The sequence below is a fragment of the Cryptomeria japonica genome, chromosome 10 (assembly GCF_030272615.1).
Source record: "Cryptomeria japonica chromosome 10, Sugi_1.0, whole genome shotgun sequence".
Taxonomy (NCBI): domain Eukaryota; kingdom Viridiplantae; phylum Streptophyta; class Pinopsida; order Cupressales; family Cupressaceae; genus Cryptomeria; species Cryptomeria japonica.
Window position 1 is genome coordinate 748,599,178 of NC_081414.1, and position 72,089 is coordinate 748,671,266.

At 35.8% G+C, this 72,089-nt stretch overlaps 1 protein-coding gene across 2 annotated transcripts; it reads right to left on the minus strand.

Annotated features, from left to right (window-relative positions):
* Positions 1–10,802: 10,802 nt before the first annotated feature.
* LOC131076032 (uncharacterized) lies at positions 10,803–46,597 on the minus strand. Of its 2 annotated transcripts, none has more exons than XM_059213676.1 (8): positions 45,924–46,597; positions 43,728–43,896; positions 40,876–41,074; positions 40,627–40,713; positions 12,072–12,179; positions 11,676–11,942; positions 11,507–11,591; positions 10,803–11,314 (listed from the first exon to the last, which is right to left on the minus strand). In XM_059213676.1, exons 1-7 carry the CDS (start codon positions 46,201–46,203, stop codon positions 11,508–11,510), a joined length of 1,194 nt encoding a protein of 397 aa, XP_059069659.1. In that variant the 5' UTR covers positions 46,204–46,597; the 3' UTR covers positions 10,803–11,314; position 11,507. The 2 variants fall into 2 exon arrangements, with proteins under 2 accessions (XP_059069659.1, XP_059069658.1); XM_059213675.1 differs by having other exon boundaries at positions 10,803–11,323.
* Between the last annotated feature and the right edge of the window lie 25,492 nt (positions 46,598–72,089).

Below are 72,089 nucleotides of genomic sequence, written 5' to 3' on the forward strand. Positions count from 1 at the left end.
TTGGCACTCCTGTGATTAAAGATATCCTTATTTTCTTCGCTGGTAGAGCACGTTTCCGAATTGGTTGTACATAGATAATGGATAATGGATTCATCATCTAGGAAAATGGGTATATCATGGTGTTCAGGTTCTTCCTAGTCTATCAAATCAGGAAATACGAGCGGTAGAGAGTCATTTGGTGGGTCGAGATCGGCTGCGGTAAGTGTCATGATAGAGGTATCGGTATAGTTGTTTAGGATGCTGGTTAGGTCAATGATATTGTCAAGTTCTTCGATGGTATCATCTTCGATGTAGACTTGTTCGCATTGTTGATGCTTGTTCTCTTTAGCCTCGTAGATATGCCGTGGTCCGAATTCAAGTGATCGAGACTTTGTACCTTATCCCCCCTGAGAAAGGAGTGTGGGTGAATGGATAATACCTACCTTGATATCCTCAGTAATATTTGAACAATTACCCCATTCATAGTCATTAGAATCAGTTTCAGAAGTATTGTCCTAAAGTCGGTCACTGTTGCTAACAGGTACGTTGTAGGGTGATAAAAGATCTCTGATAATTGATACCAGTCTTATAGTTTTTTTTATTCAAAATCAGAGCCTGCTTGTACCCTTTGCATTTGTTCGTACATTGTTTCTCCTTGGGGAGTAGTGATTACTTCGGGTGGTGACTCTGTCTTGTTTTGAATAGGTTCTTGCACATGATGCACTTTCTTATAAGATGCTTCTTCCCTTTGAATGGCCAATTCCTCTTGTCGTTTCTCTTTTTTCTGGTGTTCTCACTCTTTCCTTGTTGTTTCAGTTGCTTGGTGTAGTGTTTCCTTCCATGAGTTGTTGTTGTATTTCTTCTTTGCTTTCCACTAAGGTTTCTAATACTTATTTTGTTTTCGCCTAGGTGGTATGTTGTGTCCATATCCTAGTCCTGTTTTGTCTCGTGAAAATTGTGAAGGAGGTTCTAGCAGTTTTGTAATGCCTTCTTGATGCTTGCCTATAGGTCTTTGTCGTTGTATCCCATCAGTTTCATGATTTGGAATCATTTTCCATATTATTGTGTTGGTATGGCCACCTCCAGAGTAGCAGCTTTGACCACTTCCTCATCCTTATATAGCTAGTTAAGGATGTCTTTCTCTTCTGATTCATTTGCTAGTGTGCCCAATTGGATAATTTTTCCATCGAACTTGGTGATGGGTTCGGTTACTTGATGTGTCGATGTAGAAGGTTGTCCATGAGATTTTGGCGATGTTGGCAATTTTGATAGACACATGGGTTTGAAATAGTATTCTCCCATGCCTTGATCTTTGATTTTCATCTTTTGTTTGAAGTCCACGGATAAAGACTTGAGTTTTTCTTGATGATGATCGAATGCTGAGGAAGTTGGAACCTCCCTGTTGTGTGGAACCAGGTTGTCTTGAGTTGCCCCCATAGCATTGCAATGCTGAAAAGGGTTATTATCGGTAGATTTAGAAATTTCATGTCCATTATACGGGAGCTTGACACATTGATGGTATGTTGAAGGCATTGCTTGCATTTCATGTATCCAAGGACAACCCAATAGAATATTGTATGTTAAGTCTATGTCCAAGACTTGGCACATAGTGTCCTTTTGTATTGGTCCTACCTGAATAGGTAGTATTATTGTTCCTTTGGATGACTTTTCTTCTTTATCATAGGCCTTGATGGTGATCTTTTTGTTTGGATCAATAGACTACTTGAAGAAGCCTAATGGACGGATAAACTTTAAAGTATAGATATTGAGACCAGCTCCTCCATCTATTAACACTATTTTAACTCGATGTTTATAGACTAAGACTTCGATATGGAGTGGAGTGTTATGCGGATGATTCAAGGAGACATCATCGTGTTTGGAAAAGGTGAGGTTATGAGGCCCTGTCATATGAGCCACCATGGCTTGGAATCTATCAATGTCAAGATCTTTAGGAACATTTGTTTCGACCAGTGTCTGCTCTAAGATGTCCTTGTGTTTGGGTGAGAGTTTGAGTAACTCGAGTATGGATATTTGAGAAGGAGTTCTCCGCAGTTGATCAACCAAATTATATTGACTCTTGGGGATAGTGGTGGATGTTGATGTATTCCCTTTCAAGACGTATTTTTGAGATCTAATTGTCACATTGATTGACGCATGATCTTGTTTGTCCTTGATTTTTATGACATTTATTTGGTTGTCATCTGTCGATATGTGATTGATGGTGTTATTGTACAGGTGATTTATAAGAGCTCCTCTGGTATCGTTTGATGATGAAGCTCCTCCCTTGCTGTAATTTGGAAGAGGATTTTTAAAGGTGTCATGGTCACTATTTGTTTTAAGACCATCAATTGTTAAATCACCTCTATCGATCATGTCCTGAATGATATTCTTAAGCCTCATGCAATCATTTGTGTGATGTCCTTTGTTTTGATGAAAATCACAGAAATGAGAGTCATTCCACCAAGGTGATTTGACCTGGGGTTCAAAGTTGTTTATGGCTGACAATGTGATCATTTTGTTTGCCAGGAGTTCTCAAAACACTGATTCTAAGGTTTGCCCTAATGGTGTGTAGATACGTCTATTCGGGAAAGTGTTGGTGTTACCTCTCTGGTTTGTATTATTCCCTCGGTTAGCGTTGTTGCCTTGGGTATTGTTGTTGCCTTCGGTATTGTTGTTGGTGTTTGAAATTGAAGATCCTTGGTATTTTGTGAATAAGTGTTAGTGCCTTGATTAACACATTTTTTATTTTTGTTAGATGGTGGGTTACCTAATAAAGCCAAAACTGGTTGTTTGGACTTCACATCATTAGCATCAACTACCCCATCATTAACAACATTTTTATTTCTTGTCTAAAATCTGGATTTGTCTAAAGTGTTGTTGTTGTTTTGATTGTTAAAGGGGTGAGTGTTTGATGAGTTAGTTCCTTCCTTAAAGAACTTCAATGTTCCTTTCTTGATGCAGGCTTCCTCTACTTGGATTATGTTTTCTATCAACTTGGAAAAAGATGGTATACATTGGAGCTTGAGTTGATAACTCATCTCACTACTTAGATTATGGATAAAGATCTCCATCTTTTCCTTTTCAAGCGTGTCTCGAGGATATCTTGAAACCATGTGTCTCCAACGTTGAAGAAACACCATGAATGTTTCATTGTTCTTTTGTTTGGTGTTACACACATCCAACATGGTGATTGCGTGTTGAATATTATAGGAGTATTGTGTGATAAATTTGTTTACCAACTCATCAAATGATCTGATGGGAGGCATGAGTTTAGATAACCACTCTATTGTTTACCCCCACAAACTGTGTGGAAATAACCTCATTAAGTAAGTGTCATCATGAGCAAAATCTAGGCTTATGGTACAAAATTCTTGTGCATGATCATGAGGATCACTTTTACCATCGTACTTGTCATACTTTGGTATATTTGAATTTGGGGGAAAAGGTACCATGTTCAATCTCTTGTCAAAAGGATAAGGACAAATCTCGTCCAAAGAGTATCACATTGTGGTCCCTTGTTGCATGTCTTGAATTTGCCTTTGCAGCATTTGGATTTGTGGTGTAAGAGCGACCATAGGTGCATTTGTACGTCGAGGAAGAGCTTCCTCCCTTTCATTAAGATTATCCCAATTGCGGGCATGGTTGTGTTCGAGGGTGTTATTTTGTTCATGTATGATTTTCGGGTCATGTATTTTTTCTTCTCTTTGTTGGTCTTGATAGGCGTAATTTCTAGACCTTGTTCTAAAAATTCTTTGTTTTACATTCCTTAAGTTTTCAGTATTGAAATCCTCAGGAAGTCTAACTCCTTTTCTAGTTAGCATGAGTATATATTTTTCCTTGTCTACTTCAATAAGTCTTTCCATGAGCCTTTGGAATGATGGGTTTTTTTAATACTCTTGGAGAAGTTCCTCGGTGATCTCTGTATCTCCCATATTAGCATACTCATAAAAAGGGTTGGATAATCTACGACCCATACTTGATTTTGGTTGTGATTCTCTTTGTTTGTTAATCTGAGATCGAATGACAGTGGGCATTTAGTAAATTTCCACCGTGATGAATTCTTTGTTTTCTATGGGAGTTCTGGGTGGTGTTGGTGGTTCGGATTGATCTTCGTTATATGTGATACAAAACTGTGGGAATAAATCGGGGTTGATCCTTCCTCCACGATTTAGGTGTTGGTTGAATGCCGCTTTCTGAATATAAGCTCTATTTCTCAAGGGTTCTTTGTCAAACTCATTTGTTTTGCCTTGGATATACAATCACATGTGACACAAGAATGCGTGATGTGATGCAAAGAGTTGGCGATTGATGTAGAGAAACTTATTCATTTTCGCAAGTGCCTTAGAACTAGGTTGTCTCTTCTTCCACTTAGTTTTGTGATGAAGAATTGTTCTTCTCAAAATATAAGGAATGGTCATACACGAATGATCAATGGTTGTCGTTTGATGTTGGATTTGAATACTTTGTTTGAATACTCAAGCTTACTTTATCAAGTAGAGGTTTATATTCGCCTCTACAACAAAGTGTGTCAAATGATATGGATAAAAAGTCTCATGATATGGAAACTTGATTTGACGACTTAAAGAGTAAACTAGGTATGTTGTTTGTGATAGAATCCGTTAGATGTGGAACTTTGATCAATATGATGATACTGCCTGATTTTTTTGAATGAAGTCTTATCTCAAGCTAGTTTAAGATTTGAAAACTTTTGTTCTAAGGATGCTTGTTTGATATTGTAATTGTTTTCTTTGATAATTTGATTCCGATTTTAACTGTTAAGTTTGACAAAAGACCAAAAAGGGTACTCAAGACTGTGGATGAAAATTTTCTAAAGGATCTGATTAGCTCTTTGTTTTTCTAAGTTTTTGAATATGCACTAATGAATGTTCTATATGCACCACAGAAAGTTCTATATGCGCTAAGCTGCCTCTTCTACGCACTGACTCGGATTGTTTGAACTTGACTTGGTTGGACAAGTCACACGTTAATGTCCTGATTAAGTGATACTGTTTGAGTTGAAAGCGCTAATATATGACTTCGACGTGCTAAGTTGATGTGCGAATGCGCTAAACTGGTGTCGAAAGACGCTACTAAATGTTTTACTAGTAGGATAGTGTTTATGCGCTAATGTGACTACTTAAAGCACTATGTTTTGGTTGAAATGCACTACAGAATGGTTGATGCGCGCTAGGAAGTTGCTCCTATGCATTAAGTTGCCCTAATTTCTTTGCTTCTGTTGTTTTTTGGTTATTTTTAACTTGTGTTTTGGATGGATGATTTTTTGAAAAATAAATTGCAAATACAACATGAAAGAGATAACAAATTTTGCCTATGCTAGACAATTAGTGTATGTTCTGTGAGAATGTGTTCAAATCCCCGATGTTTTCATGGAATTAGATAACAAGTAATACAAATCGGGCAGACTCTTTATTCAAGGATCATTAAAAATATCAGAGCCCACTAGTCTCGATACTCCGTCAGCTCAAACAACCATGTCACCCCCTAGAGGGCACTCATTTTTTTGTCTTTTGCCAGAAATTAACTCAAAGTGAATTGCTTCACAATTGAGTGGTTATCTTGGGAGATATATGGTGAGTGATCTTGGGGGCGGATTCTTCTCCACCCTTGCACTATGATGTTGAAAATATTTGGATACTAACTCGGCTCAAAGCTTCTAGTGCTAAGGCTTTTAGTCAGGCTTTCGTTCAGTCTTCAATGATAAACTCCCTCGGGAGGCTTCCCAACCTTTAGAACAAAGGCTTTACGTATCTTAAAGATATTGGGGGAAGGCTAATCGTTGAGCAAAACCGTTGAAGGGGACTTTCGTTAGCCTCCACATTTGATTATAGTGGGTTGGAATACTTGGTGATAAAGTTGTTTCCCACTTAGGTCGTTCCCCTCTCACCGGCCATTAATGGCACTCTAAGAGCAACTCGGGAGGGCAGGCCTGTTAAAAGTTTTAAATGCTTGAAATAAGGAAAGCATAATAGTGGTTTGGCTTTTTGGTCACCCAATTAAGGGGAGAGCATATGCCTTCCACTTTAGAGACAAAGAAAATAAGTTCTTTTTAGCTCTCAAAGCAATGATTTGCTAACTTATACTTGGAGATTTTGCTCCAAAAAGCATGGTGTTCTTTTTAACTTTGCATAGAAATGATTTGCTAACTAAAAATGGAAATCTTGGTCAACAAATAAATTGCAATATTGGTCAACAAAAGTAAAGTCGATAAGTGAAAATTTTCTTTTTACTAACTTTGAAAAAAAGAAAAAAAAAACTAAACTAACTCTTTATGTTCCTGCATAAAAACACTAGCACCTGCACACAGTCAGTTAGCGAGAAAAATTAAAATCATGATGTTGGGCTTTACAAGCCTAAATTCTGATCTTGGTTACAATTTTGTCTTTTTCTCTGTTAGAGCTATGTGCTAGCTTGCTGCACAAATGCACTACAGAAAAGTGCAGATGTGCTACACTGTTGTTCCAATGCACAGAATACAACCATAATGTTATGTGCTATCATAGAGTCTATATGCGCCAGGGAACGGGTCTAATGCGCTAAATAGTGCACTGAAAGTGCTAGAAAAAGGTTCGAACGTGCTAATGAAAGGTTTCAATGCGCTAAAACAGTTTTTCCACGTGCCTGCAATCTTGCTCCTGCATCAAAAATGATGTGATTAATGGGGTTAGGCCCCACGGTGGGCGCCAGAAATGTGTTTCGTAAATGTGGGTAACAAAAATGTAAAAGTTTGATTTCAATGTTTCCACGCACCAATGGGACTCTTGGTGCAAGTTACAAGAGCTATATTGAATCCCAAAAGGTGTTCCATTGTTCTCTATCTCACAGGATCCCTAAAGTCAATGTCTTTGCTCTCAAATCACTGAGCAAAGTGACTTAGGAATGACAACTCCAGGAACGAGTGATGTTTGCTTATAAGTATGAGTGCATTCCTATAACATGTATAATATTGAAACTAGAATGATTTAAACTAGATGAGTATGATGCTATGATAAAGATTAGTAATCATATCCTAACAATCTATACTAATCTAATATGGATATGCTAAAAATGCTTATAAATGTTTAATGTGTTTTAACAAAGAGAGGCTTGATGCTTAGTAAAATGACTATAAGTTAGATGCATGAAACTTGGATGATATGAAAATGAGAGAATGAAAGCTCTATTTATAGGAAAAATAGGGCAATGGATGGTCAAGATTGGATAATCTTAACAAGGGTTAGGATTGAAAGTTAATCAATCCATGTTCACAATTCTCACCAATGAAATAGTGACAATTGTCAACAAGAGGTTGCTTGAGAGGAGATGAAAGAAACATTAAATGCTTGAGAAGACATGAAGGTTACCTTAGGAGGTAAGGGTTAAGGTTAGGTTAGGGTCATCCATTGGATAAAGTTTTTATCCAAGAGATAAACTCTTGTGCAAGGGTTAAAGAAATAACCAAGGTTAAAGCCATGAATGCTTGATGAGACCCTTGGGTTAGATGAAAGTTGAGTTAGAGAGAAAGTCTCTAATCATGCAAGAAAGTTGAGTTTACCCATTAACGGTTATGTAAGAGTCTTTAATGGTTTGGAAGACTTTGAGGGTTTGAGAAGTGACTTCCCTTTGCTTAGGGATGTGGCAATATTTAGGAGATGAATTAAGTTAATTTAGAAGTGATTAGAAGAATCTAGAAGGGGTTTAGGAGATAAGTGGGAGATGTAGGATTTTGCAAGTGGGTGGGGAAAATGAATTTAATTAAAATTAAATTACTTTATTTCAATCAAATAGATGCAACTAGCATAAATACAAGCGAGGGATTTAAATAAATAAATTAAATTTATTTACTTGCAAGGATCAATTTAATTAAATGTAAATTTAATTAAAAGGGGAGAAAAGGGAATTAATTAAATAAAGTGATTTATTTAATTAAAAAGACTAGAAAAAGCTTAGGTGAACTTAATTAAATAAATTGAGTAATTCATTTAATTAAATAGATGAATGAGGAGAAATTAATTAAATAGAGGAAGGGGGTTAAAATGAATATTAAATATTCATTTAGGAAAGTGGTCATTTTATACGTCTACAAATATATAGGTCACCCAATATGTTGCATCATCTTCACATGGTTTTACACTTGAAACCATACCCCTTGCAATTACAACCATATGCCTTCATACACAAACAATGTTTTTGAGGGGTTCACATGTACTAAGAGATTGTCTAATTGTGTCCATTTGATACCATTAATGGTATTCTTGGTTGTGTAGAGAGATAGGTAGATTTTCTTATCGATTGATAGAGTTTCTAGAAAAAGCATGCTAAAGGTACGAAAAAGTGTGAAAAAGATGTCAATATGGGAAAGTCCAAAATAGCATGCCAAAATAAGAAAATTTGAAATCTTGAAATGGAGGGAAATGAAAAAAGGGGACTTATAAGGGAATTGTGTGTCAAGAAGAGAAACTTTGAAGTGGCATGCTAGAATGGGAAACTCTAAAATCCCAAAATGTAGGGAAATGAAAAATTTGGGAAAATGTGAGCTGGAAGGAATGGTAAGCCAATTCTAAAATACCATGCCAGAATGAAAAACTCTAAATTTCCAAAGCTATGGGAAATGGGAAAAGAGAACTTTGAAGGAATTGCATGTTAGATAGGGCAACTTTATATGGTATGCTAAGATAGAAAACTTCAAACTCTCAAAATGGGGGGAAAATGGGAAAAGGGACTTGGAAGGAAATAGGAAAAGGAGACTTCGAAGAAATGTCATGCTAAGAATGGAAACTTTGAAATCTTGAAATAGAGGGAAATGGGAAAAGGGGACTCTAAAAGAATGGCATACCAAGAAGGCAAAACTCCAAAGTGGAGTGCCAAGATGAGAAACTTTGAAACCTCCAAGTTTGGAAAATGACCAAAAAGCCATTACACTTCAAATTTTCAAAACCTAGAGGCTCATGACAAGATAACAATTTGGGGCAAAGCAAAACAAACCCAAAAAGATCTAAGAAAACCAAAAGAAACTAGAAAAAAAAACTACAAAAAAGGAAACAATTCAAGATGTTACAAGGATTGTAGTTTAGCAAGGTCCATTAGGAAGGCCAAGGCAATGAAGATGACACAAGAACTAGATAAAATTTACCATCGGGTAAGTGGCAATAGATATAACCTACATAAGTCATTTTAGAATAGGGGCTCTTGCAACAGCCATCCTAAACTCACCAACCCTAGTTGCCACCAACGTTTGGTAAATTAAAAATAGAACTAAAGATTTGTTTGAAGCCTGGCCATACAAGTAAATATCACATAGGTTGAGTGTCTCCTTTTGCCCTGTCATCATGAGGCACAACATAAGACCTAACAAACCAACACCATACACCAAAGGGAAAACAAACCAACACAACATACTCTACAAACCAAGAGCTAACATGTATCACCAAGATAGTTTAACTTGCAACACACAAATTACACAAATGAACCATTAAAATCCTCCTCTATCATCCTTTGAAACTAATCCACCATAAAAACACATACCACTTACAAAATAACTAGTTGAAAATGAGAATTAATATGGTCACTAATAAAGTTGGCACAAATTCTTGATCCACCCAAAAGTTCGTTGAAAAATCTACAAAAGAATTGAAAGCCCAAAAATAATAAGTGAAAACAACTTTAAAATAAACACACTAAACTTGAGCTTCCTCCAAAAATCTTCCAACTATCCAATCATTATCCAATCATTAGACATGAGCCATTATGAGTGCATTAATGAGTGCTTAATCGTTGAAAGGGAATAGCCCTAACACTAACCATTCGATTCCTAAAGACACTGTCAACCCAATCCCAACATCAATTCCTAAAGAGAGTGCCAACACAATCCCAACACCAATCCCTTCCAATTGGCTTTATTATCAGTTCAATGACAAAAAAACCACTCTAAACAAAACCACCATCCTTGGCAATTATTCCTCGAAGCCTCACAAAAGTTGGGTTTGGTGAAACTAAGAGAGCGATCTACCATCTGATTCTCAAGTCCTTCATTGCTAGGACAAGTTCGTAGTGTTATTTCGTAACCCCTAAGACGGAGGGATATTGGATTCAACTATTTCTCAATTGTCAAATTTTGACTTTGCCTCCTGAATCTCCTATAAAATATATCATGACTCGCACAATGATTACGTTTGTCATCTTCAAAAGAAGAATAAAACTAAAAGAAAACAACGGGGGAGAAGTAGAAAAAACCCAAATATATGACCCACAACTAATTTCATACGCCTTCCTCTGCAACATGTTTATATGGGTAACAACCTTGATAATAAATAATATGCCTAGAGTCATCTCAAAATTGAGAATTTAGAGTTACTACCTCGATTTGTAAAACTAGGAGGTATCAGGACTTAAAACTTCTTTAGTCACCTATCCATTTCAAATCTTTTATATGTATGTACAAATTTCTTTGCTTAGTGGTCTAATTTTCAACCAAAAAAAAGTTCCATTAATATCTGCATATGGCTTTTCATGGAGTCATGCTTTTTCACTTGTAAGATTATATTTCATCATAAGATCATGCCTAGTTTATACAATATAAGATTTTTACCTTTTAATATGAAGATTACCATTCAATCTCCACAGCCATATCTATGCATCTCGACTTTCGTCAGGTATGCAGGGCTGAGGTTCCACTAGACTCCTCAGTCATTTTAAAAACGATTTGTATTAAGTCAGTGCAATGTGTAAAAATATGAGTTTGCCGAGAACTTGAATGATTTTTTCCATGTAATGCATACACATGCTTAGAACTCGAAACATTTTTTCCATGTAATGCATACACATGCTTAGAACTTGAAACATTTTTTCCATGTATTGCATAGAACTTGAATTATTTTAATAGAACATTAATCTTCAAATGCGAGATGCCCAAATCAATTGTGGATACACAATGATTGTAGCTCCTCTCATTTTTTAGCTCCCATGTTCGAATTTTGTTGACCAATTCAAGAAATGTCCATTTACAGCCTCATATCAGTAATGTATAAGTGTTTCTGTAAATGTCTATATCCTCAATTTCTAGAGTAACAACAAAAATGAATGTGTGAAAGCCAGAATATTATTTCCAAATAAACAAAACCATTTTATTTTCACACCTGCAAATGCTGACAAAAGCATTAAAAATTGCTCGTCTTTGGAAAACAGAGACCTTTGCTATCTCAGTCTAATCAGCATATTTCAAATCCACCATCGTGTCTTTTCACTATCACTTAATTAGTATCAACTGGCTGTGAATCATACTGATCCAGAATTTAGCGTCTAACCCAGATGCTCACCCACTTCATTAATAATACAGAATCTGCCAACACTGTTAATGGAGTAAACTGTTAAAAATATTCCTTTCCATCCAATACTTACTCAAGAACAATACTGGCATGCAAAAAAAGATACAGGTTCAATTTAATTAAGCAGTTCTTCATGTTAGGTCTTGATTGTCTCAAACTCCCACGAAATGTATACTATTCCTCAATGCTACTCTTTGTGCACTTACATTACTGCAAACCTTCCATCCAAGTCCATTTGAAGACTTCTTCCATCATATTCATTATATTATCTTCCTCCCATTGCCTCTGATCCTGCATTTCACCTTGAGAGTAAGTTATAAAATTTCCTATTAAGTAAACGTGCACAAGCTACATAAATTCCTTTGCAGAACTCACCCTCAAATACTTGGTTATACTTTTGATCTTTAAATTTACTTCGTTTGTCACTCTACCAGAAGAAGCTATAAATTCTCCTCTATTTGCGTGCTGAAATTTCATGTTCCATGTTTTCCCAACAATGGTAGTAACATTGAGAATCATTGCTCCTTTGACCTTGTATCTGTTTCTCACCGAGCCTCCAAGGGGGCAGTGCAATCCTCCTTTTGCACTCTCTTCAATACAGGCAGATTCTACTATTCCTTCAATAGATTCTTTATCTTTTTCCTGTAATTTAGATGTACAGAGACTCAGTTACAGACCATCTTCATCATGAGAAACCAATTGCAAATGTCTGTTCACAATCAATTAAAAAATGCTTGAAAATCTCTTATCATTATGAAATTTGATACTCACACTAAGATCTGTCAAATACTGTTCTGTCGTGACCATTAAGCACACATCCATCAGTTTGTCCAAGCAAGATATGTCTGCAACAAAGTGTCTCACAGGAATCTGCTCAATCTGCATATGGAACAAGGATATATAATCTCCATCAATATGTACCTTATAAAGAAAAGCATGGAAATGCAAATGAAAATGTGCCTGCAAAAGGACTTTTTAGTTCTCCTGTCTTCAAGAAGCTGCCCAAGTTTCTTAGAAATGTAAACAAAAGCAAAATGATGAAATTATAATCTAACATATTTACTTTCTAATCATGCTTAATAATGTTATAGAGGCATTGCTTCAAGTTAGCAACATATAGAAACTATAGCTAAGATGTATAATATCTCTCAACTATATTATTCACTTTATTTAAACAAAAACAGAGGCCCTATTTCTTTAAATATACGTAAGTACACCAAAATACAATAACAGCATTCTAAAGAGAATGAATACTTTCAATTTGAAAAACAAAGTGATACAGAAAAATTTGGAAAGAATGAGAATAGTCCTTCCTCACTCAAAATAACTAAGCCACTAGCTACAACCCAGAAGATTCTGGGGCCAAGTGATAAGGGTATGATCAATTTTGTTAAATAGACAACTCAAGATTCTGGGTACCAAGGTGACGATTTTATGATAGATGTAATCTCCAGAAAATTGTGAGTTAAGTTCAAGTTTAAAATATTCCGTATAAAAGCCAAAAATTCAGTGCTGTTGAGCTCAATACTCTCAGAATAATTGCAGCATCAAACTTAAAAAAGCAAATTTGCCAAGCTCAATACTTTCAGAATAATTGCACTATCAAACTTACAAAAGCAAATTCCCACTTACATTGGGAAACTCGTGCATCTTACAGAGGCAAAAGAATGAGCAGAACACTAGATGACCATAGAAACTGTGGTTCATGACATACCTCATTGGAATATGCTATCCTCAGATGAAGCAGCCTTTAACCCAAAATGCAGTAACATGATTTTTTTAATATTGCAAGCACTAATACTTCTTTGCCTGAATGTCCATTTTAAACAAAATCCAAATATGTAAATAGCCCAAACAAGAAAGAAGTTTTATTTTATATAAATTAGTAAATACTAATTTGCGCTTCCTCTTGTAGTCAATTAGAGAAGAAACATCTGTTCTCCTTTCAACTTCAGAGAAAAATAACTAAACATATCCTTCTTTTCTATTACACTACTCTTTACCAATTTAGGCCATAGTGGCATTCCATTTACACAGCAGTGACATAGCAAACTGAAAGCATAAATGGGATTTTTCCATTACTTCGATTTAAAATTAAAAAATTGACAACCCATAAAACAATAAAATGTTTGTAAAAGAAATTGGGAAAATTGGAAGAATTACCATTTCATGTCAAATGTAGTATGTAGACATTGAAACAAACATAAGACATAAAAATTACAATGGCAGCAAGGATACCAATTCAAATGATTCTTCTCGCATCCTCCTTAACAAACCGTAACTCTGTAATTCTTGCTAGCAATGATCCTAGAGATTCTCCAACTCTTGGGATTTCCAGTTGTGCAAATGTTGTATGTACTAATGGTTCCACCCTACGTGAGTCTACTGTGTTGGATCTTGGTCTACTAGGTCCCCTATTGTCCTGTATTTGTGTGCCAGTTGCCCCTTTCATGTCCTGCAAACAGGGGCCTGATTGTACTTCTTTAATCACTTAAGGCCTATGGTGCCTGGGGAAGCTTGCCCTTCTAGAACACAAGTTCTTCTAGACTCTGCGGTCACTCAGATTTCTCCATCTGAGCTGAATGCTGCTCTACTGGAGCTAAAGACAAGACAACTGGACCACATTCCATGTTTTTCGGATTCATCATGTTGTCACACTTGGGTAGGATGTCCTAAATGAAGAAGTAAAATACTCCAATATGGAGTTAATTTACAAAATTTGTACTTTCTGACCTAGTCTAAGTTACATAACTAGATTTCTAAAACATGGTTTCCTAGCCTCAAGAATCTAGTAGAGATCTTTCCCAGTGCTTAAGGATTTTTTGTTCTGCAAAAAGTGTTGTGGTTCTGGGATAAACATGATTTGCTAGTCAAGTCATGATTCCCAACCTTAAACCCTATGACAAAAATTTTCCATTTATGCTAATTTGGGTGTGGCTGCCATATCTCCTGCTTTAGTTCTAGGTGGACTCTTGCCTACAAGGTATTGAGAACTCCTTAGGCAAATACTTAGCCTTAGACCCAAAAACTGTTGATGGATAGCTTCAGCCGATATCCTTCAGGGCTGACATAGATATTTAATTTGCCTAATTGGCCTATCGGCATTAGACCATTTAGTTATATCGTTGACTATTAAATGGTTATGTAAGCAAACACGATTTGCATATATCAATAATGTAATCATTCCTTAATGCGCCGATTTTGTATAAATCCCACCAACCTTTAAGAGACGTGTTAATATAACCAATGCAAAATTATATTATAACTAATCTTCATTCATGAAACGTGTTGATTAGAAGCCGACCCTTGGAGGAGTTGTGTTGGTTTAAGGCACATCTGATAGGGTATATATATGAAGTTTTGTATCCCTCTCTAATAGACATCGAAGGACACACACATATAACAGTTCGTGGACATTCTACAGACATTCATTCTTCAGCAGTTCGTTGATATTCTACAGCAGATAGAAGACTATCTACAGCAGGTTGAGCATCAACTAAGGAATTCCGATTCTTTATTGCAGATCGTATATTCTCTATATTGAATTGTTGTCATACATATATAGCTTCAAGAGTGAAGCAAATTCTTTGTAAAGTCTCTTGACATAATTGAGATAATAAAGACATATTTCATTGCTGGGTTTTTCACCTTCAAGAAGAAGGTTTTTCCAGGATAATATCTGTGCATTTGTGTGAATTATTGTGTTATCTAATCTGATCATAAAATTTAACATGATATCAGAGCCACAGTGAAAGAAGATCGTGATCAGATTCTAAACAACTTCTAAGTATTCTCTCCTCTCTCTCCCGTGCAGTATCTCTAAGTCTCGAAAATGGTGAATGGTCTTAAAGTCGAAGATAGACTTGAAGGCGCATCTAACTTCACCTCTTGGAAGTTTAGCGTGCTCATTGCACTTGAAGAGAATGGTCTTCTTCAATTCATAGAAGAAAAAGATTTATCCGAACTAAAAGATCATGAGGAGAAACTGCAATTCAAGAAGAATGCAATCAAGGCAAAGAAGATATTAATCGACTCCATGAGGGATCACTTGGTGTCTCTCATCTCCAAGATGACAACTGCAAGAGATATGTTCAAGACCTTGGAGGGTTTATATGAGATTAACGACGTAAGTAGGGCTCTTGCCTTGAGACAGCAACTCCACCAAGTGAAGATGGCAAAAGGAGATTCAGTCATCACCTACTTCATGAAAATTTCAGAATTGAGAGATCAACTATGCGTGATAGATAAAGACCTTGTTATGCTAGCCTTGAATGGTCTGCCTCATTAATGGGAGCCATTTATCCAAAGCGTAAGTGGAAGGTCAAAATTACCTAAGTTTGATCGACTCCATGCAGATTGTATTCAAGAAGAATCAAGATTGACTGCCAGAGGAATCATCAAGAGTTCTCAAAATGAAGATACGCATGTTCTTGCCACTCAAATCTACCAAGAAACGAAAGTATTGGAAGAAAGGCAACTTCAAAAAGAATAGAGATATCAAATCAGATTCTGCACCTGATTCTAGAAGAGGAAGAAAGATCTCTCTCGCATCCAATGTTTTAGGTGTGACAAGTTTGGTCACTTTGCAAAGGATTGTTTGACAAGACCTAATCAACAAGGAGCAAACATCAATGGCGTCTCATCTCAGAAGGAGAATGAAGATAACTCCAATGGTTTTCTTTTCATATCAGCATTATCAAGCAATGTTCCTACAGACAGTTATACATGGTTAATTGATAGTGGAGCCTCTCGACATATCACCGGTCATCGGGAGCACCTTTCTGATCTAGTGGAAAAAGAATCACATCTTCAAGTCATTATTGGGGATGATGCTTGCTATGTTGTAAGAGGAGTTGGTGTTGCATCTCTAAAACTTGAATCTGGAGTTTCTCTACACCTAAGTGACGTATTGTTCGTACCAGGGATCAAAAGGAACCTTGTGTCTATTTCAGCCTTCGAGGATAAGGGCTATCAAATTGCATTTTCTGAAGGAAGAGTTCTTGCTTGGCCTAAGAACTCCAGCATCAAAACTGCTCGTACGATCGGAAATCGTCATGAGAGTTTATACAAACTCTCCACTCTCCCAGTTCAAGCTCTTATTCATGATTCCTCCAGTTCCAGCGAACTCTGGCACAGAAGACTTGGACATCTTCACTTCAGGGCACTTCCATCTTTGGAAAAGATGGTAAAAGGTATTCCTAAACTTATTCATGTAAACAATGGTACTTGTAAAGGTTGTGCTATGGGTAAAAATGTTAAAAGTCCTTTTCATAGCAGTGAAAGTAGGTCTAAAGAAATACCAGATCTTGTACATTCAGATTTATGTGGTCCAATGTCAATTCCATCCCTAAGTGGATGTTTGTATTATGTAACTTTTATAGATGACTACTCTAGGAAGACTTGGATTTATTTCTTAAGTTCTAAAGAGTCTGATGAAGTCCTAGGTAGGTTTAAAGAGTTTAAAGCTCTTGTAGAAAATGTATCTGGAAAGAAAGTTAATACTTTAAGGTCTGATAATGGAGGTGAATACACCTCGGGTAGCTTTCGTGATTTCTGTATTGAGGCAGGAATCAAGAGGGAATTATGTGTTCCTTACAACCCTCAACAAAATGGGGTTGTTGAAAGGAAGAACAAATCTACAGTTGAAGCTACAAAAGCTATGATTCATGATCAAGACCTTCAAATTTTTCTATGGGCAGAAGCCTCTAGAACAGCAATGTATGTTCAAAATAGATGTCCTCATCGGATATTACAAGATATGACTCCTGAAGAAGCCTTCTTAGGTATCAAGCCTGATATCAACCACCTAGGAATATTTGGTTGTGCTCTGTATGTTCATATTCCCAAGGACAAGAGAACCAAGTTAGAGCTTTCTGGCAAGAGGAATATTTGTAGGCTACAGTGAAACCTCCAAAGCGTACCGTATTTACATTCCTGGTCAGAAGCAAATAGAAGTTAGTAGGGATGTCACATTTGAGGTAGATGTTGCATTCAGGAAATCAAAGGGCTCATGCATGGAGATAGATGATGAGACTCCTCAAGACATGGATGTTGATCATGCTCCTGAGATTCAGAGGGAGACTACAGAACCTGATATGAGTAATGACCCAATTGAACCTTTGGATCCCACTGATGGGCCTAGAGATATTGTTGTGTCTCAAAAGAGACCTCTTTGGGCGCGAAACACTATGTAGGAAGCAGAACATTTTGCCACTCCTAGAGGAACATTCAGAGAAAGCAAAAGACCACAAAGATTTTCTGGTTATGTTGCATTAATGTGTAATCTTATTGAGTCTGAACCTTCTAGTGTAGAGGAAGTTGCAAAACAACAAGTTTGGAAAGATGCAATGGATGAGGAGTATCAATCCATTCTCAAGAACAATGTGTGGGATATTGTGCCTAGACCAAAAGTAAAGTATGTTGTATCTTCCAAGTGGTTGTACAAGATAAAACATGTCGCTGATGGCAGCATTGAAAAGTACAAAGCTAGATTTGTGGCTCGTGGCTTCTCTCAACAAGAGGGAATAGACTACGAAGAAACATTTTCTCTTATTGCTCGCTATACTTCCATTAGAACCATTATTGCTATTGAAGCAACTAAGGGATGGAAGTTGCATCAAATGGATGTGAAGACTGCTTTTCTCAATGGCGTGATTGAAGAAGAAGTCTACATCGAGCAACCTGAGGGGTTCGTGATTCATGGGAAAGAGTCTCATGTGTGTAAATTGAAGAAAGCCCTATATGGTCTTAAACAGGCTCCTCGGGCTTGGTATGAAAGAATTGACAAATACTTAGTGGGTTTGGGTTTTTGCAAGAATGATGCTGATCCAAACCTTTACTTCAAGGTATTCAATGGTGGTATGTTGATCTTGGTACTTTATGTTGATGACCTATTTGTTACCGGAGAAGATCATCTCATTGATAGATGTAAGAAAGAGTTGACTTCCGAATTTGAGATGGACTTAGGACTTATGCACTTCTTTCTAGGATTGGAGGTGTGGCAGAGGCCCAATGGGATTATCCTAAGTCAAGGAAAATACACCATCGATATCTTGAAGAGATTTGGAATGACAAATTGTAAATCTATGTCCACACCCATGGAAACTAACTTGAAGAAATCAAGGGAAGTTGCAGCTAGTTCAAATCATGTGGACCCTACTATGTATAGGCAATTGATTGGGTCCCTGATGTATCTAGTTAACACTAGACTAGATATTTGTTATGTCGTAAGTGCACTTAGTCAGTTCATGAGTGAACCTAGACAGATACATCTAGTTGCAGTCAGGCATATCTTGAGATACTTGCCTGGCACAGTTGGATATGGCTTGAAATACTCTTCCAGTATGGACCTGATTCTTGAAGGATATTCTGACTCTGATTGGGCAGGGAGCGTTACTGATCGGAAGAGCACTTCTAGTTGTTGCTTCAGTTTGGGATCTGCTATGATTTCTTGGTATAGCATGTGTAGCAACTCGCGTAGCAGTGTGGCTTCATAAGAAGCTCCTTGTAGGATTGTTTGGTCAATCATTGGAGCCTACCATCATACATTGTGATAACCAAAGTTGTGTGAAGCTTTCAATCAATCCAGTATTTCATGACAGAACGAAGCATGTAGAAATTCAGTACCACTATATTAGAGATATGGTACAAAGGAATGTTGTTCGGTTGAGATACATTTGTACTGAGGAACAGACAGCTAACATTTTCACCAAGCCTCTTGCGAAAGTGAAATTTGTGCATTTTCGAGACAAGCTTGGAATTGTGGAAAATGAAGCCCTTTCTGAGAGGGAGTCTCAGTGTCATTGATTACTTGATATGTATTATAATGCATTCTTCTTTGTGAGAGAAGTTTGAGGTGCAAGCCCTTGTCATGCATTCTTCTCTGTGAGAGAAGTTTGAGGTATCAGCCCTTGTTGAGCATTCTTCTCTATGAGAGGAGTTTGAGGTATCAACCCTTGTTGTGCATTCTTCTCTGTGAGAGAAGTTTGAGGTTCCAGCCCTTGATCCACCCTCTGCGAGTAGGCATGGTGGATCCACCCTCTGCGAGCAGGTATGGTGGATGTCATGACTTTGCACTTGTGCATATTTACTCTCTGGGAGTAGCCATGGTGAATGTCACTATGTGACTCTCCCTAGCTAAGAGGGAGTGTTGATGGATAGCTTCGGTCGATATCCTTCAAGGCCGACATAGATAACTAATTTGCCTAATTGGCCTATCGGCCTTAGACCATTTAGTTATATCGTTGAATATTAAATGGTTAAGTAAGCAAACACGATTTGCATATATCAATCATGTAATCATTCCTTAATGTTCCGATTTTGTATAAATCCCGCCAACCTTTAAGAGACGTGTTAATATAACCGATGCATAATTATATTATAACTAATCTTCATTCATGAGATGTGTTGATTAGAAGCTGACCCTTGGAGGAGTTGTGTTGGTTGAAGGCACATCTGATCGAGCATATATATGAAGTTTTGTATACCTCTCTAATAGACATCGAAGGACACACGCATATAACAGTTCGTGGACATTCTACGGACATTCATTCTTCAGCAGTTCGTTGATATTCTACAGCAGATAGAAGACTATCTACAGCAGGTTGAGCATCAACTAAGAAATTCCGATTCTTTATTGCAGATCGTATATTCTCTATAAGAGATCGTATATTCTCTATATTGAATTGCTGTCATACATATGTAGCTTCAAGAGTGAAGCAAATTCTTTATAAAGTCTCTTGACATAATTGAGATAATAAAGACATATTTCATTGCTGGGTTTTTCACCTTCAAGAGGAAGGTTTTCCCAGGATAATATCTGTGCATTTGTGTGAATTATTGTGCTATCTAATCTGATCATAAAATTTAACAAAAACTAATTGGCAGATTCATTTTACTTCAGTCTGAATCCAACTAGAGATAAACATCTCCAAATATATGTCAGATGACATTGACTCAAGGTGGAGGACCATGTGTGGAAATAAATTCTGGACTATGAGAATATAGCATTCAGCTGCAGATTGCCAAGCACGTAAACCAAAAGTCTCCAAAAAGGCAAATTGGTGGAAATCTGCCTACTTATCACGTTTAACAATTAAGAGGGTTATGCCTCAGCTTTGTCTCTCCTAAGCCAACTCTTGCAGATGGAGTACTGAGAAATACAATTGTTCACTCAGTTGTGGGTGATGTCCTACTTCCTTCCCCTCATTACTATGCTAATATTGTTTGCTCCTCCCCTATGTTGCTACTTCAGTATGAGTGTGAAGGCAGATAGTGCTAGTGGCAAAGGTGGTTCTAAATATACTGAGGAATTGAGTATGCTACTAGCTTTTGGATAAACCATGGGTGGATTTAAGTCTTATTTTCCGCTGCTTCCCACTCCTTCCTTTAGAACTGGCATTGATATGTGGCCATCAGATATGGCTCAAGCAAAGGAATGGGGCTTTAGCATCAATATTATGAATTCTCTTTTGGACACTATTAATCAGTCACTATCTACCTCTCCTACTTCATGTTATGTCTAGTTCCATATTTTCAATCAAAAATGCAATTTTATGGTGTTTCTAGCACATAGAACATAAAGTATAAATAAATATTGAATGGCAACACAAAATCCAATTACGAAACCCTTAAATCTGGCTTTTCAATATATTATATTAGTTGAAAAATTACAAAGTCTGATATGCAATACTAAAAAGCAAATTTTCAAAAATTACAATCATAAATGCCTATTCATAGGCTGTTGTACTGTTGTACAGATGGCAGATATTTTGCTGGAAAATTCTAATACATATTGTAGCTCTATGTATATGACAGCAATCTACTTTTTCTGTATATCCCCTAGCACTCTTCATCCTGATGATGGATTACAGAGTGTGATCCGAAACATTGATGTAAAAGAAATAATACAATCAATCCAGAAGAAAGAAAAAACAGCATTAATGGATTATGGAAACTTGATGTCATTATGTATTTAGATGTTTATTTCCATCTGCAGTAGACAGCTATACCAAACAGGTTCAATATTTTTTGACTACGGGTATGTTTATATAAGCTACAGAGCAGTGACCTTGCATGGTCTGCTATCTGCTGCAATCAGTATCATGTAATCTCTTTTTGTAAACTATCTTTAATACAGAAAAAAATAGAGGATGAAATTCTCACAGGATGCAACACACAAGAGCTTCTTTCAATTTTGGAGCCTTCTGCCTTCTGTATCTTCAAATCTACTTTTGCTGTGTCTTCCCCCTTTCTCACGACTTACTACCTTCCTCTCCTCTTCCACTACTCAAAAATGTTCAAAAAATGGTCATAGATTGCTTCTTGGTGCCCTAATGCAAAATTTCAAAATTTGCAACTCTTGCCCAAAAATAGCCCAACTTCTGAAAGCCATAACTTTTGATCCAAGCACTTGATTGAGCTTAGTTTTTTTTCTTAAACTGAAAATCTCAATGTGCTCTATGTGCTTGAAATTCGACTTATCCATTTTTCCTGATTTCAAGGCCCCAAGACATCATTTGAAGCCTCAAAAGTTTAAACCCAATTTTAAAGAATTTTTCAGGAAATTTTAAAACTTAAATCTTTAATATCTTCTTACACAGACTTGATCCTGGCTCAAAAATTACCCAAAATGTACAAAATTCAATTTTGGAGCTTTGGTAAAATTTCAAGTCCCTATGTGCTCAAATGAAAACTTACTAAAAATGGAGGCCCTACTAAATTTAGCCCTTTTTGAGAATTTGAAAGTTCTAAACGACCCTTTAGGACTCTATAATGGAAATAAATTTCATGGGTATTCACGAAACCTAACAAAAATAAAAATAAAACATTTTTTTGGATGATGCGAGATTGCCTTTATACTCTATATGCTCTTGTATCAACTTTCCACCTAAAAGATCAAACTAGTTGACCTAGACCTAAATTGACGCCAAAGCCCAAATTGGAATTCTACATGCTACATCACATGTCGGCCTTATAGACCTTACAAACTTTCCTGTCAGACATTTAGAGCTTCTCCTTCCTTTTGACTTGGCATGTGATGGGCAGCATTCCCACTCCTCAATCTTCGATAGCTCCTTGGCATGCATCGAGTAGAAAAAAGAAGATGGTCATATAAATGGGACAGCTAGTTGAGAAATCAGTGAAATCATATCAACAAAAAGAGGGTGATCTCAGACAACATTTGTTATATTTATGGGATATATTAGTAAAAGAACACAAAACATAACAAAAAAGAGGACAAGTTCCACAAGATACAATCTAGAATAAGTTAAAAACTAGTGAACTAGATACGTTCCTCAACCATCTCCCCAAACTCCTCATGCAGAATTATATAATATTAAAAGAATTGTGTGCCAAATGAGACTATGAAGCACACAGACAACAAATAAAATCAATCTTATATAGACAAAAGCCGATATGAGAAGAGTAACTAAGCACATATAGGCATCGTACTCCCCAAAAGTAATGCCCTTATACCCTAACAAGAACAGGAAGAGACCACAAGCAGTCAAGAAGTGAAGCAGGAGGTTAGATGATTTCTAAGGCTCATAGAACAAAGGGAGTAGAGGAGATCACTACAATAAGTTACAAAAGAAACCCCAATGGTACAAATCTAACGTCAAAGTCCACCTTGAAGTCGAAGACGATGTCAGAGTGAGTTGTAGTTGTAGTTGGGAAAACAAATATCAAAGAATTTCCTCTAAATATATTCATAGAAAGAAAAAGTAGGAGGAAACGGAAATATGCTTTCATTTACCATACGAAACCTAGGTTGATCTTTCAGACCAAGTTGAAAAGTCAATGCAGCCTCCTCTAAACAAGGGAAGTTGAGAGTTAGAAGACTCCTCCACTAATGGAGAAAGAGAAGAGTATAAGAGCAACCTTCGAGGCATAAAAGAGTTGTCAATCAAAGGAGAAGAAACCAAGCTAAAAAAACCCTCGGGCTAAGGGTGTATAAAAGATAACCTAGAGAACTTGGAGGCAAAACAAGTGCATAGAATGCTGAAGGTGCAAGAAAAGGTAAGGATTCTCATATGGTTGAGAGTGCATGCAGACCAAAATGTCTGAACCAAAACTTACTGAATAGCAAGGTCCAGGCACTAAGTTTGCATCAAAACAAAACCATGGTAACTCCACCATCAAGCCCCAATTTAGAAAGGCAAAAGTTGCCCATGTTTACAAGCAATGGAATAGAAGATATTGGCTACAGTCTTCTCTAGTCTCTCTAAGAGGTATAGCCTTTGATAAATATATAGAAATTGAAAAAAGCTCCCAAAATAAGTGGAAGATATTAAAGGCCTTTGAAGAATAATTCAGACTGCTTTGAGACAACAATGAAATAATAGCAACAATCTATAATACTAAACAAGGTAAACATCAAAATGTAAGAGCTTATAATTGTAGGATGAAAGAATTAATTGTAAAACTAGAAAAGGAACCTACATACGGTGTAAGAAAACAAGGGTTTATTAGAGGCCTTATTCTTTCACTAAGGAAAAAAATGATAGTTTTGCCCTCATCCTATTGCATAAGTATATAATAAGGCAGTGGATATAGAAAGCAAAGATAAAATATCCTCTTACGCCAAAAAAAGCAGATGAAGATTATGAAAAGGAATAGTACCAGTGTAAAGAAAGTATATGCTTTGGATGATGAAGGAATCGAAGGTGAAGATAAAAACCAGCGAAAAACTAAAAAACTCTAGTGCATTGATTGCAAATGTGAAGGTCACATCAAAACTAATTGTCCCTAGAAACTGTTCTGTGACATTTGTTAGGTTTTGGATCATTCAATAAAAGAGTGCCCATACAATTTAAAGAGTGCTCTTTACATAAGTAGAGATCCACTCCACCAATCACACCACCAAAGCTATAGAACAATGCATGCCTAGGTGGCTATCAAATCAAAGAAGAAATAACAATAGATTCAATAATAATAGTGGGGGAGATAGAAGTTGAATAGAGTATGATTCCAAGGGACAACCTACAATTGTTTCCGGCCATTCAACGCCTCCTTTCTTTTTTGATGTTGCGACCTACAATTGTTTCCTGCCATTCAATGCCTCCTTTCTTTTTTGATGTTGTGGTACCTCTAGAGATCTCCCCTTCCCCTACTCCTCAGTGATGTCATTCATTTTTTTTCTGTCATTTAGAAGATGACTTTTCTTTTAGGGGGGTGATGTAGTTAGAATATTTTGGTATTATATTTCACTCAATGTTTATTCTTGATAAGTTTGTTAACGCTTTTATCGACTTTGTGAAAGTTAAGAGAAAAATAGTTTCTTGGTAGTTACCAATGGTTGTGGTTACTTGGCAAATATTAGGGGCAAGGGGGTGTTGTGACCTTTTTACACATCGCCCCATTGCAATCGAAGACCCCCTCTTTCCTACTTTCCGTGCTTTGTTAGTTTAGGATTTTGGCAGTTAGACGGCAATTTTGAGCTTTCATGCTCAAGTCTCATTTTGAAATGATCTTGCCCAAAGGTTTCCCATGTGCCAATTAGGGTTTTGAGTTTTGAAGTCAATAGGATCATATGTTTTAAATGCCCAAATGTTTTTGTGATCCTAAATTTTGCCTAAGTTTGAGATTGCAACAAGTTGTAATTTGGGAGTAAAATATGTCTAAGTGTTGCAAGTCGGTGTTATTTTGTGCTAGGGCGTCAAGAGTCCTATATAGGAGTCGTATTTTCCACTCCTAGGAGGTTAAGTTAGGTCAAATTCGCAGAAGTCCCGATGGACTCCTATTTTCCCTCGTTCAAATCTAGTTAAAATGATGAAAGTCTCGATGCAGAATGATTTGATAAGTTTTGACTTTTTCAGTGTGAAAAACACCAGTCCCAATGGGAACTTTTCTCCCCCATGAAAATAAGGCATAAAATCAAGTTGTCCAGATGGGAGACGTTTTTCCACCAAGTTTTGAAGGTAAATTGCACTCTATCCCGATGGAAGGCATTTTTCCACCAAGTTACAAGTGTTTTGGGGAAAATCCCAATGCATCCAGATTCTCCACTGCAGATGTCCAGATGGACCACGTTTTTCCACTAGGGATGAAAATGACTAAGTTAAGAGCTATATCTTGTCCAAATAGGGATCGATTTTCCCTTGGAGGCTATTTTGACAAGTTTTAATGAGATTTTTGAGTCCAGATGAAGGACGATTTTCCACTGGGGATGCTTTTGAGTCTAGATGAAGGTTGTTTTTCCCCCAAAGCTTTATGTGATGAGTTAAGATGAATTTAAGTGAATTTATTTGTCCAGATAGGGATCGAATTTCCCCAAGTGGCTGGAATATAATGCAAGTGAAAGATTTTAATGACAAGTGTGCCCCAAATTAATTGTCATAATCATTTAATGATCAAGTGTTGATTCATTTAATATCAAGTTGTGTTATCTCAATGTGAATCGATTCTCCACCGGGTTGATTTGAAGTAATGTTTTTTATCCCACATTGCTTGTGTGATGAACTCTCAAGGCAAAAACATGAATAAATAAACCCAGCCAGCATAATATTATTATTATATTGCCTTGATATGACCGTTGAAGCAGCTGATTGAGGGTGCGCTACAGCAGATTGAAGGCGATTTTTTATCCAAGAGTGGAAGTGTGCCATGTTTGAAGGATTTACATTGCTGACTGAGGGGCGCCATAAGTAATTTGGGCAATTTTTATGTTTGGCGCCACAATTGTTGGGACTTGGGAGCTACAATTTTGTGTGGCTCATTGCCTCACATTTGGGGTGCGATTTGTAAACATTTCATTTGGTGCCATTGCTGGTAATGACTACGATTTCACCTAAGTGTTTGTTTGGCACCATTGTTGGAGAGCTTTGATATCATTTGGAGGGCACCATTGCTCGTCCTTGCCTGGGACATTGAAATTCCAGATCTGAAGTATTGTTCCCAGCCAAGGCAATTTTGTTTTGGACGCCATTGTTGAGAGATTGAAGGTATTTTGTGAAGATGCCATTGCTGGTATTCTCAGACTGATATATCATTCCCAGCCACTTGTTTGTGCCCAGGAATGGCCATTTTGGAGCTTTGGAAAACAAAACAACTTAAGAGTGAAGGTGTGTCATGGCTGTGACCACTTCCAGCCATTGATAGCAATCATTTTCTGAAAATTTTCAAACTTTTGGAGGACATTTTCAGACCTTTGGAGGGTGTATTCAGACTTCAATATCAAAAAATCAGACTTTAATACACCATTTTCTGAGTATATTCAGACCTGGGTATAAATTTTGAGCTTCAAATACTTAATTTTCTGAGTATACCAGAGTGCCTTCAAACTTATATTTCATGATCAGACCTTAAATAAGTTTGAAAATCAGGGTTTTATCAGGGTTTTGTACCCTATTTTGATAAAAAATCATGTTCTTCTCAGAATTTGTTGCTAATTGTTGAGATTTCTGATTTTAGGCCATTAAATTTGACAAAATCATTAAAAAACGGAACTTAGGAAATTCTGAAAACAAATTATTCGAATTATTTTTCCATGATATTAACTTCAAGCTTCATACAGGTACCATGTCCAAGACAGGAATAGCAGAATGAAAGAAGAAAATTGAAGATAGTACAAGAGGGATTCTATCCGGAGTCGCTGATATCTTCCTGATGGAAGAAGGTCATGGATGCAAACATGGAGTACCTAGACATGAAGCAGATGAGACAAAGAATGTTTGGAGTGAAGAATCATCTTCCTTCAACCCTATCGGCTAATATCATGAAGAGTGGAATCTACCAAGCGGCTAGCTTTCCACCATCTATCCAATGCAGTGAGCTTGTTATTGAGTGTGCCTAGCATTATGATCCAAGAAACAGGATGATCAGATCACCCAAGGGGGCAATGCTTGCATACTTAACCGAAGAATCAATTGCGAAAGTGTTTGGAATTCCCAGGAGTGCGGATATGCAAGAGAGGATGAACATTATAGAAGGGTGAGGGATGCTTTCACCATGTACGTCACCAGACTGCTACAAGGTGTGATCCACAAACGGTTGTCCAAGGAGGCAACAAGGCAAATTGAGAAGTAAAAATCATGGTATATACAATTTCCTACCTTCACATACCTACGGATACAGGGATTTCGATCCAAACAATACAAGCTTCCTAGGTATCCGACAGATAAGATGATTTTACTTGAGGTAGTGAGACAACTTTTGGAGTATGATTTCCTCCAAAAGGAAAAGCATAGAACAGGTATAACTCTTCCTATTGCACTTGGGAAGACATTGGAGGTATGCCGCACCACAACCGTAGCAAATTCAGTTATTTAAGAACTAGAGTTCTATCGCCTTGGAACCTACAAGAGCAGGGACTGATTTGATCCATTTCAGAATATCGTAAAGATCAAGGGAAGAAGATTTACACATAAAATAGACATCAAGGACTATTAGGCTAATCTCATGGAAGAGCACGCAGTTAGGAAGAGGATGTGGTCTCGTATGTCAGTGGACTTCATGAGGAAGTGCAATCTTTTCTCCATCCCAGATCAGGTTCAAGATGATGATGATCCAGTCTATCTGCAGTACATAAATGAAAAGGACAAAGCTTGTCTTGTTGCCTAGTTGGACGCAACTTGAGTTGGTGGATTTGAATGTGTTAATGAGAGACGTGAATGATTACTCCAAGGAATGGGTGTACAAGTACGTCAATGAGTTAAGGAAGTTGAAGGTCACCTTTACCTATGAGAAGATGAGAAATGAGGAGTCCTCCCTCAATGATGATGAAAGAACAATCAGTGATGTAAAACCACATGATGATGAGGAAAGTCAAGTTCCCAAAAGAAGCAAAGGTATGCCTAGAGAATCACAAGCAAAAGGCAAGGAGACTGTTAGCCAAGAGTCAAGGCAGAAAAAGAACAAGTCTAACACTCCTTTATCCACTATGAAATCCTCATTAGTGAAGGAGAATGATATGACAGAAGGATGATGAGTCCAGATAGGATTTTGATACGGAAATCCTACCAGAGAACAATCAAGAGTTACATGCTACAGCACAGTCGGCACCACATGATGATGATGGAGAACAGTTGGGATCTCCTACAATCCAGTTGGAGGTCAACTTGGGCAACAATGTGGTAGATTTGACTAAGGACAAGGATACAGATGATGATATCGTTTCAGCCTTGAGAAGACTTGATCAAGACATGCGTCTCGAGGATGGGATGGAAATTTCTACTATTCCCGATTGGTTGTTGCAGAATATGGAGAAGAAAATGATAGAGGTACAGCCCGTAGAAGATATTGATGATTTCTTAGCCAGGACTAGCAAAGAAAGGAACAGAAGAAGAGTAAGGTATTCTCTACGATTACTAGAGACGAGGCAGGTGTGCGTATTGCACAAGTAGCTGTCCTAACGGATGATAAGACCAGAGATGCTATCACTCCTATGGATTATCAAGTTACCACAATTTACCTTGGACCGACTACACAGAAGCAAGAGTTCCAGGAGTTGAATGATACTGCCAAGGCAATTGAGGCACAATTGAAAAAAAGGAGATGCTTGAAAATGACAATAGGAGACTCAAAGAATACATTGAAGGGATGAACTCCCAAAGGCGTGAGGATCCTACTTTTGTCTCGCCTATTGCTATTGATCATGGGTTCCCCTTTGACTATGAGGTAGCGAGGAGTACAGATCAAGAGGTTGGAAAGTGGATTGAAGATGTTGCGAAACATGCAAATGATTTCCTAGCTCAGTTTGTCCAAGCATTCGATAAGATGGCAATGCTCATATTCAAGATACAATATTTGGAAGGAGTTTGGGATGATTTCCAACCAGTGTAGGAGAAGACAATTCCTCGCCTCAGAGTGTTGAAGCAAATCTCGATGCCTACGTTGATCCAGGAGGGAGTTGTGCATACAGGTGATGTTTATGATTCTCAAGGATGGTATTGTTCTTTGGCTATGCGGAAGTCTGCTTATGATCATGCAAGACAGGATTGCACAGAGATGGAAGGGTCAATACAAGAGATTCAATCCAAGATCTTTACATCTATTGATGAATTATTGGGAATGGATGTTCATGCTTCCAACAGTTTACACTTAGAAGAATTGAAAGAAAAGATGAAATTTGTTTACTTCAATTAATTAGAATCTTTGAAAAAGAGTCTGATAGATGATTTGGTTTCTCTCGTGGTTTACATCCACAATTTGCAAAAGCTTATGCCGGATTGGAAAAGTATCTTTGATGCTTGCTTAGATGCCTTGGTTGTGATTGATGCGCAACAAGAAGCTTTACCCAGTTTCACCATGGAGGAACTCAACTCAGTCTTAGCGAGATTCGTGGAGTATGCTGCTAGAGAGAGGGATGCAAGAAAAAATCTTCTAGAAGTTTCCTTGCTTGATAACTAGGCGTCATCCTATTGGACCTCTTCTTTTTTGTTGCAAACCCTAACTAGGGTTATTTTAGGACAGTGTTGGCAAGATCTTGGCCCTTGATTCTAAATGAATATTGGCCATTCATTTCATTTGAGACTATATATAAACCCATTTGCCTCTCATTTGTAAGAGAGATTTTTCAGAATTGTTGTCTACATGCTGCAAATTTGAATACAATCATTGAAGTTTGGTGGTTCTATTTAGATTTTGTATGCATTTGTGGTTCTCATTGTCTCCAAATTTAGATTAAAATTTAGATTAGAAATTAGATTAGAATTTGTTTCAAGTATTTTAGATTGGATGAAACAAGTGTTGAATGTATTTAAATGAAGTTTGTATAATCCATACCACTAGCTTCTTGCTGATTGTAAGTTCGCCTTGTGTGGTCAACTGGAATTGAATTGAAGTTAACTTCAATTGTTGCAAGTCCATTGGTATGTATTGCCTTGATGGTATTAATGTTGATGGTGATAATTTGAACATCCATAACCTTACCTTAGATGATTGCACTAAGCATGTGTTGAATTGTTCTTCGATGGTGAAACCTTGCCTAGTTGAATTTCATTGAATCATTCACTACATCTTGCATTCTAGGATTTAGATTAAAATTTCTAAACCCTTATCCCTTTTGCATTTTATTTGAAAATCCTTTGTTAGATTAGATCAAGAGCTATAATTGCAAAATCATTCGAAGTCATTGGCAACTTGTCCTCATTCATGATAAGCTTGACAAATTCGAACAATTGCATAAGTCCCCAATTGAAAACAGCAAATCACATCAGCCATTGAGTTACCCACAGGTCAAGAACTGACCGTAGAAACCTTGGAATCCTCTTAGTTGATCAAATATTTAGCATTTGAGGTGATTTTGCTCAAGAAAGGGTAAAATACTTTGGTATTTTATTCTATGTTCGATTGTGCCTAAAACACACGTCAACATGGGGTTATATAGATCACCCGTAGTTAGGGAAAAGACATGTTAGAATTGCTCCCTAAACTACAATTTCATATAAGAGCATATACATGAAATGAATAAAAGTAATAGATGATACTATTCTTCAACTCTTGGTATACATCATTTATGTGTTTTAAAATCTGCTTACTTTGCAATAGATAGTCATTTTCAATTGAAAAGTAAACAGCAAAGACTAAAGTAATTATTATTGAATCCAATATAAGATCAGTTAAATCTTTACAAATAACATGAACATTTTAAGTACTTGCCATGTGATTTATTCACAAATCAATTTTTCAAACTAATTCATCCAATAGAAATTATTTTATGATATTTGCAAAGTCAAAAGCCTAATTATGTATAAACCTATAAAACTTTAGTATTTTGATATACCATAAAAAATCAACTTTTCTTCTCAAGCTGTTGAAAGGGGTCCTAAGGACACAGTCCCTTGGAAAGATCCACCGCCACTATTTTCCTTCTTGTATGAAACATCCAAAAAAGATAACTAGAATACTCAATACTATTAGGAACAAGAAACTTTCAGATCAATTTGGTTACAAATTGAATTCTTTTAAGTTCCATCATTGGAGATCAACTCAATTACAAGTTACACAATCAATTACAAGTTACACTCTTTGGAGGCTCATGGTAAGAGATTTACTAGGCTATGAGTCAGATTTTTTGGAGGGTATGAAAAAAGATTCATCTTCATCTATCACATGTATCTAACGTTACATGGATTTTCAGAACAGGTAGTCAAGGGAGCACAAGAGAAAATTTCCAGACAAAGGGACTGCGGACCCAAATTTGGGGATGGCAGGGGCTAGCAATACAAATAATTTAGTACTTGAAAAGTTAGTTATAATAAAATATATAATAATACCAAGTTATCTAAGTTTTCTATAAAAGTTAAATTATAAATACTAACCTAGTAGACACAACTTATGAATACAATGCATTCAAAATTCCGAATTTCAACACATTGCAAACAAAGAGTTTAATGAGCATAGTTGAAGTTAATAAAAGACACCTTGCAAGGTGATAAATAAGTGGAAAAAAAAGACTTCAGCTGCTGCCTGAGACAAATGTAACTATTACTGAATACTATTTAAGATCAGTTAAAGCTTTACAAAGAATGTAAACACGTTTTGTAATTTCCATGTGATCTATTCTCAAGGCTATTTTAAAAATTAATCCATCCAATAAACATTATTTTATAGTTTGTGCAAAATCAAAAACTATTCATATGCAAGCCTTAAAAAACCTTTGTATTTTGATAAAACATCAACTTCCTTCTAAGTTGTTGAAAGGAGGCCTAAGGAAGCATTCCCTTGGAGAGGACTAGCACTGCCATTTTCATGCTGCTATGGTTGTACAAAACATAAAAAAAGTAAGCATTTTTTGGGCAACAGTACTCCCAACCATTCCCAAGTTGACCAAAGCAAATGTTTGTCTTTTTAGGGCAATGGATTGCCCCCAGAAATTGCTATATAACTTTTTGGCCCCAGCTGCCTTTGGGACACTCAAGGGATACCAAGCATCCCTAGTCATCTGGCCAAGGGGTCAGCTCACTGTCCCCTACAGGGTGTTATCCCATGCTTGTACAGGAACATCTTGGGGGCATCCACCCTTGCAAACAGCAGTGGGGGTTTTAGGGAGACATTTCATAGCCATCCCCCACATCCTAGGGATTTCCTTGTCTTGGAAATGGTTGTGAGGGGGCAATACCTGTGGAACACTATTGAAATCATGCTGGAAATAGATTGAAATTAGTTATGTAGGGCATTGTTTTAAAATTTTGGACTAATATGCACAATTCTTTTTTTTTATGGAGTAGACCTTAGCAAAAATTGTATAATCTCTCTTTTTAAAATATTCCTAAACCTACATTATTTTTATTTTTCTAATTTATACAAAACTGCAATAGCTAAGAAATGCATTATACCAGCTATTTTAACTTGATTAATAAAAGTTGTAATGTCCCATGTCATAACATTCCTAAACCCTACAATACATTTTTTCTAGTTAATGCAAAACTATAACATATAAGAAAAAACAGAATAGCAGCTCTATTGAACTTCATTAATTTTCAAATATAATAGTTAAGGGAAAGATCTTAAACTCATAAGTGATGATGCAAGGTACTGCAGAAAACCTTCTAAATATTATATTGAGTTTTCATCTTATATTAGGTAGTAATATGCATTCAACAAACTGGATCTGAGCAAGGTATTAGTTAAATGCTAATAAAATGTCAATATGTTCACCAAACTGAAGTGGTCCACTTACAAATAATGTTGTCAGCAGTACAACTAGGAGCACGTATTAAATAGCATTGAAAAAATTACTATAGGCTGTGATTAACACCTGGAACACATGGTTTGACCGGATATAAGATGGTAGGGGGGACTCAGAAATATGTACAGCAACCCCAATACTTATTATAACAGCTGTGATAGCTTGTAGGAGGTACAACAATGTTGAAAGTGGGTATTGATAGGAAAATCAACAGAAGTGATTAATATTTGTTGCCTAGCAGCAAATACATCTGATTCCATAAGATATCATTAATAGAATTCTTCCCTCTAAAAATTTGGATTCATCTGCAAACTTCAACACCACAAAAAATCTCAATAACAAAACTGAAAACTGGAAATGACTTCAATCTTTCAACACAAATGCAAATGCTAAATTGAATCATCTCACTTGGATAAGAGGATTTTGTCCTCCAATACCAGATTGAAACCAAGAGGATTTTCATCCTTCAAATTTCCACACACCAAGGGTTTCATCCTCAAATGGGAAGATGAACACAAGTGCTCAAGCTTCAGAAAAGAATTTAATTGCAATGACAAAACTAGATAAGGCCTTTGATTAATTTTCCATTCTTTTATAAATTCATTTCAGCCCCCCAATTTGGATTTCCTTTTCTCTCCTAAAAACTCCCTCCAAAGCATCTAGAAAACAGTTTTTCAAATAAATATTACACAAGGCCTCATGATGTAATGATATTTAAGTTGTCCTTATAAAATATAATTATTGGCTCCAACTTAAAATAAAATTATTAATTGTTTCCCTAACTTATACCTTAGCCTACACAAAATCAGAAAATAGGTCCCCAATAAATTTTATTTAAAAAGGGGACATGACAAAAATTGTTTTAACCATTAGGTGAACCAATTGTCAAAGCAAAAGAAGCAAAAATGTTGATTTTAATACTTTCAAATTAATATAAACTCAGAAATCAGAATTTAGTTTCTAACTAGATTAATTAGCTGAAAGATTTAGAGATTTCTAGATTTAGGCATAACATAGAACTGAACAAAAATAAGAACAAGACACGGTTACCCTAGGAAAACCTTGTAGGAGGAAAAAACAAACCCAGCCAAAAAAGATCCTCAGATCTGATTATGGATTACATTCATATAATGATTACAACACTTATCTCAAGTACTTGAAGATGTCTGAGATGTTTGCACTTAGGGCTGATGAAATCTTCACAAGTCTACACTTTCATAAGCATCAAGTCTGCCCCTTTAACACACCAACCAGCAATCAGGTCCACACCCTAGATCTGCACTTTCATTGCATCTTAAGTCTGCACCTTTGCTTGAGACTGGACTGCAACCTTAGCACCTTGAATCTAGAACAGTCCGCCCTCCTTATGATGGTATTTGCACTTGATATTAGCACTTTTAATGACAGATATAATTCGCAAATATTCCTTCTTCAAACTTCGCATTTAGGCAGATGTATAATTCGCATGGAGAGATCGTGTGTTTAGTGAATAATAATGTGATGTTGTCATTTATTTATATGTGGAGCAAGATCTTAGTTAGGTCGGCTTTTGCTTTATAATTAACTTTTATTTATTAATTTCCTTTTGAGCGAATTGCCTTGATAGAATAGGGTCGGCCCTATTTTATGGGAGCGCATTTGAGTGTGGCGTGAGGAATTCGGGAGTGCCATGAGAGATAGGGCCTAGCCCTACACGTTGAAGGAGGGGCCAGCCCTTTGGGCGGATTCCAATGTTGCCTAAGGCAATTGGAATCCGCCATTCCTTCCTAATTACAATCAACACTCCCTCTTAATTATGGAGGAGAAACACAACCATAATCTTCCATCTTGCACACAAGCAAAGAATGGATTACATAATCAGAATATTGTAGTCTTCCATCTTGCACACAAGCATATAATGGAACTACATAACATAATCTTCCAGCTCGCACACAAGCATAGACTAGATCCACCTTACATTGCCCACAGAAGGTGGAAAGGATATTTTCTACCATCTTACATTGCCCGCAGAGGATGGTTAACAATTACTCCTCCCTAAGAAGATTACAATACCACCTTACATTGCCCGCAGAGGATGGTTTGATACAACACAATGTATCACTAAGGTTGAGACTCCCTCTCAATCAGGGTTTCATTTTCCAAAACACCGAGTCTGTCTCTGAAGTACACAAACTTCACTTTTGACAGAGGATTGGTAAGAATGTTTGCAACCTGCTCATCAGTGCTGACATACTTCAGCTGAATGGCGTCTCTTTGCACCATATCTTGAATGAAGTGATAATGAGTTTCCACATGTTTTGACCTGTCATGAAACACTGGATTGATAGACATTTTGATACAACTCTGATTATCACAATGAATGATTATAGGATCCCAAGGCTGACCAAACAGCCCAACAAGAAGCTTACGAAGCCACACTGCCTCTCTAGAAGTTACACTTGCTGCAATATACTCAGCTTCGGCAGTACTTAGTGCAAATGAGGATTGTTTTTTGCAAGCCCAAAAGATCACTGCAGATCCTAAGTTGAAACAAATGCCGGAAGTGCTTTTCCTATCTTTGACACTTCCAGCCCAATCTGCATCTGAATAACCTTCCAAGGTTATTGAAGTGTTAAGTGGATACTTCAGCCCATAACCAACTGTGCGTCGCAAGTATCTTAGGATGTGTTTGGTTGCAACAAGATGAACATGTTTGGGCATGCTCATGAACTGGCTAAGAGCATTCACTGCAAAGCATATGTCTAGTCTAGTGTTAACTAGATACATCAGTGATCCAATCAACTGCCTGTACTTCGATGGATCTGCAAAATCAGAATTAGCTGCAGAAACACTTAACTTCTTTAAGTTAGATTCCATAGGAGTAGACATAGGTTTACAATCCATCATTCTAAATCTTTTCAAAATATCAATAGTATACTTTCCTTGACTTGGAAAAATTTCATTAGATCTTTGCCATACTTCTAGACCTAGAAAACAATGCATTAGACCTAAGTCCTTCATTTCAAATTTTGAAGCTAGTTCTTTTTTACATCTAATGATAAGTTCATCTTTACCAGTAAGAAATAAATCATCCACATATAGAACTAGAATTAGCATTTCATCATTGGATAACTTAAAGTAGATGTTAAAGTCAGCATCATTTTTACAAAATCCTAAACTTAACAAGTATTTATCCATTCTTTCATACCAAGCACGAGGGGCATGTTTGAAGCCATACAGGGCTTTCTTCAATCTGCACACATGAGTTACTCTATCCTGAATCTCATAACCCTCAGGTTGTTCAATATAGACTTCTTCCTCAATGACACCATTAAGGAAAGTAGTATTAACATCCATTTGATGTAGCTTCCAACCTCTAGTAGTAGCAATAGCTATTATAGTTCTAATAAAGGTATATCTAGCAATAGGAGCAAATGTTTCTTCATTATCTATGCCTTCCTTTTGAGAAAAACCACGAGCTACAAATCTAGCCTTATATTTTTCAATACTACCATCAGGATTATGTTTAATTTTAAATAACCATTTAGAGGAAACAACAGATTTACCTTTGGGTCTGGGCACAATGTCCCAAACATCATTCTTGATGATTGACTGATACTCTTCATCCATAGCAAGCTTCCAGGCATGATGGTTCAAGGCTTCTTCAACATTGCAAGGTTCAAATTCAATGAGATTGCACATCAATGCAACGTAGTTGGAGAATACTTGAGGTCTCTTGGTTTCTCGAAAAGTGCCACTGGGAGCAGCAAATCTTTCGGCTTCTTGAATGGTGTTTCTTACCCAAAGTGGCCTCTTTTTTGTAACAACAATGTCACTAGGTATGTCAGTGGGATTCATAGGCTCTGGTGGATCATTATGTTCTTCTTGAGGTGGAGGTTCAACAGGCTCCCTCTGAATCTCCGGGTTAGTATCAACATTCATATCTTGATTGTCATTAGCTTCTTCAATAACAGAAGAACCTTTTGATTTCTTAAAAGCAATATCTTCTTCAAAAGTAACGTCCCTACTTACCTCAACATACCTTTGACTTGGAATATAGATCCTGAAGGCCTTGGAGGATTCACTGTACCCGACTAGCATGCCTTTCTTCCTAGAGGGCTCCAACTTGGTTCGCTTTTCCTTGGGCACATGAACATAAACAGGACTTCCAAAAATTTTGAGGTGACTGATGTCCGGTTTGGATCCTGTGAAAGCTTCTTCAGGAGTCATGTTCTTTACAACACGGTGAGGACATCTATTTTGAATATATACAGTTGTTCTAGAAGCCTCGGCCCATAGAAAGGTCTGCAAATCTTGATCATAAATCATAGCCTTTGCAGCCTCAACAATAGTTCTATTCTTCCTTTCAGCAACCCCGTTTTGCTGAGGATTGTATGGAACACAAAACTCCCTCTTAATGCCTTACTTAACACAAAAATCATAAAAGCTACCGGAATTGTACTCACCTCTATTGTCAAATCTTAAACATTTAATTCTTTTCCTAGAGGAGTTTTCAGTCAATGCCTTAAACTCTTCAAATTTACTTAAGACTTCATCAGATTCTTTAGATTTCAGGAAGTAGATCCAAGTTTTCCTAGAGAAATCATCTATGAAGATTACGTAATAAAGAAATCCACTAGAAGATGCTATAGACATAAGACCACATAAATCAGAGTGAACAAGTTCTAGTTTATTTTTAGCTCTATTTTCACTTTTATGAAAAGGGATTTTAACATTTTTACCTATAGCACAACCTTTGCAAGTATTATCATGAATTTGACTGAGTTTAGGCATACCTTTGACTAACTTTTCAAGAGAGGGAAGTGCTTGATAGTGTAAGTGTCCAAGTCTTCTATGCCATAGATCACAGGATTCGGGAGCCTCATTAATGAGGGCTTGAATAGGGTTAGTAGAGAGCTTATATAAACTATCATATCTATTACCAATTACACGAACAGATTTAAAACTAGATTTCTTAGGCCAAGCAAGTACTTTTCCCTTAGAAAATGCAATTTGATAACCTTTATCTTCTAGAGCAGAAATGGAAATTAAGTTTCTTTTAATTCTAGGAACAAACAAGATGTCACTCAAGTGAAGTGAAATACCAGAGTCTAAATTTAAAGTAGTGCCAGAACCTCTTACCGAATATCGAGCATCGTCACCAATTACCATGTGAAGACTGGTATCATTTTCTACTAAGCCTGACAAATGATCACGGTAGCCTGTGATGTGTCTTGAAGCACCACTGTCAATCAGCCATGTATTACTATTTGTAGGTATGCTGCTTGACAGGGAAGAGATGAATAAAAAGTCATCATTTTGTTCTGAGACTTCATTTAGGTTGGCTTCTCTTTGAGTAGGATCATTCTAACATTCTTTAGCATAGTGACCAAATTTGTCACATCTGAAACATCGAACGAGAGATATCTCTTGGTTTCTTCCAAGAATGTTGAGAACTAGGTGGTCTGAATTCTCTATTTCTCTTTGGATAATGTTTCTTCCAATTTCCACCTTTCTTGCATTGAGCTACAAGCATGTGTTGATCATCTACATGAGAACTTTTGAGTTGCCCCCTTGTGATAAGACGTGACTCTTTTTGAATACAATCATTCTTAAGGCGATCAAGGGTAGGTAACTCAATTCTACCACTTATGGTTTGAATAAAAGACTCTCATGAGTGTGGTAAACCATTTAGGGCAATCATAACAAGGTCCTTGTCTTCCATGTTATGTCCAATTGAACCTGGTTGATTCTTTAGTTCTGAAATTCTCATAAAATAAGAACTAACAGAATCTTCTTTTGACATTTTGGTATTAAGTAATTGTTGTCTTAAAGTAACTGCCCTACTGAGATTGTTAATTTCATAGGTACCTTGTAGATGACTGAACATTTCCCTTGCAGTAGTAAATGAGGCAATAGAGGTGACTAGGTGGTCTTTAACTAAATCAATGAGAAGCTTTCTAGCCTTGACAGCATCCTCCTCTAGAGCCAACATGATTCGAACCTTCCATGTAGCAAAATTAAGATTTCCATCAAGCTTGTCTTCAACTTTCAGCTCAATTGACTTGACCTGTAAATGAGACAACAATCTGGAAATAAACGAGTACTAAATTCTGAAATCTGAAAGTTGATCTAGCCTATATCTCTGATACCATGTTGATTTTAATACTTTCAGATTAATATAAACTCAGAAATCAAAATTTAGTTTCTAACTAGATTGATTAGCTGAAAGACTTAGAGATTTTTAGATTTAGGCATAACATAGAAATGAACAAAAATAAGAACCAGACACGGTTACCCTACGAAAACCTCCTAGGAGGAAAAAAAAACCCAGCCAAAAAGGACCCTTAAATCTGATTATGGATTATATTCATATAATGATTACAACACTTATCTCAAGTACTTGAAGATGTCTGAGATGTTTGAACTTAGGGCTGATGAAATCTTCACAAGTCTGCACTTTCATAAGCATCAAGCCTACCCCTTTAACACACCAACCAGCAATCAGGTCCACACCCAAGATCTACACTTTTATTGTATTTTAAGTCTGCACCTTTGCTTGAGACTGGACTGCAACCTTTGTGCCTTGAATCTAGAACAGTTCGCCCTCCTTATGATGGTATTTGCACTTGATATTAGCACCTTTAATGACAGATATAATTTGCAAATATTCCTTCTTCAAACTTCGTATTTAGGCAGATGTATAATTCGCATGGAGAGATCTTGTGTTTAGTGAATAATAATGTGAAGTTGTCATTTATTTATATGTGGAGCAAGATCTTAGTTAGATCGGCTTTTGCTTTATAATTAAATTTTATTTATTAATTTCCTTTTGAGCGAATTGCCTTGATAGAATAGGGTTGGCCCTATTTTATGGGAGCACGTTTGAGTGTGGCATGAGGAATTAGGGAGTGCCATGAGAGATAGGGCCCAGTCCTACACGTTGAAGGAGGGGCCAACCCTTTGGGCGGATTCCAATGTTGCCTAAGGCAATTGGAATCCGCCATTCCTTCCTAATTACAATCAACAAAAAAGAGCTCTAAAAATTTAATCCAATGAAGGACACAACAGAGTTAGGCCCAAAACAATCCTCAAGTTTGAGGACAAATATAATGCACGTTAGGATCCTACAAAAGTTCTCACTACTATTTTCTTTACCTATGTGAAACAAAACAATATCGTAATGTTAAACGAAAGTATTTTGTTAAAATGTTGTAAATCAAATGCATCGAAAATGGCATGTGGTATCATCCTAGATTGACTTTTACTTATGAAATCCTTGTAAAGATTTTAAGGAACCAATGTTCTGTAATGAGAAAGGACGATCCACATAGCTCATTTCCATTCTATTTTATTTAATAGAATGTGCTAATCTCATTTTAGTCAAATGTCTCAATCTTACAAATTTTTCATTACTTTTAAATTCACTGCATGTTTCTAGTAATCGTCATTTTTGCATTTTCCCTTGACATTCAGCAGTCCTTCAAGACATTAGATATAAGTCAAGTTGACAAAAACATGAAATAGAAGTTTCTTCAGTTCATCCATCAACAGATACCCTTTGTTAAAATGTGATTTCCACTAAAATCATGTTCTAGTATATAAGCATGTTTACTTTTTGATAATACATCTATATCGCAAGCATTATAGCACTTAAGTTGGGATATTTTGCAAAACGATGAAAGAAGCAGAAAAGAAACACTAGATACATACCTTCTTGAGTTCAAGTTGTTTATCATCTGTAATTTTCTTGCGACATGTCAGCCTCAAAACAACACCAGGATTCAAATCATCCTCAACCTACATTAGTAAAATGTTCTAAGTTAACTTCTCATATCACTACGAACCAAGCGTTAGATTATATCAAGACTGCAACAGCATAATAATTAAATAATTGTTGCTCTAAAGCACCTCTTTTTCAGCAAAATATTTCCATGGCTAGTACAATGAAGATATAATTACCTGAATAACATACACAACTTTCTCTTTTAATGTTGATGAGGCCAAACCTGCAATGCTCCTTTCTTTAAGGGCTTCAAAAATATCTTTTGGAATGTGCGTATCAAATGTTTTCCTCAATGGATTTTGAAGACCTCTTTCACCATTCAATTTTTTCTCCAGGATGTCTGAGCTGAGACATCCATTCCATGCGAACCCACCACTACATCACAATGATTAGTGATAAAATTAAAATCTAAGCTGCACCATACTTGCATTCACATATTTCAATATAATTAAGATTCTTAAGCAATATGTTGTATAATATAATACTTCTCGTGCATGGCCAAAATTAAAGTATTAAAATCTCTTAAGTTTTGGACCACCTACTAAAAAACCTTTTAGCAGTATAGATGACAATCCATTAGCTCCTCAATCTATATCTTTTGCTTTTGATGAAAAAACATCAACAATCTAAAAGAGTATTATTAAATTGTTTCTATCAAAAATTACACTATTACCAGGAACAATTATTAAGCATCAAGCATATTATGGTGCTAGGACATGTATGATCAAACCTCAAAGCATATTAATGATTCAAGTCTTTTGTTCGCTGAGCTTTCAAACTTGGCCATCCCATCATATTGCTTCTCTTTGATCCTCGAAAGTATAATCCTTTGCAATCCAAATGTTTCTAAGTCTCTCAACACCAAAGTTTCAAGCATCTCTTATCTAGCATACCATCTCCATTGTTTCTCCAAAACTCCAAAAACCAACCATGTGGCTTAAATACTTTGCAACACCATACTATTGGACTTGTCCTTCCCTTTGTAACATTTGTTTAACATCCCCAAGCCCCAATCCTCAAAATTCCTAAATAAAACACTTTGACTATTTTATTCTTGCAAGACTTTCAGACTTCCTCATCCCTCCATGCCTTCCACTCATCCTTGTCAGCCCATCAAAGTAACCTTTCCATATTCACTCCATAATCTTGGTCTTTGTTAACAAAATTTGCCTTAGTCTTTTGGAACGAGAAATTGGACCATCCTTGACCAAAGTACTCCGTTTGCTTCTTCCCCAAATCCTCGACTCCCACTTCAAAATTCCTCTAAGTCTTTCGTAGTCAGAGTTGCAGCCTTCCCTTAATCAGGTACTTGTTCCCTGTCACCCCTAACATTCTGATCAATTGCCCTATGAAAGTTTCCCAAGTATCTTTTTCAGACTTTCGGACTTGGTCATACTTCCGTCCCTTCCTCGACTCCCCAAAGCTTATTTCAAATGCAAAACTTTTCTAAGTGTTCTTTGTCAGATTTGTCAGACTTCCCTTCATCCCGATACCTATACCAAAGTAGGAAGCAGCTATCCAGCAATCAGAATGCACCTTTAATCATATTTGACCATATTTTTTAATTAATTTGATTTAATCAGAACACTGCTTTTTAATTTTTAATTGATTAATAAATAAGATCAAAAGTGCATTCTGATTGCTCGATAGACAACAAGTACCGAAGTATGCCCTACTCTCAAACATGTGACAATCTAAAATCTTTGTATAGGCAAAGAAACCATCCTTAGAGTCAAAACTTTAGCCAATTCAGGATGTATCAATAAGTCAGTCATTTTTGGGCATGCTAAAATTATTTTAAGTATTAGTATAATGTTGTCTGAATTCTCCTACAAAAATGCATATATAAAGTGCATTGGCACATGAGCATATGTAATTGATTATTCTTCTTAACAACAAAACCTAGTGCTAACAGGACTTAACAATTTTGTTTTGCACAGGAAGGGGGCAAAGAAGATGAGTTTAATTTCAGATGTCCTATTTATTATGAAATCTGAGGCCAGTATCATTCCTTACATAGAGATTCTTTAGACTCCCTCTCCTCATTCATACATAATTCTGATAGGCAATGATTAGCTCTTTACAGCCAGAAGATTGTCATTGTTACAAATTGAATACTTGAGGGAACATCTATAGCTACTACATTGACCAGTTCCTTCTATCAGCCTATTACTAGAATTGGCAATATCACACACCCATTTGACGAAGTTGGTTAACATAGGAATATGTACAACAACATCCTCCTATGTGAGCTGCTCATACCAGGAATCTGGTACCTACCTCTACTTAACTTTGAGCACATTTTAGTTCCCTTCATCCACAACCCAACCAATTAGGATGGACACCTATCACTAGTTTGTTCCCTCCGAGGAGTCCTCAGTCCTGTGTATTCCCCTTTAAGCATTATCATATCCTGATGGCTCCCTTTACAATGATATAGATGATGTTACCATCCCTTTTATTCCACATGATGATGACAGGCCCTCTACTTCAATATCTGATAGTGATGTTTGATTGCATGGATCCCCACTCCGGATCTTCAACCTAGGCCTCCACTGATTCTTTTAACTTTATAATCTTGATTGATGTGCTCTATTTTAGGTGGTTCATTGGTTTGTCTTTTAGTCAGCTTTTATGTTAGGATTTCCTCTATCCTAAGTCTTTGTTACTGTAACTAGGTGTCTTTTGGAGTTCCATTGGCCCATTTTGGTCACCAGTGCACATGAAAACATTTCTTCTTAAGAATTTACAAATAGGTCACATTTTTTTTTCCTATTCTTTTTAAGTGAATTTTATTCAGAGTTCTTACAATAAGAAAGGATATTAGTAAGCTTTTATAAGCTAAAACCCAATATCTTGCCCTTTAGAGTAGATTTATATTTTAGGCAAGCCTTAAAAATTCTGTCTAATTGGAAAGGAAAACAACATATGCAAAACAAATGAAAGCACCATTGCAGAATTGAAGGATATTTATGCAAAATAATGCTAACCATATGCAAAATTCTAGTGAAGAGAAAAAAATGTGTACCCATGAAACAATATTTTCCCAAATCGAGCTGAAATTGATGGCTTTGACATTTTGACATAATTCTCAACATTGTCAAAAGCTTCTCTTAAATCACCTTTTATCTTCTCCCACGTGTACCTCCATGAATGAGTCTCATTGATTGTTAGAGATCTCATATCAATTTCCACATCTAACTCAAAAAAGAAAGGAAAAAATTAGTGCAAAATAAAGATTGCCATTGAGATGACCAAAGAAAAAAAAGAAAAAGGAGGAAATTTATGGACAAAAATGAGGCTGTTAGAATCTTGAATTTTGAAAACTAATTTGTTCATTACAACTCTGTACAAAACCTCTTTTTCAGCACTAAGATTTGATGTCTCGGTATGCTGAACAGACAATTTGAATAAACATCAAATATCATAGGTTTTTATTCAAAACTTAATTTCTGGATGACAGCTCTGAAATATGAAACCTCTTTTCAGCACTAATCCTTAAATTTACCATTATAATTCATAACAAATATATGGTTTTTTCAAAAAACTGAATATTGAGGAAAATACTTATACCAATTTTATAAACGATGACCTTTGCAGAAATCCTGAAATATTTATATTACACCATCATGGTTGTTAAAAAAAAAATTAAATGAAAAATCAAGTCAGACAAACAGAGGCTACAACATTTTGGGTTTAGTTACCATTGAAGTAGCCCCCAAAAGATTATCTTCATGCTGATATAGCTACTAAATTTCTAAAATCATCTGAAAATCAAGAAAAAGAACAGAGGAATCCAAAGGGTTGTGGTGTAGTGGTAAAACTTGCATCCATTAAGAAAGCAACCTGACCTCAAATAACCACACCGCAATAAGGCAACCCATATTGTGGAGGACATATAATCGGTGTAGGACGGAGGCTTGTGTCCTGCAGAACCAATCTAGGAAAGGTGATGTTCCTAGTTACCCTCAATTAATCCAAAATGCCAAAACAAGAATTAACAGCTTCTAGAATTGATTGTCATTAATTTAGCCCTGAAATATTTCTTTCAAACTTACATAGCTGTAAGATTTATATAAACAAACTGAAAATGAAGAAAAATAACGAGACTATATCAATTAAATGTAACGATCATTGAAGTAAATCCTAAATTGTTATTGTTGTTGGTCTGTAGCTTTTAAGTTATATAACTACTTAAAAAGCAAGAAAAGAAATCTGTGAGTAACGATTTTATAATTAATTACCACTGAAATGGACCTACAGTTGGACCTCAAGGGATCATATAGAAGAAAGTTATGGCAAGGGATAGATCTTGTAGAGGGAAAAAAGTTGTTAGTTGGGAGTGATCCCTAGAACAAAATGAAAACCAAAGGATTATTAGGAGAAAGGTGGGAGCTAAAAGGAAAAATAGATGAAGCCACCAAAGAAAAATGGAAAGGGGAACAAAAGATTCAAAAGAGCATGAGAAGAGCAGCTAAAAAAGTACAAAGTAGTGATAAAAGTCAATGGAAAGAAATCAAACTCACAAACATAATATGAGGATATCTATGGAAAGAGGGAAAATAGATTCAAAAGAAGATGAGAGAAATAGTTATCAAAAGTACAATGTTACAATAAAAGTTAATGGAAAGATCATTTTCATAGTAAAGATTCACACTGATATAGTTGCTAAATTTTAAAACCGATTCTGAATTCAAGATAAAGACAGAGGCTGAGACAATTTTAAAAATAGACAGCCATCGAAGTAGCCCTCAAAGACTTGTTTCAAAGAAAACAGCTGCTGAAATATTACAATAAAAAGATAATCAAGAAAAAGGAATTGAAGCTATAACAATTTTAGTATTAATTGTCATTAAAGTAGCCTTGAAAATTTTGTTATACACTGATGGATTACGGAGTGTAATGGGAAATGTCGACGCAAAAAATACACACAGTTGATTCCAGAAACAATCTTATGAAAATAAGATAAAAAATTAAAATTGAGGTTACAACAATTTTAGAAATGACTGTCATGCCAGTACCCTGAAAGAATTGTCTCCCACAAAGATAGCTGCCATATTTTTTAAACGTATTAAAAGTCAAGAAAAAGACCGAGGTTATCTCAATTCGGATGCTGATTAAAGAGGCCTCTAAAGCTGGAAATTCGTAATTATAAAAGCAATACTCTGGAAACAAGTAAAATACAAATCTGTCCAAGACTAGTTTAAGGTTTAAAAGCTAATACCGTCTACAGGATGGGGGTTCACTGAAATGGTGTAAAGCTTCTCGTCTCGCAGATGTGCAAATGATTCGCCTGCGAAGGGTTTGAACTCCAGCTGCAGATTATCCGGCGGATTGGCATTTTCATCAGCGGCAAACCACTTGTGAATGCTAGACTTGGCATATTTTATGTCAACTCCAAGCTTCGGGTATTTGGATTTATAATTCTGTCTCTGAGCAGGGAGCGGAGGGGTTTCAGGCTTAGACGACGAGTGCGCTCTCCTGTAGGGCGGAACATAAGACATTTTTTATTCTTCTGCAGTATTATCGCATGGCAGAGGGAATATTGCAGGCTTCAACTGCATATAAAGAATACTTTAAGTGAAAATCTTCAGAAAAAGAAAATTTTCAACTGCAACGCTTCGGAAAAAAGGAAAATCTTCAACTGCAACGCTTCAGAAAAAGAAAATTTCCATCTGCAACGCTTCGGAAAAAAGAATATCTTCAATTGCAACGCTTCAGAAAAAGAATATCTTCCAGTGCACCGCTTCTGAAAAATGTATGGGAGAGAAGAAAAATCTTCTTTTATATTTAAAAGAAGATGCCACGTCGTGTTTTGAAATGACGTTCTTGCTCTTCTTTTACAGAATTTCCAGGAACTTTAAACCGCGTGCGAGAAACGCAGAGGAATTTACGAGTTCAATTAATGCTTAGTAATGAACAGACACTTTATCATTTTTCATTTTTAGAGGAATTTATGAGTATAATTACTGCTGATATTCACTACCTATCATATGTCATTCAGATTTATTTTTTATATTTTTTATTTTATTTTGTAATTATTATTTATTTAAGTTTATTTTTACAATATTTAAGTTTGATCTTATTTTTCATGGGAATAAATCTCAAATTTAAGTATTCAAATTCAAATTTTAAATTAAGATCTGAACTATTTTTAGTAGTCGTTGTGATTTCAATTAGGATATGTTTTGTGTGACATGTTAGTATGTCTTATTATATTAGAACATTCAATGTGTCAGTATTACACATCTAAACACAAGGGGGCTTAAAATGAATGTCTAAAGCACACTTCAATTTCTAAAGGAATAAAAGAATATAGATTTGTGTCGCCTATATATAGACCATTTGCACATTTGTATATTTTGTTTTCAAATATTCACTCAAAGTCATAAAGCCAAAAAAACTAGGGGCTTGACCTAGAAGAACTTGATCCTAGTGATCTAGCATATTCCTTTATTACATTTAAAAACTCTACAATCATTACCAATGCATCAGATATCGAAAATCAAAGTAAGCAAGTTTTAGAAACATGTATTTTACTAGTTCAAAGTCACACATTAGGTCCTTCAAAGCCATAATGATTGAAATTGTCCCTTAAAAAAAATTGCACATGTCTAAATCTCAAGATAGTCATCAAATAGAAGGAATAAATCTTAGAACAGTATCGAATTAGCTCTATATATATTATCAATTATGTGTAGAATATTTTCTATTGTATTCTTCTATTGTACAAATTATTTCATTACACCCTTACTTTGGCCTCTAAGGTTTGCAAGTCATGTTTGTTTTAAATTTAACTATTAATTGATTTTCATTTTCTTATCAATCCTTAAGTTATCTTTATCTATCTTGTCCTTTAGGATTTTAAGAGTCAATTGTATGCCAAATTCTCTTCACTCTCACCCCCTTTTATGAAGGAGTGTTTATTTGAAATAGAATATGACTCAATTAATAATGATGTTCCCCTAAGAAATGTGAAGACTATGATTACAATGAGCATGTATCCCAGCAACAAAAAATTCTACAGAGCTTGATAGCCTAGCTAATACTAGAAAACCTTTGCAATTATAGGATATGATTCATAATTTATTTACCAACAAATTATTTGGGTTGGAGAAATTTTACAGTTTTGGTTCTAAGCTTGTTGTCCTTGGCTCTTTTACTATTGTATCTATCATCCCTCCTGTATCCACAATCATGTCTTCCTCTACCATTGTCCCCTCTCCAAAATTTTGTTCTCTTGAGTTTACTCCTCCATTATACCCACATCTCACATACCATTTTCACATATGCTTCTCTTCCCTTTAAACCCTTACCACTTTCATCATGCATAAAACCATGATTCCTATCATTCCTCTAACTAGTATCATTCCTAATATTGCTAATGTATCCACCACAACCACATCCTACTCCACACATCATCCTTTTCATATGCATATATTGTGTTACATGTTCTTGTATATTCTTGTGTATTATCTTATTCTTCTCGTTAATCCTCCTTACATACATCCTACTAAACCTTCTTAAATGGCTTATTTTATAGCTCCTACATATGTCATACTAATGGTACCCAAACCTCATTTGATACATATCCTTCTACCATCCTAGAAATCCTATTTCAAAAGATTGATAACATTGAAAAAATATTTAATACTAATCCTAGGGGCGAGACAATGAAGAGTTTATTGAGGCTAGAAGCACATACCAATATCCCAAAAAAATTGCACATCATCTACTCGTGTTTTGTGGTACCTCGTTTTTTAATGTATAATGGCAAATATACCCCTAGAACATACATTTTTCCTCCTTCACTACTACATGTTTGTATTTTATGTACAAGGATAAGTTCTTAGGTGAAATTTTCCCTAGAGAGCATTAAAATATTCTTCTATTGAATGGCTTTTCTCATTTCCTTATGGGTATATACTATTAAGACTAGAGGACTAGTTGTTGTTGTACATTTTGTAAAGTCCTAGGTCTAGGAGTAATTATTTAATTTTTGTAATATTATAATTAACATGTCTATATAAAAAATGACATGTTGCTTGGATGGATTATAAGATTCAATTATTTTGTCTATTTACTACTTGTCATTTATAAGAAGACATTGGATAGGGATTAATAGGTGGACTATGAAAATATATTTAATTAACTATCTATAGTTTGTATTGAAGAGGTGTGTAATTGTAATTATTGGCTCGTGTTGGGGTATTTGAGAGTTGCACATGGACCCCTTAATTATATAGGTCAAATTGGTCAATCAAGAATTATAGTCTATGTTGGGGGGATTTTCTTTTGGAGTATGATTAATGGATTGAATGTAGACAACCTAGACTTGACATTGGCTTAGGGTTTTGAGTACATGGTTTTGGAAAATTGTTCTTGGTTTATTGGGTCTTCTTGTCATATATAGGACTTGATATGGATATTGTGTGCAATGTTTAATGCATGATTGTGCTATCAAAATACATCTAGTTTTAGAGTTGTATATCTCTTATGAGCACAAAAATATTATCCTATTGTAATTATTGGTTATTAATTAATGTATTGGATTCAAAACTTTAGAAGCTAGGTTCTTCCCTTGCTAGAGTTTTCCCAAGGTATATCTAATGTCATTTTTCATGTCATTATTATGTTTGATTATTCTTCTTATCTCTTCTATTCTTACACTTTATCTAAGCGTTACTATGTTGAAACTCTATTAAAATTTAACTGGACCATAAATCTTCTGATATTATCACCATTGTATTAAGTAGGATTTAACTAGATCATAAAATTTGCAATACTTTCATCATTATATTACATGTTTCATGTCATTTATTATTAGAGTCTCTTATTTTTTTAGACCTATAGAAGGAAGAAGTCTATTTTGTACTAATATTTTCTTGAGTGGGAATTTTATACTCAATCTTGTGTTTTAGGAAACAAATAAGGAAAAAAACTTTTGGAATGAATATTAAGAGAAGTAAGAGGATAAACTCAAAGTTTTGGAAGCTCAATATCAAGTATTTTCTTATTAGCGAAGATCCATGGGTAGTAGTTAAAGGATAAAAATCATTCTATGCTTAGACACATGATTTTTAGCATAAGTATTTGTATTTAGAGCATTCTATGTTTAGACACATGATTTTTAGCATAAGTTCACTTAATTGAACTTTAGTGAGCTTTATTTAGCTCCTTTGTGCTATTTTTAGTTTTCCCAATATTAGATTAGGACTTCTCTTTCTTTATATAAAGCAAGTCATTATGCATTGTATTATTTATTCTATAATCTCTACTTTTTAGGAATATAACATATCTTTCTTGCTACTCTCATTTGTGGAAAGTGTTCTTGTTTGTTGTTTGATCTTGCAAGATTGTGTTGCAAAGTTCAGCATGCTATTAGAGTTTGGATTCAGCAAACCCATTCTCAATATTTGAGGGTTTCTTTCCTCAAGAGTGTTACAGGATCACCAAATCTAGTTTTTTGTGTGGATCTAAAAGTGGGTTTTTTGACAAATCTATACATCCAATCATCATCGAGAAACAAGTTTTATGGGTTCAATTCTTGGGCACAAAATACCAATTTAGGTATCCATTAGTTTTTCAAAATTCATCAAAATTTGTGAGAAAACTAGAAAAAAGCATAAAGGAGCTAAACAAATCTCAACTAAATCTCAAATAAGTGAACATAAACTAAAAATCATGTCTCTAAATATAGAATTCTCTAACACCCCCCCTTAAGTGAAACTTAGGGAGAAGTAATAAACCTCTAAATGAATGAAATGCAAGAATGGGCCCCAACAATTAAAGGCCTGATGAGATACCCATATACAAACCAGTATAATCTATCACAAATGGAGAAGAGGAGAAAAACTCTGTGAGAGAAAACTCCTCTCCAAAAAAGATAAAAGAGAATGAAGGACTAAGAATCCTCCAAAATAATGTTCCAAAAGGAATAGGTGTTGGAAACTTGAATTGTTGTGTTATGTTGTCATTGATGTCAACCTGTCTTGTGTTGTCATTGTTGTCATTATGTGTTGTAGATGGTCCAGAAATGTATGTTCTAATGTTTTTGTGTGGTTTAGTAGTGATATTGAGTAAGTATGAGGTGTTTTTGAAAGGTTGGTTTAGTGGAAGTTTCAATATGCAAGAAACAATATTTATGCATGAAAAAAGTATTTAATATAGTGGAAGAATGTTTTGCATTCCTTCAATATGTGAATATTATGGAGTGTGGTTCTAGATATAATGTTTATAATCTATGTATGGTGTACTATCAAGTTTACATAACCTTTATTGCTTAGATGGTTCAGTTATTTGTTGTTATTTCTAACAATAGGGTGTCTATCAAGGTAGTAGGACATAATAACCCAGCCAAAATAACCTTGGACAGAATAACCCAGTCACAATAACCCAAGGACAAAATAACCCAAGACAAAATAACCCATGGTCAAAATAACCCATGGACAAAATATCCTTGTAAGAATATAGAGAAAGAAAAATAAAATTTATAAATTAAATGTATGTTGCTAAATTTATCTATGTTGCTAATCACATCACCAGATTTTGTTTGTGTCGTAGTATAGCATCGACTTGAACATTTATTTGTAAAATATTTCTAACAATGCCAAATTGTTATGAAGAATGTGTTGGTTCCCTAAAAGTATATTGTTTTTTGTACACTCTTTTAGAAAACCCTAGGAAATTTAAAATAATGTTCAAAAAAATATATTATAAAATATCTTCTTTTATGAATTTGGATTTCTCCTCTTTTTATCAGTCTACACACTCTTACTTCTTCTCCCCTTCTTCCTTTCTTTACTTCTCTTAATTCTATCACTTTATATCTTCTTAATATCTCTTCATAATGCATTTTCACTTATTTCTTTTCATAATAACTCTTAATTAGCTTATCCCATGAAATTGCCTTTGTTTTTGTAATTATTTACCATTTTATAGGTTATTTAAGCATATTAAAGGTGTTTTCAAGCTATTTTAGGGGTATATAATAGTTATATGGTCTAAAAATGACCTAAATAGCCTCTATGGTGCCTCACAATCCCTTTTTTTATCTTAAAGATTAATGTTGCTTAATTTTTTGTCGTGCTTGTTTATGTTCCTTGTAATCATATTTATAATTTAGTTTAATAAATAGTTTTTGTGACTATTTATGGTCATTTGGGCACATTAAGAGATAGCAATGCAAATTGGAGCAAAAATTTGGCACAAGAATTGGAAAAATATCCACACTTCAAACATTGGGGATGCAATCATTCACAATACTCCCTTCTAGATAGAACCACATGCATGATGACTTTTAATATTGTTTCACTTTTTGCAGTTTCCATGGCCTCCATTTAAAATGTTGTTTCACTTTTTGCAGTTTCCATGGCCTCCATTTAAAATGTTCTCTCAACTTGTTTTAATTCCTTCTACATGATTTAAATTCTAATGTTCTGATTGATTTTATGTCATTTCTAGTTTACTAGCTTGATCTAAAAGGACCACGAGTTATTTTGTCCATGGGTTATTTTGACCATGAGTTATTTTGTCCATGGATTATTATGACCTTGGGTTATTTTGTCCTTGGGTTATTATGTCCAGGGTTATTTTGGTCGAGTTATTATGTCTGGATACCATCTATCAAAATTAATTTGGAGAATGCTTGGCAGTTCTTTGATATGTGGTTTTTAGTGTTGCAACTTGAAGGACATGTATATTTTGTTTGTGCGGTGTTCTAGTTCAATTATACCTTTCTGGTCCAAATATAATTTGGTGGTTGAGCTTGGATGTTGATATGGGTCCCACCATGGTGTGTGTGGATTTGCATTATGTTTTTTTGCATTTGAGAATGCTTTTAGGCCAACTAGTTGGTGTGCTACATTGTTTATCTACACGTTCCATTTGATGCCAACCTTGGAGGATGTGTTAGCATGTGCAATTCATTAGACTTGTTTGGAAAGGATGTATTGTGATGTGTTTGGGTCCCCCTTTATCTCCTGGAGTGGAACACAATAGATGTTATAGGTCTAGATGGTCAAAAAAATGTAATTTTGCATATTATATCCATGGCCGACCTAGTTGAGAATTTCAATGAATTATCTTGTATATATAGGAGTGTGGATGTATGAGTTGTGTATGGGATGTCTGTGAATTGATGTGAAGTGGATATGAATGATGCATTAGAATATTTGGCATGATAAAAGTGTGAAAAATAGTTTGTAAAGATCTTGAGACAATGTTTGTTGTCAAATGTGTTTGCCATGATATTGGTTGTTTGACACAATGGTTCAAGGACAATTTCATGATTAGGAGATCTCGTTCATTTTAGTTCATTAATCATCTGCACCTACTAGAAGAAGGTGTGTTCATTTTGCCAATTTGTGTAGCCCTTTGTATGTTGCCTTAGCTTTTTCAAGGGCAGTGAGTTCCTTGGCCTCGAGCCTAAAAATTGTAATTAGTTATTCATATTGTGAGTGTGATTCTCACTGGTTTTTCCTTGTTTAGGGTTTTCCACATAAATATGGTGTTTATGTGATTGTTGTGTTTTGTGTTTTCATGTTTCATAATTATAGTAATATGTTAATTATGGTTTAAAGTTTAATAGATTAGAAGTGAAGTTTTTTGAGGTCTAAATTGATTCACCCCCACTCTTAGTCCTATGGTGTGTTCAACAATAGGAACACGAAAAACATTCTCAAAGAACAAAGAATTTATAGACAACTATCACATGACAACTACTATAGTGTTGAATGAAGAACCTCCTCTAAACCAAGATGATGATCAAAATCAAGAAGACAATATGAATCTGCATGAGTGTTCCCAAGGACACTACTTGAATAATGAATTAATTGACAAATGATGGAAAAACATCTCCCAGTCGAAGATATAGATGCCACATGAATACACATGAATGATCCTAATGACACTACTCAACCATGCAAGATTAAACTCTTAGTCAAAATTATTTTTGAAAAAAATTACAAAAGATTTTTATGGCCAAATCATTTTTTCACTTTTTTTTAAAAGAAATTTCTTATGAATTATAATGAATTTTGAAAAACAAATGGATACCCAGTTGGTATTTTGCACCCAAGATTTGAACCAAAAAATATTTGTTCTCCGTGATGACCATTTTTGTAGATTTAAAAAAAAAATCACTTTTAGATCCACAAAAAAAGCAAATCTAGTGACCTTGTGATGTAGAGGCTCGGGTTCAACTCTCAACAACATGAAAACATTTCAATGCCAATCAGGCATATTTCACAACAATGGGCTCAACTCCCTTCATATCAGGGTTAAGACACATACTCCAACTTTGTTATGTAACAACACTCACCTAAGGATAACTCAAACACATAGGTTCTCACAAGCCAACAATAACTTCACAACTTCCATACAACCTTCCAATACTTAGGAACCATCAATAACCCTTAGTCTATCACTTAACACCAACCCTCAATTAGGACTTCAATCTTCTTTTCACCTTGACACCTTACAAACTTCCACAAGACTCACACACAAATACATCCTTATCATTCCTCAAAGGGCTTCCAAACACATACCCTCATGAATATTTACCCTCCCAAGAAACCCAAAATTGATATAACAATGTTTATTGAGGATTCATTTTTTTTAGACAATCAAAACATGCTTTAGGACAATCATGTAAAGGACAGAGGCAGTCATCATTGAATGAACCATTCCTTTGTTCACAAACCTTAAAATGCAAGAAATAATGATGGGAATCCACCCTAATACTCCTCTTGACATCAAATCCAACCCCAAATCTACTCCTAAACATGTAAAGTGCAGTGATTCAAGGCACTGTCAAAACTGTGACAATCAACTTCAAGGATTAGGACAGTCATAAATCACCATGAATTGGTTGGTTTCCTTGTTCATATAACACTTGGATCATGCCAAAGGGACCCTCACTCACCCCTCTCTTCACTTACAACACCACCCAACACATTTGTTCCATTCACACCCTCCAAAACTCCAAGAGATCATTGTATTTCAGACTATGGCACTGTCAATCAACATTTTGACATCAATTTCCATGTGCAAAATTGAGCATGGGTCCTTGCAAAGAATATGACATGAAAATACATATTTACAAACACTTTTCCACCCTTTGGCGAGGTCATTTAACTTGGAAATAAAACAAAACCCATTATTATGTAGTCTCAGGTTACCCTAGATGAGGGTTTAAACAATCTTCACAAAAATCAATATATCTCTTTTCAAAAGTGAATGAAATCGAGTGAGAAAAAAGGAAAATTAAAGAGGATTCATCCACTAACCATATCCAATGACTTAGACAAATGAATTATATTTAATAAAATAAAATGCTTAAGAACGGATTGGTACGTTTGAAACACGAGTATTTGCAGAGAACTCAACATTGTTTATTAATGTTCTTCCTTGGTACATGCCTTTCAAACTTTTAGTGAATGAAGATAGGAATTTATAAAGGTTTCCAAGCCTTCCCAACTTCTATAACTACCTTTTTGAACCAACATGGATAACAAACACCTAATTACCTTCTCAAACACAAAAAGTTGCTTGTGACAACATTGACAATTTTTTACAATATGAGCAAATTTTGTCTGAAACTTGATCCTAGACCAAACCATGACTAAAAATCACTTAGATAATCCAAATAGACCCAGAAAAACCTTACATACCATTAAACATCAATTTTGACCCATTGACCTATTTCTCACAAAGTGACAACTTTACAAAAAAAATTGACAACTTTGCAAAACTTGACCAAATGACTCCAAATCACTTGTTATCACATTAGACACACTAGAATAGGATAAATAAGCCTTATTAAATCATTTTCAGCCTTCTTTGAGCATTTTCTATTCTTTTGACCATGTTTGACCTTCTCAGGACCTTATAGGTCTATATTGAACAAAAATGGCTTAATGCCTTACAATATGATTTAGTATGACTTCAAATGGTCCCTTGGACCTTATAAAACCTTAACAAAACATTGAAAACAAAAACCAACATAAAAATTTCATGAGACCTTTAGGGCCTAGGTGCTCCTGCACCATACAACCCCCCTAAAAGAATTCCAAGCCTATTGGAAATGGAGGTGTAACAGATCTGCATGTTGCACATAATCTCTTAGGTCCTCAAATGTTTCTCCATCTCATTTCCCCTTGTTAGACAACTCAGATAACCGATTAACAACTGAGAGGGGGGGGGGTGAATCAGTTGTTAACAAATTATAAAAATTTAAGCATTAAAACCTTATTATCAGAATACATAAACCAAATACCAGAATAGCAGATATAACAGTTAAGCACAAATATGATCCAAAAAACATTAACCAATCATCCACAAAAGTTAACACCAAGATTTGTACGTGGAAAACCCGATAAAGGGAAAAACCATGGTGGGAAGCCTACCCACAATCAAATAATAATTATACAGTAAGTATGTAATTACATAAAGAGGGGCCTACACATGCAGGAAGGCCAACAACCTAGAGCGCATTTCTCATCACAAAAGGAGCCTCACTAACTAGAAAATAAATCCAAACTACAATGCAAAAAGAAGAATGAACTGCAAGAATAACATCTCCTATGCCTGAATACAGTTTCAGTTAAGCTTAGTATCGAAGGTCTTAAAACTCTTACACAAACCCAATTCGATCACCTATGATCAACCAAAACCTCTGCATATGATTACAATCTTATTCGCACACAGATAATCGTATATCCCAAAAACCCATATTCCCATGATCTACAAAGAGATCTTACATCATATTTATACCAACCTGGGACCTAAACAATTAGGTCGGCCACCTAAAAGATTATACAATAAATTCATAACATAAACCCACAATCCAATGATCAATCAAGTTGTCCTAAGATCGAAACAATATAATCCAATCAATAGATCCAACCATAAATGCATGTCGGGATCATCCACCAGCACGTTACATAAACTGGTCCATAACCTAGTCGAATAAGATAGCATTAGGTCTGGACCCAAATCCAATACCATTGATCAATAGGAACACAAACAATATAACCACCAACATCCTGAAAGCCATCTAGAAGTCGCGCCAACACCACTTATCACATGCGTCAAAAGATCTTCAACAAAGCTCTCTCGATAAAACCCTTATTGGTGACCAAAAGGCTTACTAGAACAAATGATAGCTCCCGAGTCATCAAATCCTGAACCAACTGATCATGATACATATCTGAATAGCATGAATGACATATCCAAACCAATTCCACAAACCGAAGCATACTAGAGCATACCGGATCAACATCATAATCCAACTGCTCTACCAGAAACCGGTAAACAACCAAAATAGTCAATGTTGCCATCAATGCAACACATAATCAATTCCTCCAATTGCCAACAATCTCCCCCTTTGGCATTGATTAAAACACTAGATGTGAAAAACATCCAAGTGCCAAGAAATACCAAATAAGTCTCCCCCAAACGAAGACAACAAACAATCTCCAATAAGATGATATTACAATGAAGTTAACAAACTCCCCATATGAATGATATCCCTGTTAAGATCCATTTTTCACATATATTTCTCCCCCTTTGACATCAATGCCAAAAATCTGACATGAACATCAAAGAAAAAATAATAAATCCATTGAACCACATAGTTGACTACTCCCCCTGAGTAGTAGCACCAACACATCAATCTGGAATGAATAGTAGCTATGTAAATGCATACCGGACTTATGCCATCAACATCACCCAGGTCTCTACCAAAGGGGCAAAAACCCCCAATCTATCTCTGAAGTACTCAAATGATTCCTTAGGCAAAGGTTTAGTGAAGACATCTGCAATCTGCTCTTTAGTGTTCACATAAACTAGTTTGACTTCATTTGCTTCCACCTTCTTCTTCAAAAAGTTGTACTTGATAGATATGTGCTTTGTCTTAGAATGAAATACCAAATTCTTTGATATGTCAATAGCAGTAGAGTTATCATAGTTAATAACTACTGATTCATTACATTCCACCCTTATATCCTCCAACATTTACTTCATCCATAGAACTTGTGTACAATTAGTAGCAACAACAACATAATCATCTTCAACAGTAGATAAAGAGGTACATGACTGCTTCTTGCTGATCCATGAAACAAGTTTCTTTCCAAGAAAGAAAGCTCCACCAGATGTGCTCTTCCGATCATCAACATCTCCAGCCCAATCTGCATTTGTATATGCACATAGTTTAAAATCATCATTTTTAGGATACCACAAACCATATTCAGTTGTTCCTTGCAAATACTTAAAAATCCTTTTCACCACACTCTCATGATTCTCTCTAGGATCACTCTGATATCTTGATACAATACAAACTGCATTCATTATATCTGGTCTAGTTTGAGACTGATATAACAAATCTCCAATCATAGACTTGCACCTTTTAGGATTTATCGGTGTTGATGCATCTATGTTAGTTAATTTCTCACTTGTAACCATAGATGTACCAACCGGTTTAGAATTTTTCATACCAAATTTCTTCAACAACTCCCTAGCATACTTAGTTTGGCATATGAAAATACCTTTATCAGTCTAAGTAATCTGCAAACCTAAGAAAAAATTCATCTCACTAATCATAGACATCTCAAATTCATTCTTCATATTATCAAAGAATTCCATACATAACGTATCGTCACCTCCAAAAATGATATCATCAATAAAGACTTCAACAATCAATATTTCATCATCAGTGATCTTGTAATATAAGTTACTATCAGCATTACCTTTAGTGAAACCAAGCTTCAAAAGATATTTATCCAATCTTGCATACCAAGCTCTAGGGGCTTGTTTCAATCCATATAAAGCTTTCCTTAACCTGCAAACCATGTTTTTGTCATCTGAAAGTGAATATCTATCAGGATGCTCAATGTAAACTTCCTCTTCAAGATCTCCATTCAGAAATGCACACTTAACATCCATCTGATAAACCTTGTAGTTCTTATGGGCAATATAAGCAAGAAATAATCTCATAGCTTCAATCCTAGCTACCAGAGCAAAAGTCTCACCATAATCAATTCCTTCTTTATGAGAATATCCTTTACAAACCTGTAGTGTCATGAAAATGTGACCCTTGCAATTGTCGACCACATTAGGGTCCTCACGCACGCAATTCAAATCCCTAAGCCTGATCGAAGACCAAAGACTTTCTCAGCACCTAAGAACTGCATCTTGCTTGGCCTCTGCATTGCCTGGACTGCATCATGTCCTGCAAAAAAGGGTAGGATAGGGGTGTGGTGCCCCTATACCCTACCCCATTTTGGGGCAGGACCCTTTTCAAATGTGCTTTGGAGGTTGCACATTGAGTGGGAGAACTCCCCCAGTGTCTACTTGCATGGAAAATCAATCAATTAACCCTAGTTGATGAGTATATAAGCTACATTTTACCTCTCATTTGCATAAGTTCAAGAAGTGATAAGACAAATACAAGAGATCACACATTCAAGCATTCAAGAGCATTCAAGCATTCTTTTCCAGCATTGAGCATTCTCAAATCTCCTTTCAAGGCTAGGTGTTGCATTCAAGTCAAGGATTCAACCATTGAAGAGGAGATTCATTCCAACATTCAATTCCATACAAGCAATTCTAACAACATTTCTATCACAACTTCCCTTGAGGTGATATACATTTCATTCTTTCATTTAACATTTACTTGCAAGTACTCTCTTTCATCATTTGGTTAATTCCAAAACTATCCCCAATCCCAACACCTTTCCCTCTCTTTTTTGTGTGTAGGTTGCAGGTGCACAATTGTACTTTCAAATTCGGGCTCCATTTGGAGAGGCACACAAACCCTTTTCGTTTCATGGATTTTTTTCGAAGGACCATGTACATTCCCGCCACGGTCCGAGCAAATTTTTCCCAAATTCCTAGGGTAACATCGTCTCAACAAATTATTGCCAGACCCATGTGCACAGCTTCATCCTATGCTTCTATCTTGAGTTATAATTAGATCTTTGTCACTTTTACACTTGATCATAAGTACACAATTCAATTGATTCAAATCTCAATCTCGGAAGAGGGGATTCACTTACCATCACTCAGAATTTAATCTCTTTCTCTAGAGGTTGAATCTAGTGTATCTTCCCCTCTCTTCCAATGTAATGTGGAAAATGTGTTTGAAGAGAAATCTGAAGTGAAACTTTTATCTCCCCTCAGAGGGAAGAAAAGCTTTCCTCTAGATCTCATTCATTCATCATTTTTTCCAACATCACATTATGGTGAACCCGACATCTTACATGCTTTATCATGAAAATCATTACATATTTTTCATTTACAAGTTTAATTTTTCTGCAAACTTAGTGGTTAATTCATTCAAAACCCTAGTTTTTAATATTAAAATTGAACTTGTGCTTTGTAAAAATTTCTTGTTATTGTCTTAGATCTTAAAATGGCTTTCCTTGTCAAATTCAATTTCCTCATTGCCTTGGTCAATTTGCAAATCAAATTCACAAAATTAAGAGGTTAATTGTCAAAACCCTAATTTTTAACAATTATCTTGAACTTGTGCAAAAATTAAATGTTCAGATTTGTGACTGTTTTCAAACTTATCTTTTGTCCTACAATTCAAATTTTCAATTTCCCTCCTTTTTCAAAATTCAAAATTTCAAAAATTAAGTGGTTAGGTCATAAAACCCTAATTTTCAAAGTTCACTGGATTTTGTGCAAATTTCAATCAATTTCATTCAAATTTTGATTTCAAAAACATTCTCCAAGTGTCCATATCCATTAGGTTTGACCCTTTTCAAATTTTCAATCCAATTCCTTTTTTTCTTAAAAATCCTCATAGGGTCCTATTTCCACATTTGAGCCTTCATTTCGCCTATCTCGAAATTGTAAAATTCACTAATTTTGGGGGGTTAGCTTTAAAATCATCATAATATTCATCCCTGAAAATTTTGAAAAAAGTTGGTCAAACCGTGTGCATTCTCGCCACGGTCCTCGACTTTTTTCCCAAGTTTTGGGGAGACAGTTATGACTATATTTGATAGCCTAAATCCAGAAGATTGGATGATTTTGTCGATTTTTGATCCCTTTAACATCGAAAATACCTCCAAAATTCAACATTTTTAATTTCAAGATTTTTTTTAAAATTGAGAGGTTAATTATAATCCGCCTTGATTTTAAAAATTTTGATTTTGTTAATTTTAAAATTAAGTGGTATTCCCTTGGCCCTAATTTTTAAAATTTCAATTTCTTTTCATTTTTGGAAATTGTGTCATTCTCTTCTTCCAATAAAGTTCAAATTATTTAATCATTATTTTCTTAAATTTTGCATTACTCAATTTTGTAAGCTTTGTTCCAAATTTCAAATTTCCCTCTAGTGCATGAATTTCACCACTATTATTCTTACTTACACTATCTGCATTAGACAAAGTATTAGAATTAAGGCTTCCCAAGGTTTAATTACTGAGGAGATGGGGCATAATTTGGGTGACTTCATTAATGAGGATAATGCTAATTCTTCTCATCCTAATCATGTCCCTATCTATCCAATTGATGAATCCCATGATGAAGAAGAAGCTTTGACTAGAGTTTCTATAGACCAACTTTTAAAAGTGGACAATCAATTTGATAACTTTCAACAATGGATATCCCAAGAATACCTTAATAGTGAAGCTATTCCATTAATTGAAGGCCTTAAACACATGATTCAAAGTGATAAGAATAGAATTGATGTATTGTGTGGCATTGCGTGGCATTGCTCATATTGTTGATTCTAATGTCATGCCTATCACGAGTTGTGCTGAGAACTTAGGTTATTCACAACGTTCAAATCAAATCAATTCTTCTATGCCTTTGACCACTTCAATGGCTAGTATTCCTACTTTCACTTCAAACATCATGGCTACATCAACTCAAAATGTTATTCCTACAACCACTGGTCATGGGGGCAATCCCTCTTCTTCATTTAATCCTGCATCTTTCCTATGTCTTCCATAAGTATTCCTATTATCCCTCAACCAATCAATGTGACATAAGGGGGCAATTCATTCAACACTTTTGTTCCTCCTTTAAGTGTCCCATTTCCTAGTCAATCATCACCTATGCCTACTTATCATAATGTCCCACCACCTTATTCTCAATCCATGCCTTCCTTCAATAACATCACACCACCTTCTCAATCAACCATGTCTAGCATCAATTCTTCTACCGAAGCAACCATAACAATCTTGCTCAAACCATGTCTTCCTTACAACAACAAATTGCTTCTATGAGTCAATCCAAGTTTAGTGTGCCTGCCTTTGATGTTCTGAGCCTACTTTCTCTTGATATTGTTAAAGTTGTTCCACCTAAGCATGTTGAGGTCCCTCAATTGTAATTCTATAATGGAAAAGGTGACTCTCTTACACATGTCAAAACATTTCAAACCTTCTGTACTAATTTTGCTTATGATCAAAGAGTGCTTGCAAAACTATTTACAAGAAAAAGTGATTGATTCATTGGTAGATATAAGCATTTGTGTGCTCAAATTTATTTTCATGTACCTGATAATGATATTCAATGAATTTTGATTTCTAATTTGCAAAAAGATATTAGGGAAAAGCTTCTTTTGTCTGAGTTTACTTCCTTTTCGTAGTTGTGCGCAACACTCCATAATTATCAACTGGTTATGAGTCAAATGGAGCAATCTACTCTTATGGCTCTGAGTGATAAGGGGGAGAATGTTCAACAACCATTTGTGAAGTTAAAACCAACAAAAAGCTTCGTCAAGTTCAATGATACAATCAACAACAACAATGTGAATGCTACAACATGTGTGCCTTCTATTTCTAAATTTTTCAAAAGAGAAAGATAGTTTACTCCTTTGAATGAATCTTTACATAGTATTATGTCTCAGTTGTTGCAAAGAAATATTATCAAACTTCCTCCTATAAAACAAGTCGATCCTTCTAAACTTGCATCCCCTTATTTTGATAACAATTCCTTTTGCCAATTTCATTGTCAACCTAGTCATGATATTGAGAAATGTTTTGTATTGAAAAATAAGATTCAAGATTTGATTGATAACAATACTATATATGCGGTAGGTGTGAATGATAAAGGGAATAAATTAGTAGCTCCTCCTAATCAAAATCTTACAAATTTTACTGATCCTTTGCCTTCTCATACCTCTAAAGTGATTGAGACTGAGTATACTTCTTTTTCCTCAGAGGAGTTCACTTCTATGGCTCTGAACTTGGTAAATATGGTAGAAAAACAAGATACATCTAAGGATTCTTGTATTACATTTGACCCTAGTGAGACCATTAGAGAACCTAATGGCCCCTTATACATAGTTGTGAAGGTTAAGGGAATCCCTTGTTGTTGTGCTCTCATTGATCCCTCTTGCATGGTTAACATCATCACTGAGGAGTATCTTTTTACTTTATGATTGCATAAACCAATACATGATGCCTCTAATGTAGTTGTGAAGTTATTTGATGGCTTCTCTTGTCCTACCATTGGCTCTATCACCCTTTCTGTTGAAGTTCATACTAAATCTATGGATTTTGACTTTCTTATCATACCATCTTCCAAGAAATTCCATGTGAAGTTGGGATATCCTTGGCTATCTTCCATGAAGGATATTGCATCTCCTATCCATAAGTGTTTGGAATTTCCTCACAATGGAGAAATCATAACTGTGAACTATAGCTTATTTCGTCCATTCGAAAGAAGCCCTAGTGTTCCTATTGATTTCTTTTGGCCTAAGTAATTTCAATCTCTTCCATCAAGGAGCGATGCTCTTTTTCAATCTTATAAAAAATGGAAGAAAGATATGATCCTATCCTTAAGTCAACTTAGATCCCCAACACTTGACATTCCTATCATACTTGAAGATGAAGTCCTTCCCCTCATGGATAGAACTAATCTCCATCATAAGGATGATCTTCAACATATTCCTATGGATGTGACTATACCTTCTCCTAAGAAGAAAAACAATATTTCTCCTAAGGTTAGACCTATACCTCCTCCTCATGATGGACCTGGTCTCCTTCCTACACCTATCCTTCCTCTTTTATATGGCACAGTTCCACCTCCTTCCTTTTATAGAGAGAAGAGGTTTGCTTCTCCTCTTGTTCAACCTAAAAGACCTCAACCTAAACCTTCAACTATCAAGGAGAGAAATATTCCTACTTTTTCCAATGTTCCTCCTACTTCTCAGCCTTCCACTAAGACTCGATGGAATCGTTGTGTGAGAGAACTCCGATGAATACGCCGTGTTCAAGCTCGTGAAGTTGTCCCTCAAAATACTCAATCTCCTAAGACTCCAATAGTTGATATGATTCCCTTTTATCCTAAGTATGATGTTCAACCTACATCTCCAAATCATAAGTAGCATTAAACATGTGATGGTTTTACTCCTATTCATGTTCTTGCTCCTCTTTCTCTAAATTTTGATGAGGAAATGAGTGAAAATTTTATTCATGATGGCAATACAACTCCTAATGCTTCTAATAGCGAGTATGAATATGTTGATGTGGAGAAACATTTATCAACTGAATTTTCACAAACCCTAATCCTATCTCCTAGAATCGAACAAAGTGACTTACCCCATGAGCATAGTCCTTGTTTGGATTTTGTGATAGCTCCATCTATTGTGCTCGATGTCACTCCTTTGGCATGTTGCTCGCCTTCCCAAAATAGTGATCAACAAGATTGGGAGGCAGATGTCATGCTATATTAGCAATATTAGCACTGTAGATCTTCTATCTCTCTCTCTCTTGCTCTTTTGTGACCATTCTTCTATGTGTATCTTTGTTCTTCTACTTTTCCCTCAATGACTACTTGAGGATGATGCAAAGTGTTGAGATCTCTTTTGGTATCTTTCATGTTGACTTGAAAGACATCCTCTCTTCCATTTCTTCTAAGGTAGTGTCCTTTCTTTGGGGAATGATGATTATTATATGCACATATACATATATGATATACATGAGTAATCATACAACATACTGACCCCAAGGAAAGGAAAAATACCTCATGCTTTGTGTTTTGTGTTCATTATATTTGGGTTTATTACTCACTTGGGGGCTAAATCCTTGTGATAATGTGCTCCCTCTCTTTTCTCTATCTTGGGTGTATCCTACCTTAAAGTCATTGCTCTAGATAAGGCACGAGCGATCACTTTAATGTGGGGGCATACACTTTGCTCATATTTTCCTTTTCGATACTTAAAATTATTTAGTGAACTTAGCTTTGCTTTATAATCTTGGTATATGTTGGCATTGCATGAAGATTGTATTGATGAAGTATAGTGTTGTCATTGATGTCAATAGTAACTGGTAATGAAGATGTATTGCAACTGGTAATGATACAATAAAGCAATCGGTAATAAAGCAGTGAAGGCAACCGATATTATTATTGAAGCAGAGAGATCAACCGGTAACCCTAACCAGTTGATAAGCAGAACCCTAACTGATGGAGCTTGGAGAATCGGTTGTGATGATCTATGACCAAATGATGATCGGAGATGAAGATGTCACGTATGCATGTTGCACGTGATGAGTTTTGAAGTGGATTTGGTGCGTAGAGATAACCATTTATCTTGGGAATGATCAAATGCATAACATGAAGTGAAAAACGTGTGATGAGCTACAGGATCCAATGTGCGGTGATCCAGGAGTGGTTGTAGTTATCTAGAACAATGTATAGTAGATTTGTAAGCAATCTAACGGTCAAGATTGAACCAATATGTTTGTAATCTTTATGAGATTTGTAGGTTTTGTATTGTGTTACCGACCTATTTTATTTATTTTAAGGTCGATGATGAGTTGTTTGTAATTGCGTTGGCAATTTGGTTAAAAGTGTGAGTGATTGTTGCCGAACCAGAAGGTGTGTTTGTAGAATATCGTGAAGGAAGATAGGAGCAGAAAAGGATTTGATTAAGCAAGGAAGTGCTATTACTAGATCATCAAAGAACCTGTTGTTCTCTAACCATTACAACAGTTAAATCCCTTAATCAGGTAAGCTTTAATAGGCTTGTTGTTGAAATCCTCTAACCAAGTGATCCATTAGCTTGGATTTGAAATCCTCCACCAAGGTTACCTTTAATAGGGTATTATATTTAACAGGGTATTGTAGTCAATCCCTTAACTAGGTGGTCCTTAACCGGATCTGTTCTTAACATGACATTATTGTAAAATCTTCTAACAAGGCTTGGCTCCTAACAGGGCAAAATTTAGAAGAGTTCAAAATACTTGTGGGTATTCATCCCCATCGTGGTTTTTCCCATGTGGGTTTCCACGTGAAAAAATCATTGTGTCAAGTGGTGAATGATTTTGTGGATGTGTTTTTATATGGTTGATATGAATGACTGGTAAATCCGCTTAGATATGTTTAGATGACCGGAAATGATCTGAAATGAGATATTACTAATATTAGTGAAGTGGTTTAATGTTTTGGTTAAATGGTATTTGAGTTTTCGATATGTTGCATTGTATCATTGATTTTTTTTTCAACCGGTAAAGTTTGACAGTGCAGTTGCAGTTTTTGATACAGTGACTAAACCAGATAGTTTAGTGATTGGATTCTAAGTTGAAAGTTTGTTTGGTGAAAGTTTAGTTTATTTTATATCTATTGATTTACCCCCTCTCAGCAGTTGACCAGATCATTATAGTTTCATAATATTATCATAAATCCTTGCAATAATGTGCTCCCTCTCTTTTCTCTATCTTGGGTGTATCCTCTCATATTTTCCTTTTCAATACTTGGAATTATTTAGTGAACTTATCTTTGCTTTATAATCTTGGTATCTTTTTTGTGACTCATAGTAAGGGGAACCTCACTACTTGTAGCCATGGTTTTCCCCTTCTCGATCTTCCCTTTTACTTTGTCAATCGATGTCATAAGATCCTAAGTCCATTGGGGGATAGGTGCATCTTACCTCCTTGACGTGGTAGAAGTTTTTCAATCTTGTTTCCTTGTACTTTACCGATGGTATTGGCGTATGCTTATACTCTCGCTAAACTAGGGGTTAAATGTAGTGTCATGAAATTGTGACCCTTGCAATTGTCGACCACATTAGGGTCCTCACGCATGTGATTCAAATCCCTAAGGTTGATCAGAGACCAAAGACTTGCTTGACACCTGAGAATTGCATCTTGCTTGCCCTCCATACTGCTTGGACTGCATCCTGTCTTACAACAAAGGGCAGGACATGGGCGCCACGAGGACAGGGGCGTGGCACCCCTGTCCCCTGCCCCATTTTGGGGCAGGACCCTTTTCAAATGTTCTTTGGAGGTTGCATATTGAGTGGAAAAACTCTCGTAGTGTGGACCTGCGATACAAACTTAGTCAATTAACCCTAATTGACGAGTATATAAGTTGCATTTGCCCTCTCATTTTCATAATTTCAATAAGTGATAAGACAGATACAAGAGATCACACATTCAAGCATTCTTTTATAGCATTGAGCATTATCAAGTCTCCTTTCAAGGCTAGGTGTTGCATTCAAGTCAAGGATTCAACTATTGAAGAGGAGATTCATTCCAACATTCAATTCCATACAAGAAATTCTATCAACATTTCTATCACAACCTCCCTTGAGGTGATTTACATTTCAGTCTTTCATTTAACATTTACTTGCGAGTACTTTCTTTCATCATTTGGTTAATTCCAAAACTAAGGTTTGACCTAAAGGCAAACCCCCAATCCCAACACCTTTCCATCTTTTTTTTGTGTGTATGTTGCAGGTGCGCAACTATACTTTTGGATTCAGGCTCCATTTGTAGAGGCAAAAAAAACCTTTTCATTTCGCGGATTTTTCAGAGGACCATGTACATTTCCACCACGGTCTGGGCAACGTTTTCCCAAATTCATAGGGCGACTTTGTCTTGACAGATTATTGCCAGATCTAGGTGCATAGCTTCATCCCATGCTTCTATCTTGAGTTATGATCATATCTTTGTCACTTTTATACTTGATCATAAGTACACAATTCAATTGATTCAAGTCTCAATCTCAGAAGAGGGGATTCACTTACCATCACTCAGAATTCAATCTCTTTCTCTAGAGGTTGAATCTAATGTATCTTCCCCCCTCTTGTAAAAAAATGTGGAAAATGTGTTTGAAGAGAAATCTGAAGTGAAAATTTTACCTCTCCTTGGAGGGAAGAAAAGCTTTCCTCTAGATCTCATTCATTCACCATTTTTCCCAACATTATAAAACCAATCTAGCCTTATTCCTCACAAATTGTCCATCTTCATTCAATTTATTCCTACAAACCCATTTAGTCCCAATGACATTCTTATTTTTAGGCTAGGGAACTAAAGTCCATGTATTATTCTTTTCTATCTGATCTAATTCCTCTTCCATAGCTTTCATCCAACATTCATCTTTACATGCTTCAATTACTGATGCTGGTTCAATTTCAGAAATTAAACATACCTCATCAGGTGCCAACCTTCTTCTTGTCATCACTCCTTTATCCTTGTCTCCAATGATCTGATCTTCTAAATGATTTAACCTAACATATTTAGGAGTCTTCTGATTTTCTATCTCTGCTCCGATCTCCAGTTACTATTGAATTTTCTGATACTGCCAGAGAAACTGGTTCAACATTATGTTTCAATGTAGGTGCTACTGGTTCAGTTATGATCATTTCCATTGCTGATTCTCTCTCATACTTGTTCTGATTTGACTTCTATTCAGCTCATCCACCTTGACATTAGTGCTCTCCACAATTATCTGCAATCTTTTGTTATACCATCTATATGATTTTCTTTCATTAGAATAACCAATAAATATCCCTTCATCACATCTAGGATCAAACTTTCCAATGGAATCATCTCTTTGGATATATCATTTACTACCAAAGATTTTGAAATACTTAACTGTAGGTGTATGACCAAACCATAACTCATAAGGTATCTTATCGATGTCTCCTTTGATATGAACTCTGTTGAATGTGTATACTATCATGCTCACAACTTCTCTCCAGTAGATATGAGGTAGATTAGCTTCCATCATCATATCTAACCGCATCCAAGATAGTTTTGTTCTTCCTCTCCACAACTCCATTCTACTGAGGTGTCTGAGGTGCAGATAACTGTCTTCTTGTCCCATTCTTCTCACAATAACTGTTAAATTCAGTGGATGTGAATTCTCCACCCTGATCAAGCCTTAAGTATTTACTCTTCAATCCTATCTCTATCTCAACTTTAGCTTTAAAGATTTTAAAATTTTTGAATGCTTCAAATTTCTCCCTTAGAAAAGTAACCCACATCATTCTAGAATAGTCATCAATGATTAGCATAAAATATCTCACCTTGAAAACTCTTGATTCTAGTAGGACCACACAAATCAGTACAAATATAATCAAGAACATCATTATATTTTTTTTGTATTCTCTTAAAAGAAGTTTTGACTTGCTTTCCCATTTGACATTCCTTACATACCAGATTATAGGACTTCACAATCTTAGGTATATCTCTAACTGCCTTAGTAGAACTGATCTTTACAGTGCACTCAAAATTCACATGATACAACCTCTTATTCCATAGCTAAATCTCATCAATTTGTGCAATGAAACATGTCTTCTCACCAGTGTTCAAATGAAAGATGTCACCTTTAGTTTGAGTACCGGTTGCAATCTCCAATCCAAATCTATTGATAATCTTGCATTTTCCATCCTTGAAGTGTAACTGAAATCCCTTATCCATCAACTATCCTACACTCAAAAAATTATGCCTTAAACCTTCAATATAATAAACATTATCAATATCATGCTTACCATCCAATGATATAGTTCCTCTTCCCTTGATCATGCATGCTTTGTCATCTCCAAATCTAACTAGACCGCCATCAAATTCTTGCAGAGATAGAAACTTCCTTTTATCTCGAGTCATATGATATGAACATCCAATGTCTATTACCCATTCATCCTTGTCTTCAAATTTAGCAGCAAGGGCCTTTTCTTCAAGTACTAGATCATCTTCCTTGATAGCCAAGAATACCCATTCCTTTCCATTGCTAGATCCACTAGCTGAATCTTGTGTCGGTTCATCATCAGAATCAGTCACACCTTTCTCATCCGCATAGTAGCATGGTTTGTCTTTGTTCCTCTTATACTTGCGCTTGTTCTAATAATCACGGTTAGGCCTAAAAGATCTTCTAGATCTTTCCTCAAATCTTGAATTCCTTTCAGGACATCTAGATGCTAAATGACCTATCTTATTACATGTGAAACATTTAAAAGGTGATTTTCCTTCATACTTACTTCTTGTTGGACCTTTAGGTACTCTTCTAGCAAATAGGGCTTCAAGTTGCTCGAACTCTTCATCTTCTTTCTTCATTTCCTCTAGTTCCTTAGCATATAAGGCTTTCCAATCACTCTTACCGGTAGATGATGTAGATGCATGAAAAGAAAGTTCAGATTTTGCAACTCCATAAGAACCAAATTCCTCAAGCTCAAAAATAGATAACTTCTCAACCAAGGTATCTCTATTAATAGAGGTGTTTGCCATTGTTCTCAACTCATTAATTGTAGTAGCCTTCATCTTATAAGCCAGTAGAAAAGCTCTCAATACTTTAGAAACTATTTCATCTTCACTCAGAGATACACCACAACACGAAATTCTGTGAACAATTTCATTAACCGTCTCCATAAAAGCAGTAATCCTTCCATCTTCTTCCATCTTTAGGTTCTCATATCTCACCCGATAACTATCAAGTTTAACAATTTTAATAGCAGGTTCATCTTCATTCAGAGTCTCCAATTTATCCCGTATAGCCTTTGCAGTTGATTTGTCAGTTAGTCCCATAATTTGTTGATCAAAAAGTGCACACAAAAGGGCTTCTCTAGCTCTACAATCATTTTCAATGTCCTTATCCAAGCCTGGCGGAGGAGGATTGCTAGATGCCATATTATGAGGTATATATCCTTTCTTGGCGATCTCCCAAATCTTCTTGCCAAGATATCTCAGATGAGTCTCCATCCGATTCTTCCATACCCTATAATTTGTTCCATCAAGCCTAGGAATATCTCTCGGGAAAATATCTGCAAATGAACTTGATGAACTTGAACTATTAGATGCCACAAGATCTTCCTCAAGTGATTAAGCTTCTACAAAGAGGACCAGGCTCTGATACCAATTGCTAGACAAATAAGATAACTAGTGAACAACTGAGAGGGGGGGTGCATTAGTTGTTAATAGATTATAGAACTTTAAGCATTAAAACCTTATTACTAGAATACATAAACCAAATACCAGAATAACATATATAACAGTTAAGCACAAATATAATCCACTGGACATTTACCAACCATTCACAAAAGTTAACACCAAAATTTGTATGTGGAAAACTCGATAAAGAGAAAAACCATGGTGGGAAGCCTATCCACAGTCAGATAATACTTATGGAGTAAGTATGTGATTACACAAAGAGGGGTCTGCACATGTAGGAAGACCAACAACCTAGAGCGCACTGCTCATCACAAAAGGAGCCTCACTGACTAAAAAATAAATCTAGACTACAATCTAGAAAGAAGAATGAACTGCAAGAATAACATCTCCTATGCCTAAATACAGTTCCGGTTAAGCACAGTACCAGAGGTTTTAAACCTCTTATACAAACCCAATTCAATTACCTATAATTGACCAAAACCTCTACATATTATACAACCTTATTCGCACACAGATTATCCTATATCCCAAAAACCCATATGCCCATGATCTACAAAGAGAGCTTACATCATATTTATACCAACCTGAGACCTAAACAATCAGGTTGGCCACCTAAAAGATAACATAATAAATTCATAACATAAATCCACAATCCTATGATCAACCAAATCGGCCTAAGACTGAAACAACATAATCCAATCAATAGATCCAATCAGAAATGCATCAAGATCATCCACCAACACATTACATAAATCGGTCCATAACCTAGACAAATAAGATAGCATTTGGTCCAGACCCAAATTCAATTCAATCCATCAACATTAATATGAACAAGATAACCACCAGCATCCCAGAAGCCATCTAGAAGCTGCACCAACACCACTTATCGCATGAATCAAAATATCTTCAACAAAGCTCTGTCGGTAGAAACCTTACCGGTGACCAAAATGCTTACTACAACAAATTATAGCTCCTGAGTCATTAAATCCCGAACCAAATGATCGTGATACACATCTTAATAGCATGAATGAGAGATCCAAACTAATTCCACAAACCAAAGCATACTAGAGCATACCGGATCAATATCATAATCCAACCACTCTGTCGGAACCTATCGAAAATCGGTAAACAAACAAAATAGTCGGTGTTGCCATAAATTATAAAAAAATAATGCAACACATAATCAATTCCTCCAATTGCCAACACCCCTTCCATTTAGTTAGATACTTGAAGAATGCACCTGGTCTTGATCCTTCACCACC

Coding starts and splice junctions, on each gene's coding strand:
- LOC131076032 (XM_059213676.1), bottom strand. CDS start 46,203: ATGTCTTATGTTCCGCCCTACAGGAGAGCGCACTCGTCGTCTAAGCCT. Junction 43,897..45,923: donor GAACCCCCATCCTGTAGACG/GTATTAGCTTTT, acceptor TTTTTGAGTTAG/ATGTGGAAATTGATATGAGA. Junction 12,180..40,626: donor AACAACTTGAACTCAAGAAG/GTATGTATCTAG, acceptor TTCCATATGCAG/ATTGAGCAGATTCCTGTGAG.